The following is a 71,715-nucleotide window of genomic DNA, read 5'->3' on the forward strand; positions in this document are numbered from 1 at the left end:
CAAATTCAGCTCTCAGTCACATTATCTTATAGGCATATCTACATGGAAAGCATCTAACTGGCTTACGTTTATCCCATATTTATTTCAGATTGACTATGTTTGCAAATGAATTGAGGGAAGCAGCAGAGAGACAGAAGCTGTCAAAGCATTTCTATGAGCCCCCTCTTTAAGACTCACACAAGTCAAATGCGAGGAAGTGGGGCAGGTAACAAGTTCTATTTCACTAGCAGAAACTACACAAGCTATACAAAGTTGGACAGTCAGTCAGGAGGTGTTCACGTTAGCACACATACCAAAGAAGTTTCTTCTGTCTTCATAGTATTTGTTTCCATATTTGTCAATTCCTATCAGCGTACCAGTCTTCAAATCATTGACCCTGTGAATTCCCAAGACAACAGTTTCAGTTGACATCATCTCAGAATGAAGTTGTGATAGAGGTTTCTTAGGGGTTGGTAAAAATCTGTAATGAAAACTCTTAAACACATATATGTAAAGCTATTCAAAAAACTATTCAAGCTTAAGGAATGCAAAACATAATCACCAATTCCTGCAGATAATGTTAGCATGCCTTTACTATGCACCCCACTGACAGGATAATAAAAGTCATACAAAAAGGCTGTGGGGGGCTATTATTTATTTAAAAGCTCTTTATAGTGGTAGATAAAGCAACTTTGCAATATAGCATATTTTAACACCCACAAAACCTTAAATACTGTGGAAGGGAGTCCCAAGGACAAATGTTTAATTCACTTAGCTGAAGATGTTACCATCCTTCTTAACTATTTGTTACTACCATTTCAGCTTGAATTGCCATGGAAAGTGGTCAGCACTGAAACAGCTTAAGAGACCTCATATGTCTGTGGGGGCACTAACCTCCAGGAGAGGAACAGTAGTATTTTAAGCCATTGTAGCTGCTTGCCAAGGAAATGCCTGCTAAACCCTAAATTACAATTGTTACTTTCTAGCTTTTGTGTAACTGTGAAAGATGTTTACCCTGCCACTCCGGGAGACTTACGCTGATGCACATAAGGTATATACCAGTTTCAACTCTTTATACAGAACATATTTTAACATTACCGTACATATCAATAATTAAACTGAACCCATTCTTACATTCTATTGATAAAACCTTAAAATTACTGAAGTGCTCTTTTCCCCCAAGATGTGCATCTTTGCTTTCCTTTTTACTGACATTTATCCCAGGCAGAATTACATAAGGAAAAGCTCACTCTCAAAGGTTTTAGTTGTTTGTAGCATTATACACACCCTCAGTCCCAAGTGACCGAAGGGATGTGCACATGCATGCATCCTTACTTGGGACTTTAACTATATAACCCACAGAAAGTTTTTTTGTTGTCTTTTCTCCCAGGGTGCATGAAAGTGATAATCACTCCACCAAGCACTCATTTGTGGTCCTAGGCAGAAAGATGCTCTGACACAGAGGAGAGCTGTCAAAGAAACACTCAAAAGATCTCTGGCTCAGCTATCCAAGCCTGAGCTCCCAGCTTCAGAAAAAGAAGAGCCATTTCACTGCTGCTCTCCCTTCCTTCTTCCCCTCGCTTTCTTCTAACGGTTCTTATGCCCTTGTCTTCACTTCATGCTCCGAATACTGATATCAAACATTAATAAGTATTTATGGCTTCCAGAGGACATTTTCCAGCCAATTTCCCCGAGTCTTGAGTAAGGAGAATGTTTCCAGGCACATAGGCTCTTAATAATTTGACTTCTACTGCATAAAACCTGTTCCAGCTGCCTTAGTGGGAAACGTATAGAGAAAAGTAGGGAAATTCCAAATAAAACCCTTGCAGAGAAAGAGTCTCCTCACTTGGATAAATCATTTTTCCAAGTTACCAGTAATTACTTCTTAAACACATCAATTGTTGCAAGAAAGATACACCTTGATTACTCTTCCTGTTAAGCACCAAGTCTATTCCTTGAGCTAGGACGGAAGATTCAATGGCTTGAAAGGTGAAGGGGAGGCAGCAGCTATGTTCGTGGTTGGTATGGTTATGAGGATCAGGTGTGATTCTCCACCTAGCTCACCTCTCTTCTAACTTCAGTCTTCTGAAAGAAAAAAAGAGAGCACTGCCTCCAGTCTTGCCTGCTCCCTTTTTCTGCATGGTAGAAAGGTGTCAACACAGCCTGTGATCTTTGACTCACAAAAGCTCCCTGACAAGACATTCATTAAGATGTGCTTAGGAAGAGGCACTCTGGTGAAACCTATTACTCAAACTCCTCTATACTTTTACTTCCCCGGCTCCATTTCTTTTTGAGAACTGCCAGTGTAATAGCTACAGCCTGAGAAGGGAAACCAAGCTGAGAAAACAACCTTGGGTGGATGACGGAAAACAATAGTAATAGTAAAATACTAGCCAGGGAAATCATACATTGTTTTATACTGCTTAACAGCTTGAAATTTCCCTCTAAAAAGTTGTGCAACAGGAAGTTCTATCTGAGCTGCTTTCTATAGTGGAGAGAGAAAAGCCAGAAGCTGTCTGTCACCACAGCTAGTAGGAATACAAAATTGAGACCTCCCAAAGGTCAAGCTGACTTCACAAAACCACACAATATTGTGCCACAAAACAAATGAGAAGATAATTTAAAATGTATAAGAATGGTAAAGGGAGGAATACCTTGACTGACAGGAAGAAGGCAACATGCTTAGCTAAAAGAAAAAATACAGAGCTGATTGAAGGTTACTAGTGAAGTTCCACAAAGAACGTTGATGTTAGTAGCCTTGTTTAACACTTTACAGGGTTCCTGACCAAAACCAAAACAAAACAGAAACCCCATCCCCAAAAAGTACAGGGGTCTGATAGATAATGATACTACCATATAGAGGAAAGTCACATGATCGTACAGGAAGTTCTGTACTGTCTCTGGGGCGGGAATGATACCACTGTGCTGGTTTTGGCTGGGATAGAGTTAATTTGCTTCATAGTAGCTAGTATGGGGCTGTGTTTTGGAATTGTGCTGGAAATAGTGTTGATAAAGCAGGGATGTTTTAGTTACTGCTGAGCAGTGCTTACACAGCCAAGGCCTTTTCTGCTTCTCACACCACCCCACCAGCGAGTAGGCTGGGGGTGCACAAGAAGCTGGGAGGGGACACAGCCGGGACAGCTGACCCCAACTGACCAAAGGGATATTCCATACTATATGACATCATGCTCAGTATATAAACTAGGGAAAAAGCTGGTCAAGGAACAGCTGCTTGGGCTGGGCATCGGTCGGAGGGTGGCAAGCAATTGTTTTCATTTGCATCACTTGCCTTTCTTGTTTGTTGTTGTTGTTATTTTCCTTTTCATTACAATTTTTTATTATTAGTATCATTATTATTGTATTTTATTTCATTCCACTTATTAAACTGTTCTTATCTCAACCCACAAGCTTTCTCACTTTTACTTTTCTGATTCTCTCCCCCATCCCACCTTGGGGGAGTAAGTGAGTGGCTGTGTGGTGCTTAGTTGCCGGCTGGTCTTAAACCACGACAACCACCAGAATGAAATTCAATGGTATGAAGGTCATAGCACAAGGTGATGCACCTGGAGATTAGTAAGATCTGAAGCACTGTGTGTGTAATCACAAAGAAAACATCTGGATGTCACAAGGCAATAATGAGCTGCCAATTAAGTGACATGCGGGGGGGGGGGGAGCAAGCTGATCCTAGGATGTACCAGGTGAACTGAGCTGTCTTCAGTGAACAAAACAAGTACTAAAGCCACTGAATGAAAATGCTAACGAGGCCTGATCAGCAACTGTGTAAAATGTTATGTTTAACTGTTCAAAACAGATCAATTTAAACTACAAGAAATAACAGGAAAAAAAGCTATTATGGTGACTGTGAAAAAAAAGTCTTCAAGAATGCTCAGAAAGCTTGGCTTGTTTATTCTATTGTAAGAGAGCCCTTGATATACAGCAGGGAACTTTACTTTTGTGAATCCTCCCTATCCCACACTCCTGACTTCCCACTATTGATTAAAAAAAGGCTTTTTGGCTGTGTGGTCAGGCCTACAACATTCACTGTACCCTGAAGAAATGTTCTATTACTGTTCCAAGACCAGCTACCAAGATAACACAGGTTACTGACACTGCCGAAGTTGGATCATGTACCATTCAGACTTCCACCCTACCTTTCATCAAAGATCTAAATGAAAAGGAGTACCTTGGTAAATCTGCAGCTCCTCCTATTTGGGAGGAGCGTCAGGCATGCTGTATCACCATTCAAAATACTCTTCACAAGGTAGAGGGGAGATGTGAGTGGGGAAAAAAGACAGGAGAAAGTTCAATATGGATGCGTGCAAGTTTCTGTGCTTGGGGAACAAAGTACACAGACAAGACTGGAAACAAAGGCTACGACTAATTCTGCAGAAAATGCCCCTGGGGCTAGAGGGCATCCAAAGCTGAGCGCAGGCCAACGGTGACAACCCATTGCCAAAGAGGCAGACATGCGGTTTGAAGTGTCAAAGAACTGCAGCCGGTAAGGCAGATGAACTAATGCTCTGCTTAACAGCGCAGGGTTTCAGCAGAAGCACGGCTTTCATATTTGCACACCGGACAGTTCAAGAAAGCCGCCGCCAACCTGAGGTGATCCGGAGCAAACAGCCGGCGGGCCAGCGCCATGGCGGGCCGCAGAAGCGCAGGAGGCGGCTGCAGCTGAGCACAGCCTCACCACGGCGGACACGGCTGTGGCAACAGGGCTAAGAAGGACGGAGGCTGGACACCGGGGAAACCTGCCTGGGCAGTACTGACAGCTCAGCATCGAGGAACCCACTAGGATGCCTAAAGAAGAGAGATCAGCCGCCGGAGCCCGCCTGCGGAACGCTCTGACCACGGTATCCACTGCCAACTGGGACTCAGCGCGGCGAGCCGTACCGCCCCAGCACGCTGCCCCTCAGTGCAGCACGGACGGCTGCACGGAACGGCCTCCTGAGGCCTGGCCCGGCACCGCACACCGCTCCGCCTAAGGCAGAGCGTGCCGACCACCCCGGCGCCGCAGCGAGCGGCAGCGGCGGCCGCCCCGTGTCGTTCCCCCACCCCCGCCAACCCCGCTTCCTGGGGGCAGGCCGCCCGCCCGCGACCCGCCAAGGTGACCCCGCGGGGCGGCGAGGCGGGAGCGGGGAGCCCCCCGTCGCCTGCTCCGGGCGCGCCGGGCTCCCCGTTACCTCAGCAGCTGCCATAGGGCGCCGCGGACGCCGCCGTGGCCGCCGAGGTGCTTCAGCGCCCGCTTCAGCACTTGCACGTACTCCGCCATCTTGGGGCGGTGCCGCCCGCTCCCGGCGCCGCCGCCGTTCCGGCGCGGGGCCGCTCCGCCTCCCGCCCCTCGCCGCGGCCCGGCCCCCTCGCCGGAGCGGCGCGGCCTCGTCCGCCTAGCGCCTGAGGGAGGGCGGCAAGGGTGAGCGGCTGCTTCACCGTCCGCCATTTGGTTGGTGGTTGCCCACGTTCCCCTGCAGGGCCAGACGCGCCTGCGGGTGGCTGCCTGGGCCGCGGAGGCTGGGCCGGTTGGACGCGGCTTCTGGGGCCGTCCAGGGCCGCGTCCGGCTCGGAGCAGGCCCGCCGTGGCTCTTCCTGGCCTGCCCCTGAGAACGGGCAAAGCCCTGGTGATTCAGTGCGCTGTCCTCTAACCACAGCATCTGTTTCATGGTCTCAGGCGTCAGTACACTTGTGGCTGGTTATTTGCATTTTCACAATCAAAACTCCTAGAAAATTTATTAAATATATTAAATATGCTCATGTAAGTATGCATTAGCAAGCAGAAAAACAGGGAAAAACATTTACATTCAGAACTCACTTGTTTTGTTGCCTGTAACTTCATACACAGAAACCATTATTTTGATATAAACTACTGATGGTAGAGTGTAAAATATGAAAGAAATGTAGTTTAAATTAGGTCAGCCAACTTTAGAGGCATTGGGTAGGTTCAACTATTGAACCAATTTCTAAGTCTATTCATATAACTGGGATCATTTTCATTGACTGAGAGCATAATTCCATGAGCATCTTCTCTGCTGGCTGTGAAATAACACCAGTTACTTTTTTTTCCCAAGGGCTAAAATGATCTGGATTACTTGAGTGATCCACGTGGCACCATGGTTCTTAGACTGAGACCACTGTGGGGGACAGGGCATTGTGACATAAAGCTGGAAGAAAGGATCAGCTTCTTAATGTGACTTTGATCCTGCAGAAGATTTTGTGGAAATACATTCTTAGTAGCAGGAACATTTTACAGCATCTTCAAATTACATTTTGGTTTTTCTTTGTACTATTTTTCTCTATTAATTGGGTCAAGTGAGGTCTCCACTGAGAATTTCATTGGCTCATAACTGCTCAAGTCCCATCACATCTGCTTAAACTGCTTTTATTAATGTGTTTGGTCACTGAGCATGAAAAAAAGAATCTTATTACTGTGTTCAGAATTCTCCCTGAACTTGGTGCAAATGTCACAGTCGAATACAGTGGAGTGCAAATGCAAGTATAGTGTCTTCCTAAGAATTTGTCTGGGCATCTTTGGGATACAGCATCAAAATACTGTCTCATCCCTCAAGTAACTTATAAAACTCATGCACCCATAAGAAATTTTTAATTCCCAGTTTTTAGAATTTAAGACTCTGTTAGATGTTGCTTTTGTTCCCCAAAAGTTAGTACACTGAACCTTACTGCCTCAAAAACTCTTGCTAAACACATTTGATGCTGCCTTGTTTTTCTCCTGTGATCCAAGTAAATGACACAAAATTACTGTCAGAACTCTTTTTCAGGCCTAAAAAAACCCCTCTCAAGTCTGAACAGAAGTCAGTTGCTTCTTTTCTAATACAGATTCAGAGTGTAACAAACAAGAACATATTTTTCAAAGATAAACAAATCCATTTCCTGAATGACTCAAAGGATGACATGCAGCTTCCCTTTACTTTGATAGCACACAACAGTCTCACTGAATCCTACAGATTTTAGTTTTTCTTTAAAGAGCTTTATTCAGTGGTACAATTGATCTTGAAAAACCTAAGTTCATATATTCTCAGAAAGTGCAAAAATCAACCAATCTACAGAGTAATTTAGTGTTTACATTTTACCTTAGAAGAACTATTTTTATTGTTTGTCTATTCCACTGCTGTTCCCTCTATTCTTAGTATGGAGAATCACGTAAATTTATTCTGCAATGGTTCGCAACTGTGGAACATACATTTGCAACATTAATTGGAATTCCTTTTCTTAATTAAACTAAGAAACAAATCCAACAGAAGAGAGACTAACAAATAAGACCAAACTATGCAGATTTTGAAAATGTTATCGCTTCCTGCCCCATCCTTCTAAAATCGCAAAGTTGCAGAAGCAAAGTCCAATCCACAACACAGTGGATTGTCTCCACAATCCAGTGTCCCATAATACTCAAGTCCAGTCTCTAATCATAGTTTCTCTCCCTCTAGTCTAAACAATACGATCTCTAATGCTTTCACTAATGGATTTTTTAGCCAGTCCTATAAACCATATTATTTCCCAAAAGCACAATGAAAAAGTTTTTGTCACTTGGGTTCAATTGCTTTAAAAGGTTAGAAGGTAAATTCATAGCCTGAAACTAAAGTGTAATGTTACTAAAAAATGTACATATTTTATAAGTTTCAAAAAACATTCAAATATGTATATACCTCTGTGACAACAGTAAAACACTCAAAGCCCCCATAAGAATAAATTTACTGGCACTTTTAGAAAACACCTGCCACTTTGTGGGAGCTGTTCAGGTTATGTCTCCAGCAGTAACTCTACCTTCATCTTCCATTTCCCAATGGCAAAATCCCACTGGTTACAGGGTGAAAGAAAAACTCATTTTACAGTTGTTCCTCAGCTAGCCTTCATTAGCAAAAGTATGTGGCTATTCAGTTTGTTCCCTAGTAAAACTCTTAAGATGAAGTAGAATTGAAGTTGTTGTAAAGGAGCTTAGATACCTCATGAACAGCTTCTTGGAAGGGATTAGACTGCAAGTCTGCAGAGCATCAGAAATCTGCAGGACCAAAGCCACAGAGTCGGCTGCTCCTCAGTCTCTTGCCAACCAATTTTCTTGTTTAGGAAGTTGGTATTACTAGGAGGTCCAGAGCATGGCAGTTTGGTCCTCTGGATGTCCAGTGGACAGTTCTGCTGAGTGAAATGCACTGTGTTAATTCAGAAGAACCCATGGTGGAGAAGCTCCATCTAGTTTCTCTGCTCTCGCAGGTAACTCCACCACAGAAGTTTAGTTAAAAGCATCCCCAGAACATTGCTTCTGGGCTATCCCCCTTTTCCCCTACCACTCCACATAAGCTACAAGTACTCTTCTGTCCTTATTAGCACCCCACACTGTCCCCTAATCCAAGCACAGTTAACTAGAAAATATATCTGGGCAAGCATTACTACAAGATCCAGTTACTAAAAAATAATCAGGAAATACATTAGTTTAGCCAGTATCAACAGTCACAAAAACCTTAGGTGTCCAGATGTTGATATTTGAAGATGGTGATACTCTAGTGGTCCAAATGACTCCAACACAGTGATTCAGAGGACACACTCGGTTCCTACACTCAAGCCAAAATGCACAACCCTGACTTCTTCCGATAAAGATTCATGTAGGAGAAAACTGTATTCTGTACGAGCCCTTGTATATCAGAGCGAGGGTAGGGCTTTACTAGAGAGCACGGAGCGTGAGGGAAGACGGAGGTAGTTGAGGAGGACTGTTCACAGGCATGTATTAACGCAAGACTTTGTACACATATGAAGAAAAACAGAGGAGCTCGTGAGACATGGATTCATATGATGTACAAATGTTCTGTGGGGTTATTTGATAGAAGTATGAGGAGGAAAGGCAAGACTGGGTGCTACGTATGTTTGTTGAGTAGAGGGAAAAAGGGAGATGCCACGGGGAAACAAAGTTGGAGAGTTCCCAGAGAATTTTTTGCTATTCACCAGAAGAGCACTTTTTTCTAGAGAGTTTTTCTGCTTCCCTTCAGAGGTGACCAAAAGGCTGTGGGAAGTTACTGGTATGAGAAAGAGAGAGTAATTGACTAGCAGTCTGATCGGGGAACAGGGCTCTGTAGAAGTTGGACTGGGTCCAGAGGATGGCCACAAAAATGGTCAGAGGGCTTCAACACCTCTCCTATGAAGAACGGCTGAGAGAGTTGGGGTTGTTCAGCCCGGAGGAGAGAAGGCTCCAGGGAGACCTTATTGCAGCCTTTCAATAATTAAAGGGAGCTTGTAAGATGGAGAAAGACTTCTTAACAGGACCTGTAGTGATGGGACGAGGGGCAATGTTTTTAAACTGAAAGAGGGTAGATTTAGATTGGACATAAGGAAGAAATTCTGTATGATGAGGGTGGTGGGACCCTGGGACAGGTTGCCCACAGAAGCTGTGGATGCCCCATCCCTGGACGTGTTCAAGGACAGGTTGGACGGGGCTTTGAGAAACCTGGTCTAGTGGAAGGTGTCCCTGCCCATGGCAGAGGGTTGGACTAGATGATCTTTGAAAGATCTCTTCCAACCCAGACCATTCTGTGATACTATGATGCCAAGTACTGAGAGAGGTAAGTTTTTAAAACAGAGGCAAAAGAGAGCCTGGAGTAAATTTTGATGGGGAAGAGACTCTAAATGCTTATTTCCAGCTCTCATAATTAGTAAACTCATTACATCATTGAAACTTTATCTTTTACCAGTGCACCTTACAAACATTTTCTCTGCAGTGTGTCAGGGGGTAATTAATTTACTTAATGATAAAAACATTTCAGAATTTAAACATGGAAAGAATGGTAGGGATTTGGGATGCTGTTCTGGGTTATCTGCACATTCATGCAAACACCACATTCGTTTATAACAGAAGACAAAAACTAAAAAAAAAAAAAAATCACGCTTTTTCAATTATCATTGAGAAATCAATTCTGACCAAAACTTGTGATAATTTCACAATTTTAAACATGAATAAATTCATTATTTATCTAGTAATATTTAAAACTGAGACTATTAAACTTGAACATCTGAAGTCTGTATTTCTTTCAAAAGAAAAAAAACCTGTCTTCAACCATACTCTTAACTTCCAACCTAAAACTGATCCATAATGGATCAAATAATCATTTCCAAATATACATTATTGCATTATATGACATGAAGATCTGTGATCAGGTTTCATTACAATACATATTTCTATGCAGTGTTTTGAAAAGCAAAAAATTGGTAAATTAAATTTTACAGCAAATTATTACATTTTCAAATTCATAGGCCAGAAAGTAGTAAGCATGGAAACAAAGGGCTAATAGGAACAAAGATTAGCAAAGAGCAAGATACGGCAGCTATCACAAATCCCAGAGACTGAATATAATTGACAATACTACATTGCGTAATAGAAGTGTGAAAGATCCACAAACTCTTTGTAATTATATATACTGTTTTACGTCTGTAAGTAAATTCATATAAAAACATGAACAAAGTAATAGGTTATTGCAATTGTTTTCTATATTAGGAAGTTACAATTTATTTTAAAAAATACAGCCAAAATAGAATTTACCAATTTAGCCAGGTTTCAAGACATTTACAGTGATTTTTTTTTTTATACAACAGCAAGACAAATACAGTGACATTGTAATGCTTATTCTGACATTGATGTAGTAGCAAACCGCAAAGGCTGAACAAAATGAACAGACTGACTTTCACCGATACTGAATATCATGCAAAGAGAATTAATGTATGGACAGGTAAGTTTGTAACTGCAGAAGGTATTGCAATGAATGTACTTTTGAAAAAAATTTAAAATATAAAAATTATTTGCACCAGGAACTTCACCAGTATCAAACAAGCTACCTAAACCCATGTATATATGTACAACATATACTTCCATGAAAAATGTTTGCTAGTAAGCTTACTGTGTGTAACATTGCTCCCATCTTTAAATGACAGGATTCTAAAATGTATAAAATTGTTTCTCCTTTCATGTGATTTATATTAAAATGATTTTTCTTGCTCTTAACATTGAAAATTTTAAAGCTATTGAAACTAAACTTGTCCTTTCATTGGCAAAGAGACTTCTTACTTTTTGGCTAGTAAATGCCACAGTTTGGTAAATCCTGATTGGGTATGAAAACTGTCAGACTACTGAAGATCAAAAAGTTGAAAAGTAAATTAAAGGTGAAAGGAAGAGGTCACAAAAATAATGAGATATTTTAACATCCATGGTGGAGTGAGCTTCAACGTTCACGTTTTTGTTAGCTGATTAACAATGTTACTGAACAGCATGAAAGAAACCAGTACTATTAGCCAGCCTTTCATTCAGTAGCAAAGAACATTTATTCACACAACTATAAATGACAATAAATCACATAGGTGGTAATTTGAGATCACATCATCATAAAAAATAGCTGTTAGAAACACTAAGGGCCTGAGTTGAAGGTAACTTAATATGCTCCATTTAACTAAGCAGCAGTTATCTTAAAAAAACAAAACAACAAAACCAGAACTTCACTGTTTAGCCTTTCCGTGAGCTGTTGCATTATTGTCAGATGACTGCAATAGTTAACATCCAGAAATAAGGAAAAATCATGTTCATCCCTGTATTAATTTACCTGTTTTAAAGCTCCCATTCCTGAGAAAACCCACTTATGCCTCATTCCTTATCCAAAGCATGACTTTATAGTTTAAGAATGATTAATGAAATTATTTTTAAATGATTAACAAAAACCACTTGATAAGCAAAGTGAGTAACATGGAAGCAACAACCTGCAGTATGTGATCCAGCTTCTAGATCATCATGAAGACAAGAACAATTACTTTCCAGGCAGCATAGACCAGCTGCACCCTACCTTTAAAACAATACTGAACTTAGGATGAAAATTTATTATTATGAAAAAATGTAAGAAAACTTTGGGGAAAGAAAGGTTACTTACCAGTAGCCGGAGATCTTTGCAATGCATTGTGTGTATGCACATTTGCTCTCTAGAGGTGCAAACATCAGAGGTATCCAAGATCATAAAATGGGGTTTTTTTGGCCCTCACAATACTGTGGGTGTGTACTCATCTCTCTCCCTTTTCCTTGACTTGACAGAAAGCATAGAGTTATAATATTCTGTCAGCCACACAAAGCAAGGATGAAGGGTATATGGTTATCACATATATGGACAACACACAGGTAGCTAGAATCAATTTGAGATAAGCAACTTTTCTTCACATTCATATCCATATAGATGGCCACACCACAGATAATTAAGTGTCCCAGTGTTCTCAGAAAAAGGTGGCTGGCAGAGACTTCTTGGTTCTTTGGTTGAAGATTTCTTGAACTAGTTGTCCAGTTTGCAAAGATATGGAACGGAGATATTACTGAGCAAAGCCTCAAATGTAGTCTGAGAACTATTAGAGTATATCCTAATTACTGAGGGTGACTCAACCATACTGTTCAAGAGAGGTAATACAGTCTGTTACCTAGTTTGGAGATAGTTATCCTGTTTGATTTCTCAGCTGGTCAAGAGAACTAGATTAAAGATAATGTGAAAGTCTCTGTCCCGTGCAGATAAGATGACAATATTCTCTTGCTACCCAACATGCGAAGGGAAATCTCAGACCTGAAAATCCAGGATTTAAGAAGAAAAACATGGATGGGTGGGTTTCCTGATTCCGTGATCTGGCAGAAATCCCAGATGAAGTCCAAGGGATTTGCCAGGAAAAGAACAGTAAAAGGTGTGGGAGGGGAAAAAGTCAGCCATCCGGATTTGGATCTTCTACTGCCCAGCAGAGGTGATAGGCATCAAAAAGAACAGCAAAGACACGCTTCAAACACCTGAATCTAAACAACCTGATGTGAAACATGACCAAGGTTCTTGTGGTTCTGAAGTAACACATCCTAAGAAAGTAGTCTTGACCCAGCAGTCAGTGGTAATGGAAGTCCACACGTTACTGAAGTAGGCTAACTTGCATTCAAATGCACTAGGGCACAAAGAGGAAGCAAGAAGAGAAATCCAGAGAAAATAATGTTTGAGGCCATCTTCTCCAAAACAGTGCTCTAACAAAAAAGCAGGGGGAAAAAGGCAAAAAATAAGCATACTGGCTATGGAAAGATGGCTAAATACTCATCAAGGAGTACATGAACCTTGCTAGGGCATGCTGAGACGCGGTCAGGAAGGCTAAGGCTCAGCTAGAACTAAAATTGGCCAAAGATATCAAAAATAAGAAGAAAGGGTTCTTCAGATACATGAGCAGTAAGCAGAAGCACGGGGAAGACATACACCCATTGCCTAATAGGGCAGCAAAACTACTCACTAATAATGCTGACAAGGCAGATGTTCTCAAGATCTTCTTTGCCTCTGTCTTTACCAGCATAGCTGGACCGCAGAGCACAGGATCAACTACAACAAGCTACAACAACGCATGTGTTGACTCACCAGTAGTGGAGGAAGGGCTGGTCTGCAGCCTCTTGCAAGGGCTCAACCCACAGAAATCCATGGGCCCAAAGGAAATCTACCCTAGGGTATTAAGAGAAGTGGCTGACATTTGTGCAAGGCCACTGCCTGTAATCTTTGAAAAGTCTTGGAGATCTCGATGTATGAAAGAAATTTTTTATGCTGAGAACCATCAATCACTGCAACAACCTCCCCAGGGTTGTGGTGGAGTCCCCATCACTGGAGATTTTCAAGATGTGATTTGACAGGGTGCTAGATAATCTCATCTAGGCTCCCTTTCCCACGAAAGGTCGGACTGGATGACCTTTAAAGGTCCCTTCAAACCTGGGCTGTTCTATGTTAAAGATGGATGAGCTGAGGAGTTCAATCGCTAAAGATTTATGTCTGTAGAAACACTGGTATTTTCTCACCTGTTTCTGAAGCTGGACAGTACCATGCGAGAGGCTGCATCAGCTGAATCTTTTGGCCAGCTGTAAACAAAGAATTGCATATCAGACTTGAGGCTCAAGCTATGGAGTAAAAGATTTCTGCAAGGATGTGAGAGAGATTTGCACAATGTACTGCATTTAGAAGGAAAACAAGCTTTTACTTCCATCCTACTATTATCTCGGTTACATGAATCTGGAGAATATTGGAGTAAAATTCTTCCAAGAGTATTGGAATGCCTAGGAAACCACCTCCAAAATGTTCAGGAGTAACATGCTGTCAGCTTCCTTAAAAGGTTTAACACAGAGGACTGTAAATCTCCCATGCCTGTTAGGGCCAGAAGTGGGTTAGGGATAGCACAGGGCTAGAAAGCAGGGTCAGAATCTCTAAGGAGAGCTGAACTGAAGAATGATATACCTCCCATCTGCAACTTGGTCCTACAGATAGGAAGATGGGCCTCTAACCCCTGGGGAGAGAACAAGCACAGCATATTGGCAGCAATTGTCTTTCATATTTCCATAAACCCTGCTGATGAGATGCATACCTCCTGAGACGCAGAGTAGTCCTCATACTGCTCTCCAGGGAAAACAGATGAAGAACTTGAATCCTGCGCCCTTCGAAAAGTGGAATGTGGGAAGAGCTCAGCTGCAGTGGCAACTCAGGAAGTGCCAAGGCAGAGCAGGGGGGATGGTTCCATCCCATCAGGGGTCCTTAGCACTGACTGCTTTGGTCTATGGTATTGGATATGACTGATCCTGTAGTACAGCCTCAGATTACCGCGCTTGGGCAGAGGAAGACCCAAGCAGCTCAGTTAGTGGAATTAAAAAGAACACAGAAATTTAGTGTTGGAGGCAGTTCTCTGATTCTTTTCGGCTGGTTGAGATCCTCAGGTGCTGAGAAAAACTACAGAACTCACCCAAGCCTCATCTAGTAGTCCCTGGTGTTAGGGTGGCCTTGGAGCTGCTAGTGCAGAGTGGGCAAAGGCCCCCATTTAAGCTGATCTTTTGGCCAAGCAATTTCTGGTGCAACCATGTTTTTCTTGATTGGGTGAGGCTCTTCCTCACCCAATGTTGCCAGAGAAAGAGAAGGTTCGTGATAAATATAACTCGGCCTTGATCCAAGATGTAGATAATCCTAAATGCTAGTGTCAGAGGTAGACCACCACTTTTACTAGGATACTTCCCTCATTTTAAAGCAACAGGTATTAAATGTGCTGGGGATGTATAACTTCCTGTTGCAAGGAAGCAAGAAGCAACAATATGTCAGTGTTACTTGTCAGTGAGGCACATGCCTCAAGATAGAAAAATGTTTAAACCCCTTCTTAGATGGAGCTATGGAGCATGGTTCAGGCAACATATATTAAGTATCTAGACCCACTTCTAATAAGGGAAGGAAAAGCAGCAGAGACCATAGGGAGGGGCACTGGGTTTGACAAACTCAAATTTAAAAAATAATCACATGAGACTGGTTGGAAAAGAGAACTACATAGCCAAAGGCTAACAATAATAAAAAATAAAGACATGAACACAGGTTAAGAGGCATCAAGAATGCCTCCATCATTCTGCACCGAGTATGAAAGAGGGAGGGGTAGTGTGAAAAAGCTTTAACTTCAGAGACCAGAAAAAACAGGAGGATGCTGCCTTTGAATACCTGCAGTATATACTTCTCTGTTAGTTTTTCATAGTATAAAACAGCTTATGTCTACCAAGATGTAATACTACAACACAGTATTCCTTTGCATCCACAAAACAGTCAGTACTGACCCTTTGCTGCTTCACTTTTGATCAACTGCATCAACATATCATCAGAATATTTTAAAATGTGAACTTCCTCTACTTTCCCTGCACTTGTAGCGATCTCCAGTGTTTCATTAAACAATAAACAAATCTCTCTTCAGAACAACAGGAAAAACTAAGTTTGGTGATAATGGTCTTGTTTCCATGGAAACACTGTCCTTTTCAGGATGTTTGATCACATATTTTCCGTTTGATCATGTATTTTCCATTTGATCAGTGAGAAAGAACTAGTAGCAAAACACTGAAAACACAACTCGGAGAGGAAAGTTAATTTATTTGTCTAAAACATCAAACTAAGTTGAGATACCTTAGTTCAGTCAAAGCTTCTTCAGTTTCTTCACAAGCCTGGACTTCATAAACAAATATTCCAAGTTCATCTATCTACAAAAATAGGATGGACAATTCTTGACTTTCTTCAGATATCAAGTTAATTTACAAGTCCTTGAAGGTCAGATGAAAAACAGGAAGTGATCCTATATTCCCTAATACACTCCACCATGTTTCCCAAGTGTACTGGAAAGGAGGAATATTAGCCTTCTTTGGAAAGGTGCATGGGAAGGCTTATTGCCATCTCTTGGAGACAGGGTATGCATTTACATCACCATGACTGCCATGGTACAGAATCCTTGACTGCTACTTTTATACAGCATGACCAATTATCTGAGAGTTGTAGTCCGCTGTCTCCATTCGCAGAATATATGGGATGATGCTATCAATCTGAACATTTCCAATTAGTCCTGCAAAGAATAGCTCTTCAGTGATGGCAGCACTCATCAGCCTAAGAGCAGGCAATCGGAGGAGAAGTCTAGACAGTCTGGAAAACAAGTTTGATAAAAAGTGTTACTTGTGGTCACAGATTTTGGTGTTATTCACAACATGTTAGCAGTAAAAGACAAGAAAAAATTAACAAGGGACAATACTGGTCAAAATTCACTGTATCTAGTTCATGAAAGGCTTAAATATTTAAATCAGTAGAGTATTAAATTTATGTTCAGTCATGTCTTCAATAATACAAAAAATGTGAATATGCCTGTTAATTACATAGACTGTATAATGTTTGGATTTAGACTAAATGAGAAAATATTCCAAGTAGGTGCAATTCAAAATGAAAACATTAAAAATATTTATTTCCAATATTTCATTTTGGAAATTAATAATGAATGAGTAGATAAATAATACTCATAATATGTATGAGTACATGCATAATATTTGAAGTGCTCTAAAGGTAATTTCTTAGCTTTAAGGAGGTAAGAAGAAAATGTACATATTTATTACAAGAAATACTACATAAATCAGTATCACCAATGCTCTGAAAAAAGAATCAATCAAGTAAGCATGTAAGTTTACAGACCTGTAAGTATCATCAGGATATGCTTTTGTTACATAGTCTTGGAACTCCATGTAAGCCTTTTCTTGAAATTTCTCAATCTGTACCACATTTTCTAGACCTGGGTGATCTGAAAAAAACACTCTACATTGTTATACCTGCTCTGTATTAGATGCACTAAAATCACAGAATCACTAAGGTTGGAAAAGACCTGTAAGATCATCAAGTCCAACCATCAACCAAAAAAAACCACCACCATGCCCATTAAGCCATGTCCCACAAAGCCACGTCCACACGTTCCTTGAATACCTCCAGGGAGGGTGACTCCACCACCTCCCTGGGCAGTTTATTCCAGCGTGTCGCCACTCTCTCAGTAAAGAAAGTTTTCCTAATATCCAGTCTGAATCTCCCCTGGCACAACTTGAGGCCATTTCCTCTTGTCCTGTCGCTAGTCACTTGGGAGAAGAGACCAACACCCACCTCTCTGCAACCTCCTTTCAGGTAATTGTAGAGAGTGATGAGGTCTCCCCTCAGCCTCCTCTTCTCCAGACTGAACAACCCCAGCTCCCTCAGCCACTCCTCATAAGACTTGTGCTCCAGACCCCTCACCAGCTTTGTTGCCCTTCTCTGGACACGCTCCAGCACCTCAATGTCCTTCTTGTAGTGAGGGCCCCAAAACTGAACACAGGATTCGAGGTGCAGCCTCACCAGTGCTGAGTACAGAGGCACGATCACCTCCCTGCTCCTGCTGGCCACACTATTTCTGATACAGGCCAGGATGCCGTTGGCCTTCTTGGCCACCTGGGCACACTGCCGGCTCATCTTCAGCTGGCTGTCGACCAACAACCCCAGGTCCTTTTCTGCAGGGCAGCTTTCCAGCCACTCTTCCCCAAGCCTGTAGCGTTGCATGGGGTTGTTGTGGCCAAAGTGCAGGACCCGGCACTTGGCCTTGTTGAACCTCATACAATTGACCTGGGCCCATCCATCCAGCCTGTCCAGATCCCTCTGCAGAGCCTTCCGACCCTCGAGCAGATCAACACTCCCACCCAACTTGGTGTCATCTGCAAACTTGCTGAGGGAGCACTCAATCCCCTCATCCAGATCATTGATAAAGATATTAAACAAGACCGTCCCCAAAACTGAGCCCTGGGGGACTCCGCTTATGACCGGCCGCCAGCTGGATTTCACTCCATTCACCGCAACTCTCTGGGCTCGACCGTCCAGCCAGTTTTTAACCCAGGAAAGAGTGCGCCTGTCTAAGCCATGAGCCGCCAGCTTCTCCAGGAGAATACTATGGGAGACAGTGTCAAAGGCTTTACTGAAGTCCAGGTAGACAACATCCACAGCCTTTCCCTCATCCACTAGGGGGGTCACCTGGTCATAGAAGGAGATCAGGTTGGTCAAACAGGACCTGCCTTTCATGAACCCGTGCTGGCTGGGCCTGATCCCTTGGTTGTCCTGCACGTGTCCCGTGAGCGCCCTCAAGATGAGCCTCTCCATAATCTTCCCCGGCACCGAGGTCAGGCTGACAGGCCTGTAGTTCCCTGGATCCTCCTTCCAGCCCTTCTTGTAGATGGGCGTCACATTGGCAAGCCTCCAGTCATTTGGGACCTCCCCTGTTAACCAGGACTGTTGATAAATGATGGAGAGCAGCTTGGCAAGCTCCTCCACCAGCTCCCTCAGCACCCTTGGGTGGATGCCATCGGGCCCCATAGACTTGTGAGTGTCCAGGTGGCATAGCAGGTCGTTAACTGCTTCCTCCTGGATCACGGGGAGTTTCTTTTGCTCTCTATCCTTGTCTTCCAGCTCAGGGAGCTGAATACCCTGAGGATATCCATACAGATTATCTAATTGTAAGCATATTGAAATCATTATTTGGTAGCTGTAGCAACTTCACAGTTTTAGTGGAGGACACTGCTTTACCTCCTTTACCTTTTCCCCTATGTTTATGTTTTACTTAGTTTTTTATAAATACAACCAGACGTTTTGGAGAGTTCAAATAAATGCAGTGTTTGCAATGTTTACATCCATCTTGATGATACAGCTCTGTTCTCTGTGTAGCAGTAGAACAGCATTGTTTCAATACACTGACATTTATTGGAATATTGTATGCACAAATATAATTTGGGTGGGAAGTGAAGGACAAAATTAAAATCAGTGGAAAAAGCAAAATAAAAGGCTAGGAACCATTTGTTTCCTAAAAGCTGTAGAAGATACGTAGCAGATCATTCTTTTTCAGTGCAAAATTTTCAAACATGCTAGACATAATTTTTAGCAGTGATTTAAACACTTGAAATCTAAATCTGGCTAAAATGGAAGGATATTAACCTAACTGCCAAGTCACATTTGGAAATTATTATCCAGTAATTTTGAATACTTTACATGGTCTGTAATTTTTATTATCCATCTATCTTAATGTAAATATTTTACTGTCATAGTAGGATGACAAATGATGTAGATTTTATTTTTCAGAAATGGGATCATAAATGAGCTGCCGAATTATGTCAGAACAAAGATTATTTCTAACAGTCACTCCTCCTCTCCAAATATATGGCCTTCTGTCAACAAAACCAGGAGTTTTTGGTCTAGCTCTGCAGATATAGAAGCTTTCAGAGCAATTTAGGAGTTATATGATACATTGGACTCCCCTGAACATGTCATTTCACAGAGGAATATTTTGTCCTATATAGTAATTCAGTCATCCTGAAAGCATGATTTCAAATTTATGCAGAGGACAAGAGGTTAACAAATTTGTAAAGAAGCAACACATTTTGGGGAGTTGTCGCTGACATGCAATATGCATCGCTTCATGACGCTGCTTTTAGAGCAACGTCAGAAACACAGCTAGAAGTCAACTTCCGAAAACAGTAGTTTGAAGACCACTGCTAGTACAGTAGTAGCCATTTATAAAGATGCAAAGTCTTCTTAAGCACTCCCTTTGCACTCATGTCTTTGCCCAAGGCTGTCTTGTGACACTCAAACAGCTGGCTTGCAACAGAAGATTTTCAGTAATCCCCAAGTCTCCAGCTATGGAAGACAGCAAATCAGCAGGGCCTACTGAAGCAGATGTTCTTACCTTAGGACTCTGCTGCATGTGCAGCCCAGCCCCATCCTGCAGCAGAGCAGGAAAATCCCTGAAATTGTAATTTCTGGCCTGTGAATCATTGCCAGAACATCCCTTCTGTTCAAGGTACTGAAAATTACTTTCAGGTATATGAAGATTTTGTTATATGGCTCATAGGATCAAGAATATTGACAACACATGGCCATTAAAGCAGGTACACATCATTAGGAATGTGATCCTGAAAGCATGTGAGCTAAAGAAAATTCATCTCAATCATGTGACTGGATATAGTCTTTTCCCAAGGTATTTTTCCTTCTACCTTTTGTGTTGTCAAATCTAATCAGAAGGAGACAAATTAACTTCCGACTAAACAAATAAGTAAATATTGCTTTGCAAGTGTAAGGTTCCTAGAGAAACATTCCTGGTATCTAACAGGACTGATTTCTTCAGACAGGCCAACAGAGTCTGTCATAAATCCTAGTAGACATTTTGCTAGAAAAATGGGCTTGAGGTATTCTTCCATCATTTTCTTTCTTTCCTGGAGCAACCTGTACCAGTTCTGAGTATGGGAATGCCATGAAAGGACTATTTTGGGATAAGGAACACATAAAGGAGAATTAAGTCTCCTGCAAGCATTAACTACTAAAATTAAACAAGCAAACACCCTCCCACTCTCCCCTTAAAGAAAGTCTCTGCCTCTTCTGAAATAACGGTGAAAAGTCTAGGCAACTCTTCAGTCCTCAGCAGAAAAGAAAAACTGCAAACACTATCAAGCGCGCTTAACATTGCAAGTAAACTCATGGTGGGTCCTGCTTATCAGAAAACTGAAATTGTTCCTGTGCTTCAGGGGACTGTAGAAGCAAACACATGAAAGGATACTCCTTGTAGATACTACGTATAGAAAAGATCATGTAAATATGAGGGAAAAGTGCAAAGCAAGAACCTCACAATTCTTTTTTTTATATATATATCTCTCTCTCTCTATTAGAAAACCTGCTTAAAGTTTACATTTTGGAAGGGTCCAAGTTCCAAAAGATTTTCTCACCTCAACTAATATTTCTGTGAAAGGGTGAACTGCAACTGAATGGAAAAAGAAAGTTCTTCTCAGATCTAATAAATCTACAGAACTGACGAGAACCAAATACCCAGTTCTCCTCCATATCCTACACTACTGACGGGGGACAGGTCACTAAGATTCAGACAGCTTTTTAAAATTTGCTCCTATCTTTTCTATGGGACATCAGCACCTAAAAAAGGCAGAACAACAAGGATTAAAGGAAGCTGTTGATGCTTTTGCAACTTTCTAATGCAAAAGGGACTCTGAAGCTTTCCTTTCTAAATGTGACAGTGAAAAATAGCCGGAGATACAGAAAGTACTTGAGGTTTATACATTTTTCTTTTATCAAAAGATTTGGTTTTGGTTTTATATTAAATCCCTAAATTCTGAATGATGAATCTAAGACCTGCAGTATACTGATATAGTATCTGAATGCCTTTAGTGAAAAGTTAATTCTATGATTTTCAAATAAAGAAAATTAATTTTGTAATTTTCTACAGTCCAGGCGTATGTGCTACATAATCTAACTACTCAGTTACTGTCTATCATAATCATAGGACTCTTCTTCCTCCATATTGTAGACTAATCTCCCAGAAGGAAAAAATAATCATTATTTTATTTTATCTTCACTGTCTAATGTATGTCCATTAATGTTACTTGGAGTACATAAGGCAAATACTGTTCAGAAGACAGAAGTAATAATATAAGGGAATATTTGTGGTGTTCGTTCACCAGAAATGCTAGATGTAATATTTATTTTCAAAATACCTATGTGAAGTGAGGTGATATGTTTCTGTAATTTTGCCTGTGAGAATCGATGCCCAGAGAGATAGTCTTTCATACATTAAAAACCCAACTTCAATCCATCTCAGCTGGATGTGCGAGAGCAACACTTCCGAAAATTAAACTGCAGGTCCTCAGAAAAAGCACGCCTGAAAGGAGGCACAGAATTAAAAGCAACAAATAAATAAAAATATAAAAATCATCAATGGCAGAGGCAAGAGTAAAACTTAAGTCTCCAAAGCAGCATTCAACTCTTTATCTTAAAAGATTAACCCTCCTCTTCCTACAGTCCTCATTATAAACTTTCCAAGATTCCTCAACAAGTGAGGCAGTAATTCTACAGGTGATAGTAACTGCATATAATGAAACAGGCAGAAGTTACATGGCAAAAAATAGCATAGATTAAAATTTTACATTTGGAATAATTACATACCAGGACTGAAGAGGACAATTGCTTTCAAATATGCATATTCATATCCATCTAGGCAAAGCTTCACCATGCTGTTACAGAACTCTTGCAATTTGAAGATATGTTCCATTACTAGTTTTCCTCTGTCTGTTGGCAGCTTATCTAAGTCAACACACACATAAAATATAAAATGCCCAAGTCAACACACATGCAAAAAATGTGGTCACACTGGATTTTAAAAATAATTATTTGTCTTAGATTCAAACAGTGGGAAATCTATGCCATCTATAAACTCACACACTACGTCTGAATAATCTCAACACCAACAATTATGGACTATAACAATCCTTTCCCCCCCCACCCCACATTGCACAATTAGGTCTCTTCCTGCCACTAAAGCTTCCAGCAATCAGGGGTGGACTAGAGCTTGAAATGATCAGGGAAGGGAAAGACTACTTATAAGTAAAGAAAACACTGCAACAGCAGATCTGTGCTCTATGTCTAAGGGTCAGGTGCCATGAGCCAGGTTAGCGTACAGTTTCATGGGTTATTTTAGTCAGTCAAAGACCATGCCACTGCTGAAAAAGAAGGTGCACTATACACCTTTCCTGATTTGCATCTAGGGGAATGTTGTTGGTGCAGAGCTGTTCCCCTTGGGTCAGCAATAGCTAAGCGCCCTGAAAATCCCGTTCCCTCCACGATCCATCAAACTAGGGTCCCTGGGCCATACAAATTTGTTATCTCTTTCAGATGCTGCAGCTCACATACTACACAACTGGAAGACACTAGTTATAAATTTCTGATTTTTGCATTCAAACTGAATTCCCAAATTAAATGGCAAAAACATATATTTGTAGTAATGATAAAACCGTTATTAATTACTACAATAAGCTTTTTGGTGAACATGCTTAAAAATTACGTAGACTGAAGTAAGTTCCCAAATTCCACTTGTATCCCTCCTAAAGACATTCACAGATTTGTTAGAATGTTTAGCTGATCCATTACATTTAGTGGTTTAATCAATTTGTTTTGACTATAAACTATTGTTATTTACAGGAAAATCTTGTGGATATTTTTAAATCATGAAAACCCCTCAGAAATAATTCTTTAATTCCCTCATCATTAAAAGGAGAGGAAAAATTTATAGTCTGGTGGGCTGTTTTTCTAGTTTACCAATCTGTTTTTGTATAGCATTAACAACTGAATTTTCATGCACATAACAGTAAGTAACCCTAAAATCTAGTTAAACCTGGAAATGCTAAGATTTTTGTATGTGCATCTACCTTATTAAAAATATGTTAAGACTATGAACAGATGAAGTCTGTACTATTTTTGATTGGTTAGCTTTTAGTGCTGAAAACCTTGTGACAAGCACATAAAGATTAGCTAAAAGACTCCCCTACCACTCAGAAGAACATTTCCTTCACTGTAGATGAAAGAGGAGGCCAACTGACATCTCTTTCATTTGAATGAAAAACACGCAAAAGATGCAGGACATAGGATTAATAGGAAAGGAAGTATACTTAGTGAAGATCTGTTGAAGACTTGCATGCAGTCTAAAACTAGCATACAGAAGTCAACAAGCCAAGTTATGTAAAAGAAGTATATCACCAAGTTGGCATTTGGCTGCTTTGCTTCACAGGTATGAACAGCAAGGACAGGTGGGTCATTCTTTACTTTATACCCTTGATACAGAGGAATCATATTCACAGTACACTTGTGTTCTTAACGTTGATCCTGCCTGAAATATTCCTAATTTGAGCTGACATATACTAACACTAGTATAGAGCAGAACACTATTAGACGTTACACAGACACAATATAAAAAAAAAGTAAATGCTAGCCTACATTAGAAAGATGGGTAATTTTATTTTTTTTTTAAATTTGGGGGGACGCAAGTATTAGTATAGCTGACTTTTGCTAAATTGCTAAAAAATTTCATCTTGTGAACTGTATTTTCTAGTATTATTTTGTTTCAATACTAACTGCTAAACTCTACAAACAGTAAATTTTCATTGACAACTGAAGGATAATTAAAAAACTTCTGCACAGTTCAAAACTTAAAAAACATGAAGTAATTCCCCAAGTCTGGCAATGCGCGCAGTATACACCTTACCTTGCTGTAAACTGCCATGAAGGTGATTAACAAATGCAGTTAATATAGTTGCCACATTCATAACTTGTGAACATTGCGCAAGACCAAGTGTAAACAGTTCGTTCCAGCAGGCTTTTACTAATGATATGCTGTTATCCTGTCTATTAAAAAATACAATAATTTCACTTAATAAAACCAGCCACTTGCATGCACACACTTTTTTTTTAATTTGAAGAATACTTCATAAAACATTGCTCTAATCCAACCATTGCAACCAGTACCAAAATGAAGTCCCGCATCAAAAGTATTTTTCTTTGCATGCTAGGATTAAAATACCTGTTGTTTTAGAGTGACATTTGTAAAGAAATAATTTTTGTTTTAATGACCTAAAAGGAAATAGATCTCTATCACAAAAGCAAGCTGAAATTACAGTAAATGACAACTGTCTAGGCATATTCCATCATGCTAGTTTTCTTAGGATTTACACTAATTTTTGGATAGCATTTACATGCATGGACAAAAAAAGCTTGCATTGCTTTTGTATTGTGGATGTAGAATAGACTCAAAGGTCTATTTTTTTTTACTTGAAATCTGGCAGGTTGGTATAATTCTTAATTAAAAATACACATGAAATGGAACATGTCAGATCAAGTTCCTGAGCTTCCTGGTATTTTCTGTATCCTCTTCATGTTTGGAATCAGGATTGAAATACAGACTTTGAAGTATAAATAGAAGTCATAAGCAAACAAATGTTTGCTGGAATTAGTCCTTAAATTAAGTTTCATGTATAGTCAATATTTTTTTTCAAATGCTGAAGCTTAAAATTAGGTGTATCAATCCGTATTCGGGCACTTCCATATTACTAACCTAACCTTCAGTATTGCCCAGCATCTCTAATTCATAGAGCTTAACAAGAGCTCAGTACCTTAAAAAGGAAATCCTACCACTGAGGAGTCAAATTCTGGTACCATGTTTCAGTTTTAGACAGTAAATATAAATAATGGAAAGTTAAAAGAAGCACAAGACCTATCAAAGAAGAAAAGCATATTAAAGCTAGGATTTCAACTACAAAAATACAATGGAATGGATTTTTGCAAAAACGTTGATGAAATCTTCAAGAACATTTCTGATAGTTTACTGCAATACTAATATGCTAAATAACAGATTACTGTAGACTTGTCCTATACTGGATTACAGAGAGCTTACCTAGGGCAATATTTTTTACTATGAACCAGTTCTTTTTATGGTAGACATGATACTGTACATGCAGCTTCTACACATATTTGTCACATCCCCATTCATCTCCTGTCAAAGGGACTATGCTGAGGAACAGTGAAAATAGGGTGTACTGGCTATTCAGCTGGCATGGGTGTGGATAAATATATAATCCAGAGCAACTTAATGGCTGATCAAACTTAAGCGGTCTCAAAAAACTAAGAGGCTGTAACCAGCTCGATGAACGTTTCAGTAGGAACGTCTCTTGCCTACAAAGATCCTTGTGCAGGAAGATGAACTAAGCAATAACTTGATATCATTAACTAAATCAGTATGCCAAAGCCAACTATCTTGCTGAGACTAAGGAAAACATGGCCTGAGGAGGGAACTACCTGGATACAATTATCTATCTTGCTTACAAAACCATTACTATAGTTTTGTTTCGGCTTGTCAACTCCTCTCAATTATTAGTAACGTGAATTTCTCTTCATTTTAAAAGTGAAATGAGTCACTCTTCTAAAAGTCAAAATTATAGTACATAATGCGCTCAAACTAAAAAAGCTGCATTAATTTCAAATAAATCTCCATTTGAAAAAAGTTAGCATTTTAAGCTCTTCAAAAGGAAAACTGTGTATTTTTGTTAAATGGTGTTTAAATAGACTGTTGCCCATGATCTTGACTGGCACTGTAAACACTGGCACAAGTGAATATTAACACTATAAGACAGCCTACTCCTCCATTTTTTTATTAAAACATAAAAATATATTGGGAAGTAACATATTGAAAAAACTATGCAGATTTCTATAAGCATTTCTTGTTAAATCTTTTCAGAGAGACAGGTCTTCCGTACAACATTTTATTTTTAAAAAGCAATTCCCATTTGTTGTTACAACACTAATTTGCAGTGTCTCTCTGTTACAAAAACCTTTTGAAAATGTTTAACGATATCATGTACCATGTTAATTTGCTATGTATTTTGAAATTCTGCAGGGCAATAATTTCTACTAAAATAAAACATCATATTTACCTGATTTTTTACCCTTGCTATTGTTTAACTGTACAGAATTTTGCTTTTTCCTTCTCCAAAACACAGGCTTCAATTACACACAAGATAGTATCTTTCCCTAAACAATGTAGAATCATTTGGCTTAAACATCTGAGTAAACATAAACGGTAATCGCAGATCATCCTGCTTTTGACAGCCTTCCTGGAAAAGGGGACAATCCCTCACATTAAAAAGCAAATCTCTTTGCTGCCACATCATACACTATTTTGATATTGAAGTAAAGAAAAACACTGTATATGAGAACAGGCAAACATGATTTATAGTCCATTTGTGTCAGAGCTGATACAGTATCTTTATTTGTTTGATGTGTCTTCATAAAATTACTTCTGAAAATAAATCCCCATGCTGTTTTGAGATGTTTTCTCATGATGATCGGCAATGTACTACTACATATAGCTTAAGAATTATAAGTGATACACTGAATGCTGCTGGAAAAGCAGGATGTTATACAAACTGTAAAAAGAATAATAAGAATTACTTTCTGGTTACAGCAACCATTTGTTTCTGGAAAATCCCCTGAAATTAAACAACTTAATCCTGAATGCTTGATGAATCTAGCTAACCATTTTCTTCATATATGTTATTAAAGGCAAAAGGATTACTACTAATTCGCCTATAAAGATAACAACATTTGGGGATCCAGAGAGGAGCTTCTTTCTGGTGACTGCCTGATAAGCATCTTAGTTTGGGATGTAGCTATTAAAAAATGATAGGAAGTCCTATTTACTAAAAATTTATTAAAGAAGTAGCAGTGTGGAGGCATTTGATTGTTCTAAATCTACTCCTTTTTCCTTCAAAACCCAACCAAAGTACCTGAATTTGACTGAAATTGGGAGTATTTTTGATTCAGAAAATTTACCTTCATGATAGAGATCTATAAACAGTTTTAATAAGTAAACTTATATTTTAAAATGTCCCTGAAGAAGACGGTGAAAATAATAAATTAGAAAGTACGTATTCACAACATGAGTGAATAGAGTAACTGAACACTTACCCTAAAGCTTGGAAAGATGGAATGGAACGTGCCCAGTGCATGGACAAGAAAAGCAACCTGGAGGCAGACTCGCAGATATAGTGAACATTAAGATATTCAGGCATAGGAGAAGGCATGGTGAGCTGGCAACCAAAAAAAAAAGTGCAAGTCAGCTATTTTACTTTCTTCATAAAAAAACACGGTAAGAAAAAAAATCAGTCTTAGAGTTTCTTTTAAGCAAAAAAGTAAAATTGTTTTTTAAATAAACATGAGATAATCCTGAAATAAAATTGAATGACTGCCTTTTTCATTATTAGCCACACTGTTATACCCTATAATAACTACAAAGCAACAAAAAAGGCAAAAATTTTGAATCTTGATCTTAGATAAATATTCATGTCTGGAACACCTGGAGGTGGAAAATCCCAAATAAAACTCAACTTCTGAGACACTCTCAAAGAATACGAGTTTTAGAAGAATCCTTGTAATTAGAATGAAATTGCTTACATTTATATATAGATAAATACATAAAAAATACAAACACAGAGGCATCATTACTTTCCAAAGCTTCCCCCAGAGGAGTGGAGTAAGTGGCCTGAAAAATTAGAGGAGCTACCACAATTCCTGGGGAGGGGGTGTGTGTGGGAATTCTATTTCACAAAACATCTTTTTTTGTACTTTTAATAAATATAATCAATATACATCAGAAAGGACCAGCTCTACCTTTCTTAATGTACATGAGTAAAATCAGTGGCTTTACCTGCATACGTGAAGGAAGTGGGATTTGACCCAAAACTGCTAAATACAGTGTGTAGTTTTATCTTCAGAAATTAATGCTTCTTAATATAATGGTTTGGCTAATACAATTTAAAAAAACCCCTGACATTTGCATTAGAGAGATGTTTATTTGAGTGATCAAAACATGCGCTGATGAGAGGGTGTCGTGGTTTAACCCCAACCGGCAACTAAGCACCACACAACTGCTCACTCGCTCCCCGTCAACGGGGTGGGGGGAGAGAATCGGAAGACTAAAAGTGAGAAAACTCGTGGGTTGAGATAAAAACAGTTTAATAATTGAAATAATAATAACAAAACCAGTAATAATAATCATAGTAGTAATGAAAAGGAAAATAAACAAAAATTAAAAATGACAGAGAGAAATAAAACCCAAGAAAGACAAGTGATGCAAATGAAAACAGTTGCTCACCACCAACTGACTGATGCCCAGCCAGTCCCCAAACAGCATCCCTCCCACCAACCTCCCCTCTAGTTTGATTGCTGAGCATGATGTCATATGGTATGGAATATCCCTTTGGTCAGTTGGGGTCAGCTGTCCCGGCTGTGTCCCATCCCAGCTTCTTGCCCATCCCCAGCCTACTCACTGGTGGGGCGGTGTGAGAAGCAGAAAAGGCCTTGACTCTGAGCAAGCAATGCTCAGCAATAACAAAAACATCCCTGTATTATCAACACTGTTTCCAGCACAAATCCAAAACATAGCCCCTTACCAGCCACTGTGAAGAAAACTACCTCTATCCCAACCAAAACCAGCACAGAGATGCAAAGTTTAATAAAATGCCTGGTACTGAGTAAGTTTTCAGATGAGCAAGCTTTTTGATTTGTCCATGAATAATAAGAAGATGAAAAAAACGGATAGAAGAATTTCTGCAGGCTCATAAAACGAGAAAGCCAGAAAATATGGTTTCTTTTTTAGTGAGCCATATATTTTCCCTTAATGATTAAAGTCAATTAATACCATACTAAAATAGGGTACATACACAAAGGAGAAACTGACAAATACACTTAAGAGTCTCAAAATCCAGTTACAGATTGCATCAGATCCACCTTTTAACAAGTGACAACGTGGATGCTGACTCTCTGCTTTGTGCAACTCTTGCCTATGTAAATTCTTTTGCATGGATTACCTAGTATTTTAAGGTAAGAAGCTATAAAATAAACAGTGCAGCTAAACCACTGAAGAGAGCTATACATTTTCCCAAACAAAGAGTTAACCACTGAACAGAAGTGGTGCATTCATCAGAAATGAATACCAATACCTGAACAAGTAGTTACTCTTCTAAGAAATTAAAAATAAGATTTCATCAGGTCATTATTTTATATTACTATGTTAAAATGGTTATAAATAGTCAACTGTAAAAAAATATTAAGTACCCTGAATGCTACATGTGCATCACTGAGTAGTGGCCCCTCTATTTCAACGATATTCATGCTTGTTTCTCCACCAATCAGCTGTACACTGGCTTCAATACTTTCAGAGTTCTGGCATGCTGCACTCTCTCCTGGATTTAATGCTTTTGCAAGAGTATCAAATGCCCTGTAAGATCACAACAAACAAACAAAGAAAAGAAAATTTCATTTAGAGACTGTTTCAATTTAGGAGCAACCTGCACATGTCTGAAACCTAGGTTTAGATGTCTGTTTCAAAGAAACAGATTTGGTAAATAAAAGTCAGTAGCATGCTTTTCCTGACACTCCACCAAACAAAATCCCTGAAAACTCTAACTTACAGCGGCTCTGAAACAAAAATTAGCAGCAGATCCTGTTCACACTAGTTGCCAACAAATTCACAGTTTTGACATATTGATTGTGCTGCTGAATCACAGTTTGCCTTTCAAGATCTCTTTAGTGATGTTTACTTAGAGTGGTGCCGGCATGACCATGTTGAGGACATGATCGTCAGACTGCTCTTAAAGGAACTTAATGCACATATAAATTTTATAGATTTTTTGCTGCTATGAAGCACAAACAGAATAAGCTTTTTTTTTTTAAGTAATGAGTTGTGGTTAGGCTATTCAACTTAATTTGAAAAGACTGTTTCGAAATGTGTAAGAGAAAGCACTCTCATGTTTTCAATACCATCCTTAGTACCCTTTGATGTGGAGCAGTGACTCCTATCACGTGCACAAATGTTATGGGGGAGATGTCAGGACAAGCACAGATATATCACTCATTTTGCTGCTTGATAACACATCTGTTGTTTTTCTGTTCATGAATACACCCGAGAACCACAAATGATACATCTACAATCAAAAATATACAGACTTGATCACTGCCTACAGACAGATGACATATCCTGAGAGCAGTATCATTTGTATACAGTGTTGCATGAAAAACTTATGCACTGAGGTCTGAAAACTTTACAAAAGCTGATTACCAGCTTGTAGGTAGAGCTGATTCGCTATTTATGGAGACATGTTTATTACCACAGAATCTAAAATCACTGATTTAATGCTGAAGTCTGGAGTAGACTTTTGCCACCTCCTTTTCACCCACACTCCCTAGCTATCTAAATTCATTAACTTGCTAAAAAAATCTAAATGTTTACTATGTTTGACATAACCATTTACAACCAAATGAAACATCACAATCAAAGAGCTGCTGACAGTGCCTCAGGCTTGAGATAGTAAATGAACTAGTTTTTGGTCCTACACTAGCCTGTATACCTTGGTGTGTACACATGAGGGTGACTGGGGCATGCACAAGTGGACTAAACAGAAGTGGACTACACAAATACACCTGGGATGTCTTCCGTCTCCGGTATACAGAAAGTAGGCATAAAGGGAATGCATTCATGGGTAAGATCTAGAAGTTTTATATTATTGGACTCCTGCTAGGAGATCTGAATTTCAGGTCCTGCGTGGCTCACTCTTGGCAGCCTTAGATAGAACAGGCAAACCCAGCAGCTCAGTGGCAGCTGGTTCTCAGGAAAAATAGGATCTCTGCAGGGCTTTTCATGTAACAGGGTCAGAAATGTAAGAAAGGAACAAGATCTCTCCTTTCCCCAAAAGGTAAATGTCATACGCATCTGCCACGATCCTGTATTTATTCTAGTATAGGCTGAAGAGTCCTTTGTAAATAGAGAGGGTGCATACACTGGTTAACCATGTCTGCCCATGATACTTTGTATCCAACTTATTCTTGACTGCTTGCTTTCATAGAAATCTTCTCCCTCCTATCTCATAAAGTGGCAGTAGTAAACCAGCAGAAGTCAACAGAAGCATTGCTTCCTCACAGCTCAGCACTGTGGGTACTCTTCATACATGAAGCCCCAACATGAGCCATGATTGCAAGGTAAAACACCGAGGAAAAGAGAATCTAGAACAAAGCTTGCCTGGAAGCTACAAAAGCCAAGCCCACAAAGTGAGAAAAAAAGGTATAATCGACATTAAAATACATGGTATTGATATCCTTTGCTTGAAACGACTTTGGTTCTCTTTTCGTTGGGCTCAGTCACTAACAGATACATAGGACTGCTGATAAACTGTAAAAATTAATATAGAAAACGAAGCCATTAGAGGACAAGGCATATTACATTACAATATAAAAGCAGCGGAGTGCTAGCAGCGAAGTTGTACACTAAATTTGTGTCAGCAGAAGTGAAAGCTTAACTACTGTAGCTGCAAGCCACGGAATATAGTAAATACATGAAAAACACAGATGGATAAAACTTGCTTCCTGAACCCCTTAAACTGCTTTTCTTCAGTAAACATCTGTGTCTGTTAGATCAAGCTGGCATAGGGCCTAGCAAGGAAATCAAAGATTTAGATAAAAATTTTAATTTCTGCTTGGGCAACAACTTCCCTTTCACAGGAATATTTAACTTGAACCTCCCCACTGGAAATCTCTTAGGTAACCTAACTAGAGTACGCATTAAGCTGAGTCAGAGCTCCTTCAAGCTCCCTGGCTGAGAGAACTTGATGCTTTTTCATAGACAGATTTTTAAAACTGAACAGAAACACTGAAGTTGGCAAAAGCAAGCATCTCAAAGTGCCAGGAAATAAAGAAATGAAAGATTACTACAACTTTTTGAACAGCCATAGTATTGAATGAAGTTTATTAGCATGTACAATGATAGTATTTACACAGCATATTCTTATATTCTTTACCTAGGAGGGCACAGCAAAGGCCCAAATCAGCACCTATATAAGTCACATTGACTTTCTAAGCAGCATACAAAGAAAGGAGCACATCAAATGCATTCTGCTTGCAATTATACAAAGCCATAGAGACCATAGGGGAAATCCTGTATTTCAGTCAGTACAAGCCACTTCACTATATACCAATCTTTTTTTCCTCGATGGATTTACTCCACATATACATTTTCAAAATGGCATGTACAATGTAGATGGTGTGTAAAGGAATATTGCTGGGACAGCTGCCAGAAGCTTGCATGAGATGACAAGCAAGGAAGAACACAATTGTGATTGACGGAATAACTGAGTACATACTACACACAATATCTTACGCATATGCTCACCAAAACAGCTCAGCTAAAACCAGTGCAAGACACAAGATGGTAAGATATTCAATGAACGTATTTATATTCATTCTGAGAATTCTGTGACTACTCCTGTGTAGAAAGAAAATGCTTTTCAAGCTTTTAAGGTGATTAATAGTTACAGGCATTAAACTACTTACACAGATGAGATCTAAGAAACAGTTTTCCAGGATGATACAAAGTACTAAGACTATAGTACAAGATCTAACACACGTTATTAAGGCCAACCAAAAAAGTAAGAAAACCAGCTGTAACATTAAATTGAAATTCATTTCAAGTACAAACAACTAAAAGTATTCATTTCTCAAATGGAACTTCCTTATGATTTCACTTGGAAGAATCTTACAAGATTTATGTTCTACATGAGCTTATGCTGTTATTACTATTATTTTTAATGCAGATAAATTTCCTACCCTGCAATGATTTAATTAACGGTCTGAATTGACAGAGACCTTTCTTGAAAAGAATAGTATTTTCAAATGTAACATGCCTTACCTTGTAACATCACTACTAGCTTGTTCTTCTTGATGGAGTTCAGATAATGATGCATCTCCATTACTTAAACTCTCAATCATAGATAGCTCTGTACTGCTTTGTGACATGTCTTTGCATTTACTGAGATTTGCTAATGAAGTCACCACATTTGCCAGTGTACTTAAATCTCCCTGACATGCTTCAACCTAAGGGAAAAGTACAGCTTTTAATTCTCTCATATTGGCAGCAGTTAACTTGTACTAAAAGAATCTAACTTTTACATTAATGAAGAATTGAGCATGTGAATAGACCTGTAAGGAAATTACTGTTTTCAGTGAATGGGTATTCATAATGCAGCAATTAGACACTGCAATGCTTCTAAAATATGAAATATTTAGACATTTACTTTTACAAGTAATAGCTATCTATTTCTTTTAGAAAGAATGCTACAGATGGCAAGCAAGTGCAGAAAGAGAATTTAGCATCTCCAGTCACTAGTCAGTCACCAGGACTGTAAGACTGCACTAGATTACATTTTTAGCATCTTCCTACCTTCCTCGTGTAAATGAGTCAGTAGTAAAAGGGTAGGAGAATGTTTGAAAAGAAGGAATGGATAAAAAGTCACCTTTAAAAGCAAGCAGAAAAAGAACTGTGCTGCAGCCTTTTTGGTTTTTATGTCTTTATTTAACTGCAAGGGAACAAGGTGATTCAGTACTGACCAGCAACTCAGAGAGGCAGTAAGACAAGTTTCCCACCCTGCCCCGCAAAAAAAAAAAAGTAAGGGAAGTGCATGATTACAGACAAGTGTGCTGCTGCTAACACCAGCGTGCTACATGTCATTTAGCTTGCTTTGTCATACTCTACAGACAGAGCCAGAAAAGTGAAATGGAATAAACAACTTTTGATGGGGCCCTTTGTAGACAGAGCAAGCGAGACAAAATGCATGAAAACAGTATGAGGTAATTTAATATCAGCTAGAAAAATACAAAAGCTTCCTACAGTGCACGTGTAGGGAAGTTACCACATGGCTTTAGTGGATCAGCAAGTGTAACAAAATGGAAACAAAAGAAAAGCAGCTCAGAAATAAGACTGTTGCTGAGACAGCTCTTACTAGCTTTGCAAAAAAATTAGCGATTCAGGGGGAAAAAACATAACAGTATTTATGAAATGCACTGTGATAATGCCGTTTGAGGTTTTGCAAACACCTCACTTTATTGATACAAAAGAAATATCCAAGTGTCAGGATTACCCAATACGAAGAAAAATAATGCAGCCCTTAAAGCTCTCTAAAAACATGGAGGAAGGCTTACTTTGTAGGGTTTTTAGCATTTTTACTATGTAAGGCTAAAAGCATTCTTGTGAAGAGAAGGCATTTGCAACACTGGCTAATGTTGTAAAGGAGTATTTTAAAAATTAATTTAACAAAACAGAAGTATAATAAAACAGAACACCCTTCCCTCCCTACGTGCACAATTACAGCAATCAACTCTACTTAATGTATCAGTCATATCATCATATACCTTATCTGGAGTCATCAGCACAGTAGGCTCACTTTTTATTGCAGATTGATGAATGTTAACAAACATTCCCGATTCCAGTAGACCTGTTGATCTGACACAAAACAGCACAAATTTTAATTTTGATTGTTTTTAAAATTAATTTTTCCTGTTTCAGGAAACAAGAGATAGCTGCTTCTGAGTAGAATTTACATACCTTGCTGTTTCATTATCTGTTACAAAAGTTGGAGTTGCAGCTAGTGGACTACGAAGATCTTTCCGAATGTAGATCTTTTCTGTAGAAGCTGCACAGTTTGAAGATTTTTCTCTTGACACTTCAATAGGTTTCCTCTCACACTGCACAGCTAACAAAACAATATGCAACTATTAAGACACATCCCAAATTACAGACTAAGAAATAATCCTTTTTCCCCCTCTCTTTATTTAATCTGCAATTTTAATAATGATTCTGAAAATAACTTAAAAAAAAAATCTCATAACCAATAGGCTAATAACTTGGGTAAAAAACAACACACTGATTTGATTTGTTCTTAATGAAATGATGTAGTAGTCAAAGTCTGAGACCAAACATACAGACACTAAATTTTTCAAGTTACAATTAAGGGAGAAATCCCCTTATACCTTATTTGTAATTTGGAACTTTAAGTGGAGGCTTACAGCTTCTCTGTCTCTCCATTTCACTGTCCCACACTCTCAGTTCATTTGTAAAGGACTCATGGTACCCTTTTCCAAGGATTGTGGGTCTGGGTTGAACCCACATAACTTTATGCACTTAAAGAAGCTTCCCAAGTTAGGACCTTAGACAATACAGAGGGAAAGGGACATTCACAAAGTTCAGTTCAGACCATTTAAGATCTGGGCGACATCCTGACCCGCAATCACTGACTTCAGAGAAGCAGATTTTTAATTTGAATAGCTCAGTGAAACTAGGTGGAATGAATCTGGGCTTTAGCCTACAGATACATTACCTTGCCGTGGATGGATAAGAGAACATTAAAATGAATTTTAGAGGATTACACCCTATGGGGAACTCTCTAGCTCTATGGAATAAAGCTAAAAGAAACCATTTTACAGTTTGATTTTAAAGGTTTAAAAGGAAAATTAAATTTCTGGAAAAATAACATAACAGTACCATAACATTGTTTCTGTAAAACTTAATTAATAAAAGGTATTTACAAAGTACAAATCTTTTAAAAATATGCAGTAAGTTGTTCTTCCACAATTTTAAAGTGGTGCAAGTCATTTTATAGATTGGAACAGGATCCTGAAAGAGAGTCACAAACCAGGCCTTCACGTAATGTAAAATATGCATCAATTCACCAGCCTGATAAGCACTGGCTACTGGCTAGCAGAACATCTTTAATGTTGTACTGCACATAGAAACTGTTTAAGCCTATAAAGAAAATCCTGAATGTTCATTATTTTAAAACACAAAGGCAAATAGGAAAAAAACCTTTTTTTTTCAATTACGCAGTTTTGAAAAATGTGTAACTAAAGAAAAAAATGGAAAAGCTTTCAAGTTAGTAGTAGATTGCGATGCTATTCGAATTTTTACGTTGATAAGTATCATAAAACCAAGTGTCATAATATCATCAAGTATTGACAATTCCATTAAAGCGAGCCTGTAACCCATGAATGGTGCTTTGAAAGGGTGAGAGGTGGCAGCAAAAGTCTTTTATCTTCCTTTGCTAGCCCTGCAGTCGCTAGATGGATCTGAGTTTGCTGAGAAAGGGCCAAGACTTCTTCAAGGGACAAATAACACCACTGAGGGAGTTACAGTACAAGACGGTGATGAGATTTCTTTCCTCTCCCCACCCCACTGAGGAATGAGACTTCTTATCCTAAAACAATCCTCTCCTCTGGTCAGTACTCCCCCATGACCCAGAGGTCCTTTTCCTGCCTTCTGACCCTCAACCCCAGCGATTTTGTTCTGCTTAAAAAGTCTTCTGTGGAGGGGTAAAGTACTGCCAGCTGAAATAGAGGGTAAAGGAGTAAAGATCCACTGCCATGATCCCAGCTTTTCCTCCCTTTCTGAATTAATTTCCTCTGTGCTGAAAAAGTTACTGGATTCTGCTGACAGAAGCAGGGCTGTAAGGAAGGGAATGTCCACAGAGGTTCAAGAAGGTCAGCAAAATGGAGCCGGACGGCTGAGAGCAGAGCACAAGACTAATACTGTGCGTATAGCAATAGTATGGCAGTATCAGGGCTGAAGAATTTGTGTGTTGCTTGATTTTCTGCGTATTTAGTCTTCTGATACTGCTGTGGTATTGCAGTATCACTACACCCAATGTATGGAAATCTAAAAAGGAACTTGAAATCTGCAGGAATTGGTAAGAACTGAACTCTAGATCACTATGGATCTCTGCTTTGTGAATAACTGTCTCTGCAGAGCTTTGCCTAAAGTGAGCAGCAATTGCCAGTAATCTCAGTTGCGGAAAAAGCGACAAGAAGGTAGAAGGATTCAAAATGTTCAGTAGCTTAATTTATGCATAGAAAAACTGAACTGCATATATAAAAACTGAAGATGGAGACATGCTTGACATTTGCCACCTAGGAATAACAATTCATTCACTTTTACCACTTAATGCTTATTAAGTTTGTCATGCAGTATGTACGCTTGAAAACATTTCAGACTTCTGATATACCAAACTTGTACAATTCTTTAAAGGAAGAAGATACAATGACTTAAAAATATAAAATCCATTTGTATTAATACAAAGCATATCTTTTGTAGCACAAACTTTAACATAGCTGACAGCTAAAATAATTTACATTTATTCAGACTTACAATCTTGTTTCATCCCAAACGCGATGCATCTCTGCAGCCTACAGTATTGGCATCGATTCCGGTGGTGTTTGTTAATGACACAGTCTTTTGTTCCTCGGCACGAATAAACTAAATTCTTCCGTATACTCCTTTTAAAGAATCCTTTGCATCCCTCACAAGTTACTGCTCCATAGTGACGCCCTAGTTACAGAACAACATAAATCATGACATTAATTTTACACTGTAATTTTTTTTTAGAGTTTATATTTATTAAAAACGAAGTATTTGCTATTTTGCCCAGAAAATGAACACTTTCTTTCCCTGGAGGTTACAGATCTTAAAATATATCGTTGCTATAAAACAACACAAAAAAAAGCAAGTGAACCATTTTTCTAGTTCAAAGCACTTAAACAGGACAGATTTTACAAATAGGCAAGTTGCTTATTAGATTATTGCTGAATCTGTTGACAGCAGAGTTAAAAAAAGCTAAGAAAACAGGTTAGCAAGAACACAGAAGAAAGTCTTTTAATTTATACATCCTTTAGCAATTTTTTAAAAATGTCCCTACAGCCAAGCCCTGTTATTGCTTATTACAAACTCAGCTGTTGAAATTGTATGCACTAAATCTAATGGAACCATGGAAAGCACAAACATGGCATTTGACAGCAGTAGGTCGTCACTTCAAAGCTTTACTTTCACCTTTCATTTTCCTAACAGGGCAACAGTACATCCTTTAGTTCTTTCAGTAAAACTTCAATGAGAGAATAATCTAAAATAGCTAAATAATTTTTGAAAAAAATCAGTTCTTTTGTGAACTTTCTAATATATAATACGAACATACAGAAATTTCTAGGATATACTACAGAAAAAAAGTCAAGTTTAAAAAATAGTTTTCAGAAGTAAATTGTTTTGATTCTGCTATAGCAGAAAATACAAATATTACTAAAAAGTACTGGTTTTGATTAAGGCATGCTTGGCAATTGGAACAATTTTAATTCTATGATCCTGAAGAAAAAAAAAAATTTTAAAACCAAAGATCACTGACAAACACTCAAAATACATACTGCGGAGGCACTAAGGCTGCTCTTTGAACTAACGAGGGCACATTACAGAAATAAATCTCAAATATGAACTATGAAAATGTTCATAGTTATATGAAAATATTTTCAAATATGAAAAGGGAAAATATATTTTTAGATTCTTTTCTCATTCCTCACAAGGTTTTTTTTAGATACATCAATCTCGTTTGCCTGAAGTTTCTGTGATTCTAGAAATTCTGGTAGGTTTTCTAGATTGCTTTATCACAACCATATTACCACACTATTAAAATGTGAAATTTATAAAGCACCATATATATTAAAAGAATATCACTAACAGAAACATTTTCTCAGCAGCTGGATTGTGAATACTTAATATCCATCCTGCAAGGCACCTGAGCTGCTTCTTCACCTGCTTTTTGATGCCAGCTTTGTGGACTCCAGCTTGGAGGTGTCTGCAAAGCAGTTCGCATGACACTGCTTGTCACACGGGAGGCTCCCCAGAACCTGCAGCTGCTCAGGGACATGTGGCACTCTCCCCAAATTCACTACCGCTGCTTGATATCTCTGGGCCAGGACAAGGGAATAGCTCCTGCGATCTCCAGCCTTGCAAGGAATACTCCAGCCCTCCACCAGGGAGCTAGAGGAGTCTTACCAATTGGAGCAGACTAAGCAGATCTTTGCCCTATGTTTGGAAGAAATTTCCTTTGAGATAGGTGAAATCTGACATGTATTTAGAGCTCTAGGAACTATAATTTTTATGCTAAACTTTGCTGCAGTAGAAAATTTTAAATTTGTTTTATTTTCTAAGCAGTTTGCTCTACATCCTACTACTTCTCATGATGGTATCTTAACATTTAACTGCTTCTCCCCTCCAGCCTCCCATTTTTATACACTTTATTTCTACCTCTTCCCAAAAGAAGCATTGAACTACAGCTGTCATATTTTGGTATTACTGGAGGTCCATCACACAGACTTCACTGACAAACGGTAAGAATTTTCTGATGGAGCAACCATTTCCCTAAGTAGTCTAATTTTAGCTAAGTAAAGAGCAAAGTTAAATGTCTCATCTCTCTTACACCCCATTATCTTCTGTAACAAAGAAAGTGCAAAGAAAAAGGAGCTTTCAGCTAAACCCTGTTGAGGAACAGTCCTTATAATTCTCTCTCAAATAAAAAGACAAGACACACTCTCAGTAATTCCACCTCTGACAGATCTGGAACACCTGATGGCAGGTGCACATGCAAAGGGAATGTGGGAGACAGTTCTCCAGCACACTGCTCCCACTATAATGCTTTCCAGTCTCTTAATACCATTACCTAAAATTTAGTGCATGAAACATGTTTCTTTTCTTACCTTAGCACTCTACTTTGGTGGCAATATATGAATATACCATTCTTAAGCTTATTTTTTATTGGAATTATAATGCATTTTTACAATTTTAATAACGGTTCTTCAAACTGTCCCACATAAATCTCATATTAGCACTATTTTCATATACTTGCAAAGTCTTCCTTACCTACTGGTTTCATATTTAAAATAATGAACAGGTTTCTCATATATTTTAAGAGAACCTATCAATAACAAAGTTCCCTGCATGACATTATTTTAAGGAAGAAAAAACTCTCAACAGTGTTGCTTAAGTAATTTTATCAGTCAATTTCTTATAATAGCAAATAAAATCTATCAGCCTAAGAAAAAAAGGCAAAAATTGTGCAGTAGAAAACATGAAATATAATATTCTTTTCTCTTTATGATGTAAACCAACAATAAATAAATCCCACTCATGGACAGTTGAGTAACATTTAATTTAATTCTCCACTGAAAGAGTAGTGCATCCTTTCTGTTTTGTGCATGTATATATACGTATGTATATGCATGCAAACTGTTATATAGCTGCAGAAGAATTTTAAACTGCTTTTATAAAATTGCACCACCTTAGGAAAAAAAAAAAGGAAAGAAAAAAGTAAATACCTGATGCCTTGTCTCCACATACAACACACAGATCAAACACTTTATTTAGGCTCTGTTCACTGGGAGAGTTATCTGTTAAAATCTGGAAAAAAGTGTGAAATAATTTCATTTTTCTTTTTCTTATAATCAAGAAAGATTAAAATAAATCTCATGCTTGTGGTTCTTCTCTAAGATAGGGGACCAAATCTACTACGTTTGACGTTTTCTTGACTACATTTTACAGTCTTCCTAGACACAAAGGAGCTACCTGCCATGCCACTGTGCTCCTTTCCAGGATGGAACAAAAGTTTTATTTTTAATACTTCTGAAAAGATTTCAAGATTTCATTTATTTAAATACTACCCCTGCAGAATGGACTGACATTTTGAAAAACACTTAGCATCTGCATACTCTTCTCTTACCTGTTGTTCAATTTTGTGTTTGTATCCTAATGACTTGTTCATAATACAAAAGAAACTGAAGCATGAAACAAAAAAGTCCCTTGTAAAGGCTACTATAGCTACAGTCAGATTTGTTAACTCCATTTTTTTGTAATACACACAAACAATGGATCAACAGAAAATTACTCTGGACACAACCATTAAGTATCAAGTGGTATATAGTTTGGCTTTCAGTAATAGTTTGACATCATTACAGTATTCTTGTCTTGTCTTGTTCATTTATCTCTGGTACCTGTAAAGCTATATTAAGCACACAATATTAGAACCCCAGCACTACAGGGTAGGCGCTATAGCCTTCCATTTGACCTTTAACAACTCTATCCCACTGCAACATAAATAAAGCACACCAAAACTTCAATTTAAAAAAGGAGCACACATATCACGGGTAGTAATTGTCAAGATGATGTTTGGTTATGTAAAGCAGAAAAGAAAAAATTATTCTTCCCATTAAAAAGAGATTATAGTTTAGAAGCTTTAAGAATTTCTAACTTCTACTGTGTCTTAATGGGAAGTCAGATTCTTTCATTCTTGCTTTGCTTATTCAAAACAGGACCTCTGATAAAAAGAAAGATAACTTACCAAAAGAGAAAGTACCCTATCTTCTATAGAGAATATTAAGGAATCACTTTTTTTGGAAAGTTTAGACGATAGTATAGATGATATATACGGGAATGTTTAACAAGCATACTTCTTTCTCGTTAGCCTTTGCTAACAATACTGTCTCTGAGATTCACCTATTAGGTTTTCTTTTAATATAGCATCTTTTTAAGAAAAATAATATTGATGAGTTAAAAGAACATTCACCTTTCATTCCTTCCTAATTTCCATCATTAACATTATGTATTTTCATGATATTATATAAAATAGACATAAACAAATTCTAAGTCCTTCCGTAAATGAAACCTGCACTGAAATGGGAAGTTCAACAAAAGGAAGGACTACAGAATTTGGCCCATGAGGAGATAAAAATCCCAGACTCAGAGAAGTCATCAACTGACTCTGAAAATGAAGAATAAAAGTTGATTATTAAAATGAATCACTGAAGGTGAAACAGATGATGGGAAAAAGGGCCTGGCCAAATGAGTCCATGTAAAGGTAAGATGCAATAAAGGACAGGTTTTTTGCAGAGCAAATGAATGGGCATTTCCAGTGAAGGCTACAGAAGAACAACAAAAAAGGTGAAATTGCAGATGAAAAGATCATTTAGGAGAGAAAATATGAAAGATCCCAAACAGGATGCAGTTGAACAACAGATGAATGGTACTCCGTATTTGACCAACTTTAAGTGGGGAAAAAAATATCTCTACCCATACATATTAACTGACAACAGAAAAATCTAACTAAAGCGACAGAATACTCTGTTGTCTCTCAAACTAACCTATATTGCCCAGACTGCACAACCAGAATTGGAGCTTTTAATTTTTTGTCCAGACTTTACCTATACCTGAATTTTGCTCTTTAAACCAGTGTGGCACACTTCTCATCTGGTTTATACTTCTGTTGAGGTTTACTTAAAATACAAAATGTATGATACCACTAAACATGCTTAAATGCCTCTCAATAGGATTGACTTTTGTTACTGCTCCCTGTCATTTGCAAAGACTTGTGAGTTTCAAAAAAATATGTAATATATAATATATAATACAGAGGTATGTTTCAAGCTTGCACAACATGTGGGTAGTGAATCAGAGTAGTGGACTGACTCCCAGAAGAGCATGAACTAAAAAGATCAGGGGTCCTCAGTTTAAAAGAGATTACTTGAAAGAGGATATAATAGTGATTTATAAAAAAAACAGAATCCTTTATAGCCGTTTCTTATAGTGCAAAAGACATCTAATTAAATAGTTTTCTCAGAAGATAAAATCAACTAAAGTATTCTTTGCACAACATACATACAATTATACTATCGGGTATTACGCAGACCAAAGTATATATGGTCTATATAAATAACAAAAAATGTTGTTCAATTTTAGTGGCAGCTATCAAATATGATGGTCTCACTACAAGCTCCAAATCAGGAGGTTGCTCTAAATCATCAACTAATGGAAGTGAAAGAATATGCTCAGAAGGATCATTATTTACTTGTCCAGTTTTTAGTATTTTTCCTTAAGCAACTGTTTCTGGCCATCGTTTAAATGTAAGATACTGGACTAAATGGACTGTAGCTATCCTAATGTTGCCTGGCCTACCACACTGATTTATTTTAACATAAATAAATGTACATGGGTAAACAATATGCAATAACTACGCTTCCGCTGGAGTGCCTCACGCTATTCATATCAGTGCCATCCCATCCTTGCTGAGGATATGGGGAAGAAAGCTTGGAAGTTGGAGGGTGAGGACTAAGGAAGTAGGACATACAATGTGCATGGGAGTAAGGTGCACTGGGAACCAGTTTAGGGAGTTGCAACTCTGACTAGTTATCATCACGTATTAGTAAACTCAAAATCTTTACTGTTACTTTCCCACTCCCACCGAGTAATGTACTTCCCTACTAAATAGTATCTCAGGGAAACTATCTTGGAAAACAATTCACACAGCTGAACAGTAGTTACAACAGCATACGAAAAGGAAAACAAGCAGAAGGAAATGTTAAGTGATAAAGACAAGGGAGAAAAGAGCATGTTTTCAACAATATATGAAAACAGATGGAGAGTCAATGAAGCAGAAGTAAAGAAGGACTGTTGGTACAGCAGGAGCTGGAAATGACAATAAAAATAACAGTATTCTTTCTAATCTCATGAGCCAGGGTATAAATTTTAAAAGCAATAAATTTACAAAAACAAAAAAAAAAGAAAAGTTTTCTTCATGATTTCTAAGTATCCATGCTGAGTCCTAATGCAAGGAAAAGTATACTGTTAAAAAAACCCTCAAAAAAGGAGAACCCAGACAGACATATTTGGAAATAAAACATCTCTTCTTATCCCATTTGAACCAAAATTATGAAATAAAGTGGATTATCTACCTGGATGTGTTGTGCAGATATATCAGGGGATGCAAAAAACAGTTGGTTGACACCTGCAGCATCTGGAGTTGCTAGGATAACTTTTCCTGGAGTGGAATCTTGTCTGGCAAGGATCACCTTGCTTGGGGTAGAGCCATCATGATTTGTTAAGATGAACTGCTTGCCTGCTGAGCTCTGATCAAGTGCTGTAACAATCTGAATCTTCTGGCCCGTCTGCTGATCTGTGACAATCTAATAATACATTTATCTCAAATTGTTATGGTAATTTAAGTTCACCTTTGGGGCCCAATCCGGGCACTTGAAGAAAACGGGAATTTTGCCTTTGACATTTGTGAAGCAGGATCGTCTTCCCCTCTGTCACACAAATGAAGTAAACTCAGGCGAAACCTTGGATTTTCACTGTATTTGAAACACATTTCAATTGAGGGTGTTTGACGTCAAAACCTGAGTTCGTACTCAGGTTTTACAATTGGCCCATGCTTTTACAATACTACTGAAACCCTTGACAATTCTAGCATCCAGAATTTGAGGTACATCTGTAGCTCAGCCCTAGGACCCATCAGGTTATGAGAAATCTTAACTCTTGAATTCACTGCATACCACGTGAAGTGCTTAGCATCTCCCAGGTTTGGCTGCTTAACAAAAAACTTCTTAAAAAACACAAATGTAGACTCCCCAGTGAAAAAAGTAAGCATCAATCAGCAAGAAAAGCAATGATCTTGTTGCACCTGTATATACATTTTAGGCTTCGTTTTTTGGGGGGCTTTTTTTTTTTACATATATATTCTTAAATAAAATAAGTAAAACAGAATCTCTCTCCCTGCCATTTTTTCTTTTTTTTAAAGGAAAAACTTATTTTCATGTTTCATTTCATAATCAAGAACAGACCTACAGACTGTTTTTTTCCATTTTATCCCTATTTTCAAGCACAAATACAGCACAACTTTATTAAATAATCCTCCACTAAATTCCATTTTTTGCCAATTACACTCCTCAGAAAAAACAATCAAGATTCCATATATCTTCCATTATAAATCTCACTTTTAGTCACTTCCTGCCTTTCTCCATCAAAATGTCTATACGGAAAACTGCCTGGTTTATTCTGGAGACTGAGGAGAATCATCCTTCAAAGACTGTTTCCTGCAAACTATTTTTGAATTACAGATCAATAAAATAGCTCCTATTAAATTTTTTTATCTATAAGCAAACATTTATGTCCATCTATCCATCCCTAACATTTATATGGTCCTTATTACTGATGAAATGATTTATTTCATGGTCTAACACTTAGCATAACTCATTTCATGTAATTAGGGCAGCAATATTAATTGTATTTTCTAGGTGGGGAACAAGGGCACAAAGCAAGTGAATGAGGCATAATTTCACACACGTCTTTATCAACTTTGCTGTTGCACCTTCACAACTAGCTTATTACTTTCTCTAAATGTTCAATATACTTAAACTTGTTTGAAAAACCTGTGTATAGCTTATGTTTTAAGACGACAAGCAGCGAGAGATATAAATTATTGAGTATCTAATTTCAGCAGTTATAAATCAATATTGCCACTTTCAAATATTCAGAAATTATGAGTTTCAAAATTTACAAAAGGAATGTGTTTCCTTCAGGTGGCCTTTTGCTATTAACATTTTAATGGATCAAATTTCAATTTTTTCCTCTGCAAAACACAGTTAAAAGATTATTTAAGACAGAAGTCCAGGTAAGATGATAAAATTCCAGACACTAAAGATATAAGAAAAGAACGTAAATTATCATGAGATTTGGGGTGTAGGGCGGGAAGACAATGCAAATCCCCCACAATAGTTATCAACTATGATTAATACAGGGTTTTCATTCGGTTTTGTCATATATTCACATGTCTGGGACCAAAAATGACTACAGCAGTCCCTTATTTCTCCTTTCAATTCCTTTATGTTAGTTCTATATTCTTTAGAAGGCAAACTTCCTTGCCCTTTTTACACCCTTCTTTGCTTAACTTTCTCCTTCCATTCCATTTTTCTTCATGTACAAACTTTATCTCTCCTGTGTCATTTCTGGCTGTTCTCATAGTAGCTGATGTTCCCTTCCCCTTCTCTCCAAACACATCTACTTTATTGGGCTTAGGAGAAATCCAATGCATGTTATCCTCAACAGGGTGCATACATGTACAAAAGCCAAACACAGAATACTGTGCTGTTTCTTCAATTTCCAGACCTGCTCTTTGAAAGACACTCTTATCTAAAACCTGTCTCCCTATCAAAACTTAAAAGTGCAACTATGTGTACATCAAAAAAGGCATATACTTGATCTAGTTGGGTTTATACAAAGTACAGTATAAAACTAACTCAAAACCCAGCATGTCCCAAACAGTGAAGATACAAATTTGAATTAAAGTAGAAATTATTTTTTTTATATATATGCTAAATTATCTTTTTTCCTCCTGTAGTCCAGCTCCATAATTAAAAAAAGGTATGTATTTGTAGAGAAATATGGCAGGACAGTAGGCAGAAGAACCACTGCTACTTCACACAATTCTCTTCACCTCCTGTTTAACAGTGTCCCAATTCTTCAAGTGGCTTCCTGCAATTCTAGGAGGATGCCCACGTAGTTTTTACTAAATGATATAGTAGATATAGTGTTACGTTAATATCCATACAAAGCTATTCAATCTGCACAAATCATTTCTGCAGCTGTCAAGCATTTGACAACTGACAGAGGCTTAAGAGAAAGCGGTTGAAACAATTAAGTGCAGTCTGTCTGCAGCTGACCTCTTATGGCCATATATCTGCAAAAACTCCACCTAAGTCGCAATGGGACTCTGAAAAGTGGAGCAGTCCACCAAAGTTTAACAACTTGCAGTACCTAAATGTTGAGATAAGAGAAAAAAATAATCAGAGGGAAAAAGGAAACAACTTATTTTCTTAATGGAATCCATCAGGGCTCAGTGACAACACATTATGTTTCTTAATAATCTGAAACTCAGTATCGCTAAAGGGATAATGTTATAAAACAGGAATATATTAATTCAGGATTGTCTGCTTAGAAAATAGATTTCCCCCATGTATTTCATTTAAGCACTCCGATGATAATGGAGGATAGTATTTTCCTTTATTGGTTTTAAGCCTTGTTCATTAACAAGTTTTGACTTCCATTTGAACATCATTTCAATAAATTAAACACCTCAATAATTCTGTGTTCCTATTTTAGAAAAAAAAGTGTCTAAACATAGAGGACTAATCCACTTGTTTATAACAGAGCTGGTTTTGAACAGAAATGTCTGTTTAACAACAAACGTGACATTCAGCTTTTATCCTAGAGAAACGTTAGCATTCCTTAAAAAGGGTGACTAATGAAACATGTTTTAAAGAACATTTTATTGAGGATTTTGTCTTTCAAGATTTCAGATAATTATTTATGTGCATATGACAATAATAAAGGAAAAAATATTGATTGAAAATATAAACTCAAAATGAATCAATTTAACATTTATTTTTAACATTTCACTGAGACTTATTTGTTCCTACAAACTACTTTACTCTTCACATAAATTCTGCTTTGAGGAAAGTTTTCATTACTAAGTTCTATCTCATATCTAATTTATTATTATTTATATTGGTGACATATTTGTAGATGCCTGTTGCAAGAAGGATGCCTTTTGACTGAGTGTTCCACACATATCAAGAGACAACCATTGCCCCAAAAGGCTTACCATCCATTTTGAAGCAAGAATCAATGAGCGTGATGAAAAATGACAAGCAACAAAGTAGCTGGATTAGAAACAAGTGATCCTCCAGCTACATGAGACAATGAAAAACTATATAAAGGTTCCTGTCCCTAGAAATACAATTCTTCTATATTCATCATATTGCAGTAATTACAGTGCCTAACCAAAAGTAGTTCTCCCCCCGCAAAAAAGCTGACACAAAAGGGTTAGAAGTCTGCTGCTGGCTTTGAACCAACAGAACTGTCCTGCTGTTCAACAATAAAGGCTCATGGGTTTATATGTCATCACCCCACATTCAGACCCTGATGCTGAAATTACATTAAATGGCTTCACACTACAGGGACATTATAGCATACAGATGTTGACAATGAAAGCAAAGGATAAAGAGATGGTGGTTAATTGATGAACGTAAATTACTTAATAAAAGACAGCTGTACACAAAGTGTAGAAAAGCAGTGGAGGTAGCTGAAAGAATAAACATCTACTGGGTAGGTAAGACTGGTACCATGACTAGAGCACAGGTAGGTGGTGATAAAACAAAAGAAAAGATCATGTTGTGAAGAGTCTTGGAAGGCAGGACAAAGCTTGAATGCAGTGCACCGAAACAGGAAAAAACAGTGGAAAATATTGAATAGTGAAGCCAGCAAAAGAAAAAGCAGCCAAGATTATACTAGCAGCTGGCTCGCTTAAACAACAGTGGGTTTGTATGCAACAAGAGATATCTGAGAGTATTTTTAAAATGTGTTCTGCAGTTGATGTTTTTCTCTAGGATGAAATTTGAAAATAAAATGTTTGCAAGGACTTGCATTGACTTTTAAGGGACAAAATATAAAATTGCATTCCCCAAATCCTCCTAATCTCCATATACACATATCTATGTTGATTTAACTACCCACATTGCCAAAAACTTCTTATCCTCACTTGAATTAGAGATTATTACCTGACCAGGCTATGAATTAGCATACCAGGACATATAACAGTGGTTGGGACAACCAAAACCCATTATCTTTCTCAGACATCAGCCTTTACTTTTTCATGACTTGTATCAATAATACAATGCAATATTTCCCTCCCTCCCTTCTCCAAAATGTAGAAGTGTTCCAACAACTCAGTTGAATTAGCAATTCTGAAAATTATTCATCTTTTAAAGAGCAGTATCAATACAGTATTGGGAAAAGTCTTGTCTTTTTCTGTTCAGTGGTTATAATTTTTTGTAAATCTTAAAATTCTTAGGAGAAAAAAAATAAAAAAAAAAGGGGGGGGAAGCATTGGAATGATGTTTTATTCCTGTTTATACAGAAATCGTCTCTGCCATCCAGGGCTGAATATTTACATTCAAGCAAATAATATGATGCAAATAAAAAAGAACAATATGTGAAAACTGGCAGAAATAAATAGTTCACCTCTGCTTTTAAAATATATCAGATGAAGCATACCTGTATACGCTGTGGTAAAGAGAGGCCTGAATCTGCAGGGACAATCTGTATCCGTTGGGCTGTCCCATCCATTAGTGTTTGTGTATCAGCTCCCTGGGAATGGGTAATCTAGAAAGAAGAAACAAATGTAATGGATTGACAATGGATATACTCCCTTAAGGATGGATATACTACCTCAATGGATGAAACCTTAACGTTTCACCAACTTCTGATTTCTCTGCACAAGGCTATGGAAAGTCTGACACTCTTACTGTATAAGGAATGCAAATGCTTGTAATCTAATTTAATAGCTTAATTTTGCTAGTTAGAAAATTCTGTTTGTTTCACTGTTTTAACCCCCTTTTGAAATACCTTCCAATTTGAAATTTAGAAACACGTTAAGTAAAACAATTCACTGTTGACAAGTCTGTGTAAGTCAATCAGACCGAAAATTTATTACTGTTGATGTTCATGAGACACTATACCTTTCATCACTATACCTTTTTGTGGGACGTGGCTTGATGGGCATGGTGTGGGGTTTTTTTTGTTTGTGTGGTGTTGTGTGGTGTGGTTTTGTGCTGTTGGGTTTTTTGGGGTTTGTGGTTTTTTTTTTTTTTGTAATGGTTGGACTTGATGATCTTACAGGTCTTTTCCAACCTTAGTGATTCTGTGATTCTGTGATCATACTTGTGCTACATTTACACTGAAATATTTTTACCTTAATGGCTTACTTAAAGTGACAAAAGAATTTTTGGTGTGGAAACACAGCAATTGGCCTTTTCTGTTCTGTTTATCTGTTAAAGCAGCGAAAACAGAACAAAAAAATTCTATATTGGGTAACTATCAAGAAAGTTAGAGAAAATTAATGAAATGCATGAAGTTGGCAAGCAGTGTATCTTAAAACAAATTTAAATCTCTGTGTGAATGCTCTCAGGCACAATTTGTGGAAGTGCTTTAACAATTATCAGTATTTTAAAAATTCTACACAGGCTATAGCCAAAGGTATATGGGGGAGGGTATTATTCCTTAAGTTATTTGTCAATAAAAATGAAGAAATACAGCTGCCATTTACAGAGTCTTGATCAGAAAGGCCGGACTTTTTGCAGTACAAACAAAGTTTGTCTTCACAGAATTTACAGATACCTTCAAACTGAAATTTTTGTCTTAAATTCCTGAGTAACATCCCGAACTTTTTGCAGTTCAAAAACTCTGGAACATCCTGCAGTTCTGTATTAATAATTCCCAGTATTTATACCATTATAAAAATGCTCCTCTTCAACTGTCCGTCGTCGTCATCCCCCGTCCCCCCCCCAAGAATTTATATAGAGAATATCTATCCATATTGCAGTAAAAGTACTGTTTCATAACAGGTTGAGAGCTTTTTCATTCTTCCTGGATCAGCTTCCTGATTTTGCAACCACACCACCATGTAAATGCTAGTACCAGCAGAAGAAAGGAGGTAAGAACATGCCGCTGGAGGTGAGTATGAGAAGGGGAAGGAGTGGTGGTAAGACTTCCCCTTACAGCAGAAATACAAGCTCTCATCAGGCTAAGCTGATTTTGAAATTTTACCCGAAAAGGCATTACTTTTGATACCAGTTTCAGCTCTTATAACCTACTTGCTCCTATGCCTTCAGCTTGGTAGGTAAAACTGGTTGGTTAGCCATTCAGTTGACGTGGAATAGGAAACCGATGCAGGCTAAAAAGCAGCCCAGCAAACAGACAGATAAACAAAGGCTATTCTTAGCATATATCAAACCTTCAATCCACATCTCCACAATGCTCAGAAGCAGATGCATCAGAGCAAATGAGAGTGGGATTAAGCTGCTGGGGAGATAGCTTAAGCTGCCAGCACCATCAAAAGAAATGCTTGTCAAACTACTGCCCAAGCCCTTTTCAAACACTGCTTTCTAAAAATACTCAATTTTTCTTGAGTATGAATACTTTCCATATTCAAACAATTCATCCACTGCTTTGCTTAAGTAAAGGACAAAGACATGTTCATTATACAGCAATGTTTACAGTTTGAAAGATACTTTCAACCACTAAAATTCTGCATCAGCCTTTCAAATTGCATGTACAAGTGGTGATTTACAGGCAATCAGTTTTATGTGAACTTATCTTTGCTTTACAAAATAAGCTACATATTTCCAGGACTGTTTATGTTTGCTCCCTTAAAATGTCATGATCTACATGTTGTGTAAAGTAAAACTGCTCATCAACCCCACAAAATGTCAGCTTGACAGTTTTACTTCTATACAGAATAGTTTTTTATTGCAGTTTAAAAAAAATGCTGATAACTGCAGTATTTGTTAAAAATCGTATTTTGTATGTGTATGACAGACTCTGTTTCGACAAATATGTAGCTTTCGTCTGTTACTGTTACCTGGCAGGACTCTGGAAACAAACCACCACATACTTAGCGTACCCAACCACAGATTAAAGAAAGAAGATTGCTGCAGGCTCTTGACGGACAACTTCCCTACATGAATCACGGAATGGGATCTTGATGTAGAAATATTCATTATCTCACACTCAGCAAAAGATGATTAACAGCTGGCAGAATCCGAGAAAAAAAAAACACATTGTGCAATGCTCCATATAGGCAAGACTATAAATTCTTTTCTTTAGTAAATTTTGCTTTTATGCAAAAAACCCCTATATTAACAAAAACACATTTGTCAACATCATAAAATCGTTTGTAATAATTTTGTGTTTTAAAATGCTTCATGAACAAGAATTAATATTATAAAGAGATCAAAACCTATGTCACAGAACACTACTGACCATTATGTCAATGAGACTCAGAAGCACTTTCCATTCTCCTCAGAATGGGAACACTTGTGTTTTTCCTTTCATGTTCTATTCATGTAAATATTTCTTGTAAATTCAATTAAAACTATTTCAACCTTCAAGAGAATTACAAATGCTAGCAAAAATACTGCTGAAGTTCCATAGACCTTAAACTATGGTTTTCAATGCTTACATTGAATAGGAACATCACCAAGTAATTACAGCCAGCAGGTCACAGGTAGGTAGGAATATAAGATACTACATGAAGGCCCCTGTAAGACCACTTTCCTTGCTGACTCCACCTTCCACGCAGTGCACTCAAGCATGGCATGCACTTTTGACAGTAATTTTGGCTTACAGAGTCCCACCTTGTGCTGCCCTGGGTAATGCTTTTCAGTCCTTCTAACCATGTGACAGGTTGGGCTGCACCTTGTACCAGATAAGGGAACTGACCCCAACTGGGAGGGAGAAGACCTTCCTCCACTATCCTGTAATTATTTTTTTTCCAGTTTTGTCCACCACACAATGACACAGAGAGCTTACACGAGCAAGACTAGCATAGCGTGAGAATAAGCAGCTAAGCGAGGACTGAGGAATGCTTAAGCCACACTGCTGCCAAATAAGATGTGACAGTCTCAGGCACAGTAAAACCTTGCTAATGGACAAATCCTAATCTACACTGCTAACAGAATGATATCAATGAAAACTGTAAGGCTGCGGTTTCACCATGAACAGAAACAACCAACAGCTCTCTGCAGTGTCGCACGTCCACTCCCTCCTTCTTCTCTCCTGCCTTCCTTGGGCTACCAGCCATCTCCTTTACGCTGGCTCTGGTACTCCTTAGAGCCTTCTCAGACCCTACTCAAGGTACTAACCCAGCAGAAAACGTTCCACTTGTTTTGGCTGGGTTAGCGTGCTGCTAGTGTGGAAAAGAAATCAGGTGAGAAACAGAAGTAGTACATTGCCCCTCCCATGGCACTGAGATACTAAGTCAGCTCAGTGTCTTGTGGAATCACATTACAAAATTGAGAAACAACCCTCACAGAGGCTAAACACCATCGTCACACCATCCTCTTTCCTGAGTGGAAAGTACACTTCAGCTAGATTTTACTAGCTTGTACTTTAAAAAAAAAAAAAAAAACAAAAACCAAGAATTACAGCCTTATTTAGACGTCCACAAGGAATTATATTACCAAAACAAAACTACATTAGACACGCCATTCTCACCTATAAAAAGGACAAGTGAGAGAAAGAAAACACCATCACATAAATCAGTTCTGTCCTTTGAGATAGCCTTAGCAACACTCAGATGCTACAATAAAAGCTGTAAGAATTTATACAGAACAGAATTAACCCTCCCATCCCTTGCCCCCAACCTTTCTATTTGAAATCAGAACTGAGAGGAACTAAAGTTACTTGAAAAGTAAGTCTATGTCTAGGCAAGAAACCAAGAGTGGATATTTCAAGCTAAAAAATACCATTTATTTAAGATAAATAAGATACTGCTTCTATCTAATTTAAAGCGGTGCTAATTTTAAATAGACTATATTATGATGAAACCTTCTAGGTAAGTATGTATACTCTTCTCCACACTCCCACACTATCTGTGCATCTCCGGAAGTTCTCTGGCTGCAGTACACAGATTCTGCACACAGGTTACAGAAAATGAAAACCAGAAGTTAGCAGAAACAATCTTCAATCAATTCAATTTTTCAATCAGTTCAATCTTCTTTTTGACTTATACCAAATACCAACAAATATTTCACAGTGAAGAGCATGACAAACCTTTACTCACAAAACCAAAAATGACAACTGAAGCAACTGCATAACTGGAAAGTAAAAGCTATGTACCGACAACTCACTTGATTATAAGTTTTGTAAATGAAAGTGAGCAAAGCAATTCTACAACCAGATGGCTCTCTGAAGACCACTACAGGCCCAAAAAGCAGCGCTGAACAGCTAGTCACTTACTGGAAACACTGCTAGATTTTCCTTAGCTTCATTTCTGTGGAGCAAACTTTCGCAAGAAAGACCTTGCAGCATAACTTTAAAATGGACATAATAAGTTTTTCTAGTCTTCCATGGGAGAGTCTCCAGAAGCTTTGGGTGTACTAAAAATTATTTTCTACCGTGATTTTGGTTTTTACATATCAGTCTGTGCATTTTATTATTCAATGTCTCTTAAACAGGACTCAAAATTTGTGTACCTCTCCCATTTGCTGTTCAATATGGGCCAGTTCCTCTATGGTTGCCATGATCTTTAATCACCAGAATTTCCTGTCAAAGAAAGGAAAGAAGATACTTAACATCTATAGCCTCAATAGTAAAAATATCTTGGGGGAAATATAGTTCACGTAAGTGAAGTATGTTCATAGTTGTCTGAAGATGACATCCCTGCAGAATTTAAAGTTTGACTGTACTATAAAAGCAGTAATTTATTTTCTATTTGTAAACTTCTGTATCTTTTTACTCAAAAAACTCACATAGAGACTTCCCATTTCCCGCCCTCTGCTTTCCCAAAGAGCAACAACATAATAAATGCCCTGTGAGAAAAGAAGTGTATTACTGACCATGACATCAGCAGGGAGATAATTAATATCTTAAAAACTGGAACAGAGCCAATTTTGTTAATGCAAATCAAGGCGGGGGAAATCTAACTTCTTCTGAATTCATACTGATTTTTTTAGTATTAACAGAAGTGTCTGAAAGTCAATTTTGTAATTAATAGGAGGCATCACCTGGGAGGTAGAAAATATACATGTTTGAAACAAGATGCTGTTTTGCCATCAATTCTGTAGTTAGAGTATAAGAAGTCCAAATCTTCATAAGAAGAATTTTGTAGGATTTAACAGACACTACTACATTAATGCAGTATGAAGTATTCAGATGTATGCCTTGTTTGTTTGGGTATTGATTTACAAATATTCACTAGGCAGTACTTAAAAGGAACATACACAAATTATGAAGCACCATAAACACTTCATTTTCCTGACAAAAGCTGTATTAAAAACACTATCATATCTACTTCTTCTATGAACCAAGACAGTACTCTTACACTAAAAGATTTGCCTATATACTAAATTTGCATTGTTTCAACTATACAAGATACACAGGTTATAAAACCTTTTCACTGCAGACAAAGTTATAAAGATGTTTAATACCAACATACATTTTCCTCTATGAACGTAAGAATAAATGCTGTCAGTATAAAGGATATTTTATACAGTATAAAAGATTTATTTATTTCACAAACAGGAATGGTGCTGTGTAACCATACAAAAAGTTAGAATGCTAATGACAGCAGCTGCATATGTAAAAAAGCTGTATGTATAGCTAGTTGGTTTTCACTCTTTAACTTTGCTAGAACTTCTAGAAACTATCTCCTAACTCAGTGACCTCTAAACTTTCCGAATCAACTATGCAAATAAAAATGTAACCCATTTTGAAGCTCCTTCTGCTCTTACAATTGGAAAGAGAGATCTCTTGACTATTGCAAGAACTGCAGGCCTTGGAAGCGTGCAGTGGTTGGTATACTAAACCCTGACTGATGTGTGGAAGGGAAGACTATAGAAATATGTGGACACTGTAGACCATTCTCAATCACCCACCAGCATGCTGCATTGTTAGTTAACTTAAGACAAGAGATGACAGGCATACACATAAAACATATGAGACTGAAGCTTATGTTGAAAAGCATTATCTCCTTAGAAGATCTAGGACATGTCAGCACCCTTGCAGGAGCACTCTATTAACCCACTTCTGCATGCAGTGAGCTGCAGCACAATCACTATTCACAGAGCACTTAGATTTTCAAGACAGCCCATGTATTTTATCAGATGTTTTCTTCTTTTAAATAAAATACTAGCAACAAAATATTGCATTGTTTACACACACAGTGCCAGAAATTAGTACTACTTCATTAAAAAAGTTTAACATCTTAAAAGCAAATTAGAGAACTATTTAGTAAGACAGACACACTTTTGGGTAAAACAGATACACTTTCTGCAGAGTTATTTCAGAGGAAGACCTTACTGCTTTGTGACAATTTGACGTACCAGAAATATTGTGCATATGATGGTAATTTGCAAAAATTTCAGAGTAAACTAAGTAAAATGCTGAAATTCTGGTCTGATCTCACAGACAATCCCTCTTTGAGTGGGGTTTTGGTCTACAAACCTCCTGATGTCCCTTCCCACCTGGAATATTGTACAACTCAAAAATGCACTACTTTCTTAGCTACAGGAACAAGAGTTGCTTGCAATTACAAAAAATCCCCAGTATTTTGAAAGCAGTTTGATTTGCAAAATCTTTTGACTGCCTCCATACAGGTCTACTGTGCAGATATTTTTAAGGACAGAATAAACAATTATCTAATTATAAATTACTGCACTGAGTGTCTAGTTTAGGGCTATGCACAAGAAAGCTTATTTTGAGCAGTTCAAACCAATTTTACGAACACATATTCCCTTATGTCAGCCTTTTGAGACAGCAGTTAACATCTTCCATCCCGCAATCACTGTCTCTAGCATTTTCTACATTATTTTCCCGAAAGAAACTAGACTACATCAGTATCATTTTCCCATCAGAAAAGCCAGGTCTATAATCCTTCCCATAACAAAGTATGATTATGACCTCAATATTAGTCATATTTACCAACACAGCCTACGGCTACTTTAACTTTATTTTATGCTTTTCTAAAACTCCTAGTGTTTCGGCCTGCAGAATTAGCATGTTCCAACAAGAATACTGAATATTAATTATTACTGCTATAGCTGTGTTGCACCAACTCAGCAGCACATGGAAATGAACAATACAGTACAGTGAAAAAAAAAGCTTAATTTATTGTTCATCTAGTAAAAGCTTGCAGTCAAATACTGAACTTGCACAGGATGCAAAATCTGGAAAATAACTTTTACAGAAATTGACTCAGACAGGAAAAATAAAAAAAATTCTTACCTATCGTATCTGTGGCACTGCAAAATTATAATTAAAGATTCTCTTTAATGTTCTCTGTCATACAATCACTTTAAATTAACATACCAACACATCAATATTTTGCCACAAACTCAGTAAATGAAAGATGGAGAGATCTGATTTCTCTAAGCCTCCACGAGTACTTTGTCCACAGTCTTAAGAAGGAAGAAAGGTCTTGTCTTTTTAATGTTACAGACTCATTACTACCTTACTGAAAACAAAAGGGCTAGCCCTAATCTATCTCTTGGCCTGAGTTTCCAAACTCTCTCCCTGCTGCCAGCACTGGTACACCTGCAACTTCACAGCCAGCAGCAAGGTTTTATTTTCATCTGTGTTAGTTCTCAGCCCAAGGAATGACTTGCATTTGCTGTATTACCATGCAAACACTACTGCTGTACCAGTGGTGGACGGGAACTGTAGATCACACCTTTCCACAGCAGCAGCAATTTACATCATCTTAAGCCATCTGAAGTCTCCCATACTTTCCCACAGCTCTACAAATTGTTGTGAGATGAGCCTTGGAGCTTAGACACACTTATTTTTGGATCTTACAGATGAACCTGGTGAAGAAACAAGAAACAGGATGAAAAAAAGCAACACACAGCCACAGCACAAAACAGGCGACATTTATGATGAAGTGGCCTAGCAGAGACTTCTGGTCCATAAGCTAAAGTACTGTACAATTAGGAGATTGACAGGGATCTATCTTCTTGCCTCACTCCCTATTTCTAAGAAGGGTATTGTTTTCTAAATGTTAGAACCTTAATAGTCAAAGCTACTTTCAAAAACCATGTGAGGAAAGCAGTGCAGTTATAAAAGTTTCACACACATGAGCTTGTTTATAGCTAAACTTCGTATTCTCTAGTAGAAATACTCTTCAGCACAGACTTTCCAACCTCTTAGTAGTTAGCCCTCCAGTTAACAGATATTGACCTTTTCAAGTCCCAACACAGAACTAAATGGTGTCTCATCTTTGAGATGTTGGACTTTGTGTTCTTTGCCATACTGCCAAATCCTCACCAAGAACACGGGGAGAAATCGTACTGGTTATGGCAGATTTCTGTATTGGTTCTAACAACTGTCTGTAACAGGATTTCTCTCCTGTGAGCAAGATGAATAGCTATGAGAAAGAGCAGGTATTTTTTACACTATTAATTCAGTGTTATCATACAGCGCTAATAAAAAGTTGAAAATATTCAGCTCTCTCAAATCCAGAATTGGCCATAGGCATCCTTTATTCTTGCTGTTAGGAGCAATGTAAGCACACTCTGTTTTAAGAGCAGTGGAAGACGTTTTCTAAATGAAATACCCTATCTTGATGATGTATGATTTTTGCAGGAATCCTAAATTAGAGATGAGAAAAAAGTAGGAAGGAATTTGGAACAGAATAGAGCATTACTCAATCACAACCTCCAAGATATACTCAGCTGTAGCAATACAGTCTAAATGCCCTCCAAATAAACAAAATTAAAGAAAACCCAAAGGGCAGTGGAAAGCAAATCCTTTGCTAAACTGTTTAGAATCAAACTGCTTTAAAGGTGATGATTGCTAAATAAAAACTGATGAAATTACAATGGACTTTGAAAGTCTGACAAGATTAACATTCCCTAAACAAGTGATGCTCCTATCCTTCCCCAATCAGAAGAATTTTACTGGTCAAAAAGATTTTCTTTGAAATGTGATTCTCAGAACCAAGAAAGAGAAATCTGTGTTCACAAGAATTTTCAAACCCAGCTATTTCTGAACTTGAAGAATATCACCTCTCCATTCAAAGCACCTTCAAGGAGGTTTTTCTCAACAACTATAATCTTCAGAGAATGACTTGTAAATGGCACAGCTCTCAAGAAAAAAAAATATCCCTCAAAAAAGCATAACAAACACTTAAGTGTCCATCATTGAGGGTCTCAACCACCACATAAGGACAGCTTTTAGGAATGCTGGTTTTAACAGCAATACTTCACTGTACACCTGACAGTGCATCTTAACAAAAAACAATTTACTCCCTTTTACCTACAAGTAGTTAACAACAAAAATTGAAAAAATAAGAGGGAAACTCATCTTGAAACTGCATAAATTCTTGATCATAGTAATGAATTCACCAGCTATGAGCTTGAAGTATGAATCACATACATCCCAATCCTGCTGAGACACAGAAACCTCAAACCAAAACAAAAGTTTTTCAATTGCTCATCCAATCGTTCTGTGTTGCTAGTTAGAGCATCCTGCAGCTCAGAGCACGCTTCTGCAGTGTTGTCTCAGTAGGAAACAAAAAGACCAACCTTCAGAATAAAGTGGTGTCTGCTTTAAGGAATTACTTTACACTTGCTAGTTAGTTCTCCTAAACCAGATGCAACTGCCCCCACAGCTAAGATGTATTAGTAAACCAAGTTAGCTTAAAAACTGAAAGCGATTTAAACTAACATGTTTTACCTTGCAGTAAAGCAGTGAAGGAATACACATGTATTCAACTATGATGCTCCAGCCATAGGGAAACTAACTCTCAGACAGGCATAAACCATTAGAAGTGAATTTTTGAAGCTTTATCTAAAGGAGCCATCTGCTTTTCATTTGAACCAGACTTGTGTGAACAAAGTACTTCAAGTATACAAACAAGACTGAACTCTTATGATGAAGAGGAATCTGGAAAATTGGTTGAGGCTGTCCTACCTCTTCACGCTGTCTGTAATGAACACAAGGAAACTCAGCCCATGGATGCAGAACCAGCTGCCAAAGCTAGACAGATCATCTGAGCATGAGGGGCACACATACAATGGAAAAGGAATATACTCACTTGAGTAAGAATCCGCAACTACTGTGGTCAGACCACAATAAAGACTTGCTATGTAAAATTGACAGAACATTTTTAATAGTTTGCATGGACTATTAACATGTTGCTTCCTTAGATCAGACTGCTACTTAAATAAAACATTAACGCTGTCAGTGTTCTTGCTACAACTGTATTACTAGTAGCAACAGAAAATTTCCAGAGAGAAGCTGGTAAAGAAACGGTATGCACTAGCTCTTGATAACTTAGAAGATAGCCCTGAAAACCATATTGGTAATCAATAAAAATATTACGCAAACCACCTCCTGCATGCAGTTATTATAACCTATATGCAGAAATGCGTTGACTAGACAAATATTACAATGAAGGTACCGCGACAGCATAAAATATGTGCGTATGTATGCGTATATATAAAATATTCAGTTTCTGGGACTTAAGTGGGATAACTGAAGTGAAAGAATTTGTTAGTATACCTTTACAATTATAAAAAAAATCTTTGACTAACACAATAACTAAGTTCCTTCCTAGATATAATTCACATCAGTACCAACTGACAACTGCTACATTATGAAAGAGCTATGAAAGCAGGTTTTTTAATTAGTGTTTACAACAGTAATTGATGCATTGGAAGTGTACTCAGTTTTTCTGCATTTTCATGCATGCATTAGAACTTGGCAATTCCAGGCCTCTCTTAACGTGACCTTAATCATCCTACTGGATTCTTTTTAGAAAACGTATCACTTGAACAAAAGGAAGGGGGTATTAGCTCTTCACAGTTTTGTGTTGAAGTTTTGTCATTCAAAGCCATCACTAAACAATAATAATAAAAATATATATATATAGTTGAGTTTTTCCAGCATGAAGCACCATCCTTCTGGTAAAGCCTTCTTTATTTATTTCATTGCAAATTCAGTTTTTGAGGGTATTGAACTTGTGATTACATGTTTTTGAGGATATACTGCAGAGATGTAAAGTTCTTGAGTTATAAATGCTGATAAACCCATTTATGGAGAAGCCATGAAACTTTAATTGCTTTGACTCGCAAATTGTTACGTTTAAAATCTCAGAGTTAAGTTAGAAACAGTCCTATTATAGGCATAAAATGTACTGGTGCATTTACACTGCTGCAACGTTGCATTTTTAAACTTCTGTAGTGAAACAAGCCTGTAAACAAAACTAAACTGTTTAAAATGGATAAATCCCAATATATCCCTCTGGTGATTTTTTTTTTTAAAACACAGTGACTTCATAAGACCCATGTACATGAGGCCTGATCAATGAAGTTATACTGATTATGAAGATACGATCTTACGGTGGCTTCACTTCAGCAGGTGAAATTCCTTCATGTACGCAAAAACAACTGGCAAATTAATACTCCTTAGCAGTCAATCCCACTACAGCTCTTGCTAGTGAGTAAAGCACTGATTCAAATTCCCAGAAGCAGGCAACCAGCCTGAAACACTGGTCAGACTTTAACAGTGCTTACAAGCAGAGGCAACATAGCTTAGAATGCCCTACTGAATTTATACCCCATCTCATCTTCTCACTCAAAGCGTACATGCAGATGAGTTACGTCTGAACTGGTTGCTGAATCACCAGAGAACAATGCATTATTCTGACGTTTGTCTTTACCATTTGTGTTAAAATGCCATGCAGTAAACAGTAATGCTCAGCAACAGGCTCAACAGCATCTTGGCCACCTGTGTATTATAGGTGGGATGACAGTTAGGAGTGCTGTCAGGAGTTGTACTGGTGTCCTTGACTATATAACAGAGCTCTTAAAGTAGAATGTAATCTTAATTTTGGCCTGAGGAGATGGAATTTCCATGGACTTTAAGAAAAAAAAAGTGATTAGTGTCTTTGACACTTGCAAATATCATGCTCAACTACATCCTAAAATACAGGCTAATGAAAAATCAGGCTCCTCCCTGATTTACCTGACTTGGCATAAGCAAGGCTATGGCTCATGCTGGTGCACAACTTCATGCATTACAAACACATCCTTTGTAAGCAGTGTGACTTGTAATTACATACAATGAAAAAATGATACATTTTACAGGATTATTCCCTTATGTTTTCTGTCTTTTTTTTTAATAATGTGAAATTAAAGAGCATTATTGACAAGAATTTACAGATTAATTACATGATGTTTTATATTTTGACACTTGCAATTTCAAGTTGCATAAACATTCAGTAGCAGGTTCTTTTGCACATTGTTGCTTTAACTCAGTGATCCCTAAACACAAGGGCACTAACTGACAAATTCAGTATTTGTAACAATGGTACTCTGTACGGAAATGCCTGAACTTAAATCACCTCCAAAAAACCATGTGACTTTGCTCTGAAGAGCATGCATACTGGTGAAAAAACCTCACCAACTTCAGTGTTTAAATGATAAACTCTCAGGCAGCATTTCATGCCACAGCTCCACTGCCGAAATGGCTAGCTGAAACAGGCATTCCTATCCCATTCTCCATTTTTGCTTTATTATTTCACCTCTTCTTATGCTGGCAGTGGTAGACACATAATGCCCTGAGGAGTCAGCTCAAGGAATTGAACTGGCAGAAACCTCTTCCTTATTTGTAGAGTCAGGACACAGTTTCAAAGGCAGTTTGAACAGAATTACAGCTCACACCTGAGCTGACCCTGGCCAAACTATGGTGGTGTTGACCACACACTAGGACAATTCAACTCACTAGAAAGACAGAAAACTAATCTAGCAGAAGTGCACCAAACATGAACCAAACCTGAACTAATCTATTTTGCAGTCAGATTCATTCCACCGCAGACAAAAAGGAGAATATGTTAGAAGTCAAGAGAGGGAGAAAAAAGGAAGATTAAGGAGGCAGCAAACCTCCCTTTCCATAGTTGGTGGTGGGGAGCTGATAATTCAGTTCAACTGCATTGTGAAACTGTACCCTCTGTTTTCAGCCCATCCAGCTGCCCGACATGGCTCACTGTGGAGTCAGACAGGCACCACTTCCAGTTGTGCAAAGCAGCAAGGCTGCCTCTTTGAGCAGTAGCAACCTGGTAGGCTGTGCATCTTGACACTGGAGACGAGGGGGGCAGGACAGGTCAAGGAGAACTGGCTATCAACAAATTCTAACCTAACTTTGGGACAGATGTAAAAAGCTTTGTAGTTCACCTTTTGCTTACCTAAGGTATCTATGTTAGATTTCACATCAGGTATGCTTAATCCCTTAGAGATCCCTGCAAAGAATTAAGCAGTAAAAATGCTTTAGCTGTTTTTTCTTCTATTATGTAAACTTACAAATTTAGCACTTTTTTCATGTTTTTAAAAGCTTCTTTTCCCAAGTTACTCCAGCCATCATTCCCAAAAGCTGATTTGTTTCACATGAAAAGAATATATTCTCAACTCGGAGCTATCTGAAATTGGGAAATATTCTTTAAATACTTTAGGACAAACCTTCATTTCCCAGTAAAGAAAAAGAGTTAAGTAACTGTAGCCACAGTCTGAGTTTTGATCTTCAATAACTGGAAGTAATCTTCAAGGTGCTTGTATCTAATGCGAATCTTCCCGATTTCAGAAATGCTTCTTTTTTCCACACTTGTCCAAACCATGCCACACATCTTCAAAGCACACATCAGGTAACATACAAGAAATGTTTTTTATTGCTAGTATAGGAAAGAAATAGATTGGAGTCAAATAATTTATGGTTTCTTCCTTGAGAATGCTTTGTTCTCCTTTCAAAGGGAATGAGACAAATCAAGATAAACCAAACTTTACCCAGATGCTAGTTAAAGACTGCTAATCACATTAATATTTCCTTTCTACAGTTACCTTAACCAATGAAAGGGTCTGACCTGGAATTCTAAAAGAGACCAGAAAACACAACATGAAAAAACTGCACATACTTTTAGGATCTTCTTTATAATGTCCCACAAAAGAACTGTAATAATATTGCAGTTATAATATTACTCCAAGAGAGGGAAGGAGGAGAGCCAAGGCTCCCGCCAATGCATCAAGAACTAAGTTGTTTGCAGACATCGCCCAATTAAGTTTTACCTCATTCATATCTTACTTTGAATACTCTTGCAAAAATTGTTTTCTTCACTCACTGTTTCAACCGTGAGTCTACAGTTGCTTATAGCAATTATTGCTTAATTGCTCTACTGGTTTCTCTTTTTCACATCAGACTTAAGATACTTGCCTTTACTTTTACCATGAAGGTTTGAAAAATGAAGTGATAAGAAATGCTTTGTCCCATTGCCATTTAATGACACTGTTCACTGCTTAAGCTCTTGCTTCCTTCTACAACTTTTTGCAGATCTGCCATTAAGATTGGAAACACTCTTTCTAGCCTTCAGTTTGCCTTAAAGGAGATATGTTGCTGACAATGTCAAAACTAACAACATTTAGACTGTCAACATCACTGCCTCTCCAACTGTCCAATATATTCTACTTTTGTACCCTTGTATTCCCTCAGTCTATGATGATCCATTTGTATATTTTCTCATTAGTGGCAAATTTCTGGGGCCAGGGAAAAATCACTTTCTTAGAAGATACCCAGCACAGGAAGGCTCCTCTTCTGTTGCTCTAGGTACAGAGTAACACCAATAGTCACATCTGTATTTATACTGACTAGGCCTGCTTTACAAGCATAACCACTGCATTCGTTTTCAAAGTTATTTGAGTGCTTGACAGTATTACTTCCCACATAATTAAATAAAAAAGCTCTTTCAAAAACCTTTGAAAAAGAAACTAACTCAGAGAGACAGAATTATATATCCGTCTCTTCTTTTCAAAACCTCAATCCCCCAAACCAGTTTATTAGAAGCAGCATGTAAAAGCAGGCATTTTGACAAAAGACAGACATAAGACTTCCTCTGTATTACTTACAATGCATTTATTGCATGTCTCTTCAATCTTCAGACTCAAATGAAATGCAACCAGAATCTTTGTGTATGTAAATCTTAAGTAAATATTGTTAGTTTATGCCCTAGTAAATGAGTTAAGTGAGCCTTCTTGGCAGGAGGAGTCAGAGTTATTTTTAAATACATCACTATCATCAGTGTTAGTCCGATCTTGTTGGTGTTGAACATGGCATCATTGACAATGGTTTTCCATCGCTACTTTAGATAAGCGCTCCATAAGCCATCATGTCAGTGGAAAACTTCCATTAGCTTGCACTAATTCAACAACTCTACTTCTTCCTCAGTTTTTATGTGTCAGAGTTTTCCCAATGTTTTAATCAAAACAACTTTGGAAAGACTTGCTTTTTAAATTGTTTTTGGCTTACTTCAACTGAAATGGGTTAAGAAACATTCCCACGACAACAGCCAGCAAATTTGAGGGTCGGTAATCAGAAGCACTAACCTCTCCACTAGTACAGTTATACCCAGAAGACATTAACATTTACCTCACACCCTTCTCCAGGGACAAAAGTTATACAACTTTAATTATTCTAGTATGAAGTTCCTACTAACATTATTTCAAAATATTATACCAGTGTAGACTAAGGACTTTAAAAGCGGTAGCAGGAAGAAATTTCTTTATGTTTGGACTTCTCGTTTGATATAAATGGTAACATCTCCTGTTCTATTACATTGCACTGTTGGTATAGCTGCCTCACTATTAAGTACCTTGATTCTGATATAATATCCTTTAAATGAGTAAGAACAAACCACATTGGTATGAAGATGTAACACAAGAAAATTCTGTCCACCTCAGAGATCTTCAGTGTGTTAATACAGGGCTCTTCCCTAGATTAAATCCACCTGTAGAAGATCAGATGAACATTTAAACTAGTAAAGTTACATAAGAACTTTCTATATACTTAGGAGGTACAGGCACGTTAACTAGTTATGACTGCGGAAGTTACTGTGAACTTTACTTTCTGTTCTTATATCACAGTAAAGAGAAATACAGGAAGATCAACATGACTTTTTAGGAAAGCTCAAAAGGTTAATATAATGGAAAGCTAAACTGGGAAAGTATTCCCTTTTAGAAGAAACTGTCTTAATCTCTCTCTATAGTCACACTGCTTCAGTAGTAAATTATTTCAACATATCTCAGAAAATGAACTAAGGATACACTGTTTTAGCTCAGGTCACCACACTGGGCTTACAGCTGCTCTGTGCCTTAAAATGGAAACTAGTCCTCATTTCCATTCTCAAACTCATCATGTACCACTTAAGAATTTAGTATAACTTCTGCCAAACTTCTTTAATAAATACCTACCCATAAAATAGAAAACACTTAACAATCCCTCTATGATTAGAAGTGCCATAGTTAGGGGGTTCTATTACTTGTTTTAAGCACTAAGATTTCTTTATACTTCAGAACAGTATTCTGCAATGCTTTATAGATAATAAATTAACCTAAGGAATCCAAACACATTTGTGAAACAAATGATGCTACTCTGCGCAATGCTTCATGCAAGAAAAGCTCAATGAACATGGGAAGCTAAATGATCTATTCTTGGATTATCATTCTATAAACCATATTGCTCAAGATGGTAGAACAGTTGGCAGACTTAAAGTAGTAACATTCTCTTTATCAATGAACTAAGGAATATTTATGTGACTCTTGACACCCAGTTAGATACCATTTCTTAAATTTGCATGTCATCAAGATTTAGAGACTACATGTGTAAGAGATAGATAACCACATGAAACTGAAGCAGCTAAACCTGCAGGCAAGCAAGGGAAGATGAGATGCTTGTAAAAGCACAAGGCAATAATTAAAAGGCACACAGCAATAGAGAAAGATATGCATTTGCAGGTATGCCTGCACAATTAATTTAGAAACTTTGCTCTTACTGCTTTTTCATGTAAGTGAATGCTACAGTGGGAGGAGAGGTGAGAAAATGGAATTGCTAGGATAAATTGTCAGGAGAGTGCCAAGTCATTCTTAAGAATTTGGGCCACCAAAGGGACAGTCTCACTTTTAGCCCTGGGCTCCTGTTGCTTTTATCATAGCATCTCTAGAACCTACCTTAACAGCTACAGAGCTGATTCAGCTCACCAGCCCCATAAACAATGAGAGAAAGGAAGGAGGAAGAAAGGCAAGGGAGCTGTCTGCAAGCTGAGTCCACTCGCATGAGCGCTGGCTACATGCCAGACCTAGGTAAAGAGACAGCCATTTAATCAGGTCAAGCTGCATGGTGTAATGTCAGCAATACCCTGCATCTCCACCTGAAGCTTGCAAAATCCTTCAGTGGTACAGGAAGAAAAAACCCCAAACTGGTTACCTGCACCAGAGCTGAAGCTGCACAATGAACGAGACCAGGCAGTTCATCTGCCTGAAGACTTCCCCCTTTGCTGGATTAGGTTCGGCCAGATCCGTTCTCCTACCTGGCACACAAAGATTATGCTAACACACCACAGTGAGCGCAAGCCCTTCTTCCAGACACAGAGAGGCCTTACATCCACTGTGGTATAATTACAGCATTTCACAAAGAGGGGTAGCCCCGCTCCTGGCTGACAGCTTTGTCCCCCTCTGCATTTGACCTCATGCTTGTATAGCTGTAAGGTAAGATCATCATCTTAATTTATTCACCCTGCAGCTAACAATTGCTATATGTAACACAAGAAAAGCAGGCAGAAGCAGAAATAAGACCATTTCTTTTGGTAAAAGCCGATATTGTTTCACCAGCTTATGTATATCACCAAGTCGTCCATGTAGGTGTGGTGTAATGTGACTGCTCAGAGCATTCACTGAACTACAACCACAGACAAGGTAGTTGATACATGAAGGTACACTATAGAAAGGACTTTCAAACCTGTTCAACAGTACTACTAAGAACGCTCCCCTTGCAACTTGCGCATGTTCATATCCACAGAAACTTCCTTCAGAAAAAAACGTGAGTTTCACACACGTCCTTCCCGTAAATCAGTGTTGACACTGTTTCAGATAAAAACATCCCTTTATAAATTATCACCACCTGCATCTTCCCTGGTTTTTTTTTTTGCTTTATGAACTCCACAGGATTAGACTTTGTTAGAGAGTGTGTGTTTTGTTTTTTTAATTCCTATAGACATGTATGTAAAGCACTCTGGAAAAAATATTCAGATTAAGTCAGAGTGAAAGCATTAGTCATGTTGACACTTACGCCGTCCTGCTAATAATTTTGAAGAAAACATTACCAAAACAAATGGGGCAGTTTTCACACCACAAAGTTACTGCTAAGCTATAAACAGCAACCTCAACTTATTTGGAATAATATAACCATTAATTACAGCTAATATGACAATAGCCGAGGATTTGGCTTTAGTTTTTTGGTGGTTTATGTTTTTGAAGTTTCTGGTTTAACTTTCTACAAAGGCAGTCAAATACTTAGCTTAGTCCAGCTTCTCTTACTATCAAGTTGAATAAAAGTAATTTAAGTTAAAGAAATTTGAACAGCCTTTCAGTGAAGGCCTGGCCAAACCAACAAAATTAATCTAAATATTGATACAGAAAGGCAGTTCTTAGACCATGATTTTCAGGAAGGAACATAGTTCCTTACAAAATCTGCAGTACTGCATCATAAGATAAATGGGACTCACTCAGAAAGTACAAACAGCCTTCCAATCTCAGAGAACTGGAAATTGAGAGTTTGATTCTTCAGAAGAGAGATCCTTTGTTGCTTTAGGACTTTGGTGAGCATATCTAATGCAGTAATCTCTGGAATCAAAAGCTGCTGACTGAAGGGTAAGAATATGGACAGGTCTGCATACACCAGAGTAAGAATTTGATTAACTGCACCTTTGCAGTTTTATCCATCAACCTCACACTGATGAAATTCTGTTTTGCAGCAGCTTACCTTATGCCAATAATGTACAGGTACAAGTGTAAAGTACTAAAAGCAACTTGCAACAGCACTGAGGAAAAAAAATGTAAATGTTTACCAGAAAGTAACTTAGGTATTGTTTAGTTTTCCCTGATGGTCACATGCTGCAGCCTCTGTGTGACAAAAAAGCATATGCAGACAGCTGTGCCAGCCAGAGCTTGCAGCTCTCACACCCACCCCAGCTGCTTACTGCTTCCTCACAGTAGCTGTTAATACCCCCACAGGTCTGGGAAAGCAGATACTCACATGAGAGCTCCCTGACCTGTATCAACCAAAATAACTCAGGTTAGCAAAGCTTACTATTAAAACTGCTTAAGCCAGGATGGCTGCTGAAGCAGGAAAGGCACACATACCCTCTGCCAGCTGCAGCACTGCCAGCTGAGACCCATACTTTGGGTCGCCACCAGAACAAATGTGTACAAGTTAAAGATTTAACACCACTATTCCTTATACACAGTTAAGCTCCCTGCTTTAAGCAAGGGGTGCTGGGGTTTTTTTGACCCAGAGATTAGACACAAGTTACTTCCTTTAGGGAGACTGCTTTCCTTCGTAAACTATAAGGAAACACCAGCAACTTCACTGGCTGCACAAACTTTAATTGCATAATACAATGAGCACACAGTAAATCAAAATGAAAATTGAGTATCAGCATAGAGAACAAGCAAACTAATCTTACCAGTGTAAATATTTAGATTTCACATTATAGATGAAAGCCAGTTCTCACTGGACTAGCACATTAGCTTTAATCATTCTGTAATTATATTTTGCATGTGAACTATTTAACTGCATGCTATAATATCACTGGGTTTTTGTTTGGTTTTGTTGTGTCGCCCCTCCCAATACACCTTTAATAACAGAATACAATCATGAAATAATTCATGTTGAGAGGTACTTCTGGAGGTCATCTGGTCCAACCCCCTTGCCCCCAAAGCAGAGTCAGCTTCAGAGTTACACACATTGGTCAGTTGTTTGTGAGGCTAAGAAACTTGACCAGAAAAATCAATGTAGGCTTTAAAAAAAAAAATAGTGCCCCCTCCTCTCCCACAGTCTAGCCTGAGCTATGGCTATTCTTAAAGATATCAGAACTCCCACCAAATTTGTTCCCTTCAAGACAACATTTCACAAGAAAATACAATCAGCAAGAAACAGAAATATTAGTAAGTGCCCCAAGAATTCAGGGGAAAAGTTAAAGCTAGTTAATTTATCTACTGCGAGCTCTTTTCTGTAATAAGCATCTTGATCTGTTGCTGTAGAATGCAAAAGACTTAAGTGGTGTCCAATCATCCAGACAGAGCTGTTCGCACAAACTGCAGAAGCACGAGGACTGTACACCCCACCAGGTGATGTCAGTTATGTTCTTACCATGCATGTGCACACATATAGCTGACCACCATCACATGAAAATACTCAGTTCTGTGATAAGAGAGAGTCTGCAATGCCTCTGTAGAAAGAGCTACAGACAGAAGTAGGAGAACATTTCACAGATTTTAAGACTTCCCTAAAACAAGTATCCCTGCTGAAAGTTGTACAGCAAGGAGCAAGGTGTGGGCTGAACGCTCTGTTGGACTAGGACATCTCATGTCACAACTGGCTACCACAGACTACCAGGAAAAAAAAAATATTTAGAGTTATTTTCCAGGTAGAAATGCTGTTACAGAAAAAGCCATCCAAAAATCACAACGCACGAAACAGAGTCACCAGGTGAACACTACCTCACCCAGTACAGTAATGTGATGTTTTGCCTCCCCCTCTGATACTTTTATTGCTACTTATACAATGCTGATTCCAAAACCAGGAAGCTGTCCTGCATAAAACTATTTTAATTTTTTGCCATCTTATTTTTCTATGATAGGGTGGATGCAGCTCTTCCTACTACACCAGTTCCGTAAGTCCACCTTGCTGATGCTGGTATCAATGTAGCTTCAGATCAGAGATTTCACACATGAAGAATGCCCAACTCAGTTTTTCAAGAATCATGTCCACACACTCATCTTGTACTAAAACCAGTACCAAAAGACTTTTTTTTCTTTTTTCCCCTGTTACATGGGTTTATTTGCCCAACACATGCTATCTCCTCTCTTCTTTCCACAACATGCAAATGTAAGTTCACCCCACAGTATAGGGCTGTACTTTTTACACTTAAGACAATATATCACAGCACTGAGTAAAGAAAGAACCTACAAACCCCGCAGCTTAAAAGAAAAACCCCACCTAAGGAGACAATAAGGAACAGCGACTGGGTCATCTGCCCCAACAAAAATAATACCAGGTGTTACGCAGGACATACTACCTTAACCCAAATAAACCCAGACAGCCACCAGAGATATTCGAGAAGAGCAAACAGGCGGGGTGATGGAGTCAGCAAGCACAAAGTGGCTGGGGTGGTCAGGGGGGAGCGCGGCCACGCTCCCCCCCGGGAGGGCTGAGGCCGCGCACAGCGGCCGCCGGGAGGGAGAAGCGCGGCGGCCAAACTTCAGCCCAGCGCCCGGGCCCGTCCTCCCCCCACCCCCGACAGGCTGCCCTCGCCCCTCCCCTCCCCGGGGGGCTTCGGGGCGCTGCGGCGAGACGGCGCGGCGGGAGGCGGGGGGGCAATCCAGCGCCCGGGCTCGCTGTCCGCCACGGCCAGCGGGGCCGCAGAGCGGCGCCCCGCACAAAATGGCTGCGCGCGGCCAGGGCGGCCGGAGCCCGGCACGAGGGTGGCATCGCCCAACGCTGTCACCGCCTCCCCCTGCGGCTCCCTCTCCCCAGCAGGAGGGGCCGGAGCCCGCCGCTTCGGCGGGAAGCGGCAGCCGGCGCCGCCCGGATGCGGGGCGGCGGGAGGCGCAAGCGGTTCCTGTAGGTGAAAGGTCGGGGGGCGCGGGGCCGCCGGCGGGACGCGCCGAGGCCTGAGGCGGCACAGAACGAGACGGGCGGCGCGCCAAGCTCCGCGGAGGCGGCAGGCCAGCAGCCGCACACCGTTAGCGCGCGGCGGCGGCCGCCCCCGCCAGGCCACGTCCACTGCCGGGGTAGTCACTCACCTGGCGGGCCCGACGGCCGGCAGCCTCTCCGGCGGGTTTTATTCGGCGGCGGCGGCGGCGGCGGCTCCGGCGCCCGGAGGTCAGAGTTCGCGACCCCGCCCCCTCCGCTCGGCTCCGCTCGACAGGGCCCCGCCCATCCCCG

The 71,715-nt window shown here is 38.5% G+C and overlaps 2 protein-coding genes across 4 annotated transcripts in view; both read right to left on the reverse strand.

The window, feature by feature from the left end:
- NDUFA12 (NADH:ubiquinone oxidoreductase subunit A12) overlaps positions 1–5,260 on the reverse strand; it is a 15,968-nt gene extending 10,708 nt beyond the window's left edge. The window contains exons 1-2 of the mRNA XM_059816477.1: positions 5,163–5,260; positions 294–376 (exon numbers count right to left, since the gene is read on the reverse strand). Coding sequence (XP_059672460.1) covers positions 294–376; positions 5,163–5,251 — 172 coding nt within the window. The 5' untranslated portion in view covers positions 5,252–5,260. The remainder of the gene's footprint in view (positions 1–293; positions 377–5,162) is intronic.
- A 10,607-nt stretch (positions 5,261–15,867) lies between these two features.
- On the reverse strand, positions 15,868–54,257 carry NR2C1 (nuclear receptor subfamily 2 group C member 1). Of its 3 annotated transcripts, XM_059816230.1 has the most exons (14): positions 54,210–54,257; positions 49,231–49,338; positions 44,073–44,303; positions 40,668–40,749; positions 37,678–37,857; positions 35,086–35,233; positions 34,893–34,983; positions 33,394–33,578; positions 29,772–29,934; positions 27,624–27,745; positions 24,370–24,509; positions 22,278–22,415; positions 16,965–17,070; positions 15,868–16,427 (listed from the first exon to the last, which is right to left on the reverse strand). In XM_059816230.1, the coding sequence occupies exons 1-14, from the start codon at positions 54,255–54,257 to the stop codon at positions 16,253–16,255; spliced, it is 1,917 nt and encodes a 638-aa protein (XP_059672213.1). In that variant the 3' UTR covers positions 15,868–16,252. The 3 variants fall into 3 exon arrangements, with proteins under 3 accessions (XP_059672213.1, XP_059672214.1, XP_059672215.1); XM_059816231.1 differs by lacking the exon at positions 49,231–49,338; XM_059816232.1 differs by lacking the exon at positions 44,073–44,303.
- Positions 54,258–71,715: the final 17,458 nt, after the last annotated feature.

This window comes from Gavia stellata, chromosome 4, assembly GCF_030936135.1.
Source record: "Gavia stellata isolate bGavSte3 chromosome 4, bGavSte3.hap2, whole genome shotgun sequence".
Classification (NCBI taxonomy): domain Eukaryota; kingdom Metazoa; phylum Chordata; class Aves; order Gaviiformes; family Gaviidae; genus Gavia; species Gavia stellata.

Coding starts and splice junctions, on each gene's coding strand:
- NR2C1 (XM_059816230.1), bottom strand. CDS start 54,257: ATGGCAACCATAGAGGAACTGGCCCATATTGAACAGCAAATGGGAGAG. Junction 33,579..34,892: donor TGCTGATGACTCCAGATAAG/GTATATGATGAT, acceptor CTTTTCCCTTAG/GTTGAAGCATGTCAGGGAGA. Junction 29,935..33,393: donor GCTAGTAGTGATGTTACAAG/GTAAGGCATGTT, acceptor GTGATCTTACAG/GGCATTTGATACTCTTGCAA.